Here is a 72,089-nt window from a genome sequence, read left to right as displayed (position 1 = left end):
AATTGACATTAGTTTATTACAAAACATATGGAAGTCCCATTCTTTGCATTGGAAAATGTAGTCACGTTTTGAAAAAAGTGATTAGAATTGTGATTTGTGACCATAGTTATATGATATATCACAGATTCATGTCAGGTATTTGGGATATCAGTTATTTGTGCAGTCCAACTGGGGACCCTTGAGTAACCAGTGGTCTGGTGTTAATTATAACCATAGACCCAGGTAGACCCAGGACAGGAACAGAACAGCCTTTGATTAGGACAGTCAGGTATGGAAACAGGAGTGGTCCCAATTATGTCTGTGTTTGCTTTGATTACACGCCTCGACCACACATGACTTATTAACAATATTATCAAGACAATATTAACAATATTAACTTGAATAACAATATTCTCATCAAAAGGCAGCATGTCTCATTATCAGGGACAAACAGAAAGAGATAAATCTTTGTATTCCACTGGGCCAGAGCAGAAGTAATCTGTCATGGTTGAACTGTGTGTATGACTTCAATTTCAGCCTAAAGGAATCCCATCGTGCTTCTTAATTTGACTGCACAACAGACCCCAGTCCCAGCGCTGGGTCTGTGTTCATTCTGTTCTCACATAACATAAACATTCAGGTAGTGCAGATGTACTTATTGTATGAATACACTTAGTTTTTTTTGGGGGGGGGGGACTCGTGTGGAAGCTGTCATAGTTGCTCAGCCAGAATCACTTCATCTTAAAGCTAGAATCCTTTGTTGCTTAGTTAGTTGCTACATACAGTACATGTTTTGGACTAATACATTCATTATATATACCCATTGATTCTCAAAGAATATAACTTGTGAATTCCTCATGAGATTAGTTCAACTGTCATTTCCCATCAGATTCCAACATATAAACTTGTTTTACTCCAAAGTTAGTAAACAATTCAAATGTAACTAAACACTGTATAGCCTCAAAACATGGTTAAAACTATAATTTTGGTATCATGCATCCTTGCATCCATAGGTCTGTCTATGAATCTGAGAGTGGTTCCATTTCTCCACGCCCATCCCTCAGCTTTTTACCAAAACAGAAGCGGGATGACCGTTTTGTTATTGTTTCAATTAAGTCTTCTAGCTTTAAGCTTTGTTGAAATGACGCAAGTTCCAGACAAATATTTACACAAAGCTTTTAGGATTTAAGAATGGTCAGGCATTCTTTGCATTCATTTTTTAAAAACTCAGATAAGAAAAATGACATGTACTTTGAATAAAATTTTAAGATTAACTCTATTTAAATTTTCTAACAGTAGAAATGTTTCCAAAGCCTCATTAATTTTAATCAGCTCATACTGTCACACAATCTAACTACGTTTTGGACACTCGGCTGTCCGGTATATGCACTACAACAAGATCAACAATTAGTGTTAGCCAGAGGGAGATAGGCTAAAATCTAATGAGGGAAGAGTAGATAAACCCTCTCAAACTTTTTCAGCTTGTCAACCAAAATTGCACTGATAAACAATGGGGAATATTAGCCTGCTCTTCTGTCTGCAGCCTGCCTACAATGCATGCTTGTCCCAAACCACGTTTTGACAACTGAATGGGAACGTGCCTGCCTGCCTGTCTGCCCATTTGAGCAATGCCAAATACACCTGATTGAAAATTAAGAGATATGGTAACTGTGGATAACAGTTGTTCAAGTTCAATATAGCTAGCTAGCAAAGTTATTCACATTTCATGCTAGCTAACCAAATTACACATCTCTAGCTGTAGCCACAGAAAAAGTCTATGGGGGAAAAAGTCGGCCATTCACCCACTCGTCCTATGACATAACATCCTCCCAGCAGCTAGCTAGCTAACGTTATGCTCTGTGTTTTTAGCTTGGTAAATAAATAGCTTCATAAATATATGAGCTAGAATATTAGCCACATTATCACTGACTTGTGATCATTGTCCTTGCTAGGTTCATTGTATTGGACATTCCCATCCGCCCATTGTTGTCCAAAATATTGAGTCATTGAAACTGAAACAGTGCATCCCGAATGACTGGAGGAAGCAAAACATGTACCAGGCCAGCTGTGATTTACAACCTGCTAACAATATTTGTTGGACTTCCAAGACATTTACTGGTGAATTATATTAACCATGCATTGAACTGCATCCATCTATTCTGCCAACAATGCCTTACTATACGACATGGAATTTTCAGTCAAATATAACCTATTTTTAAAAACCTCATAAAGTTGGTTTTGTAGAATAAACTGTATTTATTTTGGCTGATGTTATGATTGTCTGTTTGTTTCATATCTGCAAAGTAGTTAAAACTCTGTCTGTTCCACTTTACATTTTGGGGTGGTTGTCATGGTAACAGCAGATCACGTTCAGGGGAAAAAAACCTTCAAGGCAATAAAATCCGATCTGAGTGTCCAGATAGAGGTCGCATTTGGAGTATCAGAATTGTCTCAGGGTTGAGATCCACATACCCTCAGATCTCAGTAAAACAGTCTCAATGTCATGACCCCAAGAAGCCTGTGCTTAAATAGCCTACTCTACTGTAACTGGAAGAGTAGGAGCAGGATGTTCCTCACATGTACATGTACCTCAGGATGCATAATATGTGCATGTTAAAATCTGAGAGCGAGGAATCGAGATGAATAGAGATGGTTAGCGATTGAGGTTAATTGGCTTGGCAAGGGCTGTAAAACAATTCACAGAGCCATTTTAAAGTGCTGCACGTTGACATTAAAGGGGTCTTTCAGGTGCAAGGGAATTAACAGAGACGCATGACTGCCTATTCTCTCCCCTGAGTTAAGTCGCTCAGTGATTTGCGTGCTTTGTTGTAAATATTGAATGGGGCTGAGCTAAATCTAGCCTATCTACTGAATCATTTGAATATCGCTGCCAGGAGAGGACAGCAAGAACAATCGGAATTTCTCAGTGTGTCTGTGGTCATACAAGAATCTATTATGGTAATCTCGTGAAACATAAATTTGGGCAGTGTTTGTGTGTGGAAAGTAGCACATATGACACTGGTGTACTGTAGTTAGAGTATGTCAAAGCTTTCTCTGTTACGAGTAGTGGGTCCATGTCAAAACAACCTATCTTGGAACAGATTCTGAATGTATTTTGTCAATCATTTGAGCCTTTCAATTCTATTTTGTCAATCAACACAGACCATCCCCAATGGCAGTCTTAACAGGTATGTGGCAGTCACGGAGTCTACACCTAAACTCACGGTTCAGTAAGCCCATTACTGAGAGTGGCTTCAGAACTAAATAATGGCCAGCCCAGCTTTTATCCTTGCCTCTCTTATCTGTTCATAGATATGAGAGTAAATAGAGCTCTGTCTCTGCCAGATCTGTACCTGGAGCGTCACAGATGCTTCAATATTATTGTAATGACCTCGATACATCATAAATGAGCGAATGTCCACAACAGTTCTTGAGTTCTCGAATGAAAATGGTTTATTGAACCAAATTCTCACAGGCTACTGTCTGGTCATAGCCCATGCCAAACAAAACCCTAAAGAAACAGCAACAACTAAACATGCACTGTCGGGACAAAAGAGAGAGAACAAAGGAAAAGTCTGGTCTTATAACTTGTGGTGCCCTACACCCTTCCCTGTTCTATTCACATACTGTCATAATGTCTATGTCTATACACACCATTCACATACTTATACAGTGCATTCGGAAAGTATTTTTTATTTGATTTATTTCACCTTTATTTAACCAGGTAGACTAGTTGAGATCAAGTTCTCATTTACAACTGCGACCTGGACAAGATAAAGCATAGCAGTGTGAACAGACAACAACACAGAGTTACACATGAAGTAAACAATAAACAAGTCAATAACACAGTAGAAAACAGAAAAAAGAGTCTAAATACATTGTGTGCAAAAGGCATGAGGAGGTAGGCGAATAATTACAATTTTGCAGATTAACACTGGAGTGATAAATGATCAGATGGTCATGTGCAGGTAGAGATACTGGTGTGCAAAAGAGCAGAAAAGTAAATAAATAAAAACAGTATGGGGATGAGGTAGGTAAAATGGGTGGGCTATTTAACGATGGACTATGTACAGCTGCAGCGATCAGTTAGCTGCTCAGATAGCAGATGTTTAAAGTTGGTGAGGGAGATAACAGTCTCCAACTTCAGAGATTTTTGCAATTCGTTCCAGTCACAGGCAGCAGAGAACTGGAAGGAAAGGCGGCCAAATGAGGTGTTGGCTTTAGGGATAATCAGTGAGATACACCTGCTGGAGCGCGTGCTACGGGTGGGTGTTGCCATCGTGACCAGTGAACTGAGATAAGGTGGAGCTTTACCTAGCATGGACTTGTAGATGACCTGGAGCCAGTGGGTCTGGCGACGAATATGTAGCGAGGGCCAGCCGACTAGAGCATACAGGTCGCAGTGGTGGGTGGTATAAGGTGCTTTAGTAACAAAATGGATGGCACTGTGATGAACTGCATCCAGTTTGCTGAGTAGAGTATTGGAAGCTATTTTGTAGATGACATCGCCGAAGTCGAGGATCGGTAGGATAGTCAGTTTTACTAGGGTAAGTTTGGCGGCGTGACTGAAGGAGGCTTTGTTGCGGAATAGAAAGCCGACTCTAGATTTGATTTTAGATTGGAAATGTTTGATATGAGTCTGGAAGGAGAGTTTACAGTCTAGCCAGACACTTAGGTATTTATAGATATCCACATATTCTAGGTCGGAACCATCCAGGGTGGTGACGCTAGTCGGGCGTGCGGGTGCGGGCAGCGAACGGTTGAAAAGCATGCATTTGGTTTTACTAGCGTTTAAGAGCAGTTGGAGGCCATGGAAGGAGTGTTGTATGGCATTGAAGCTCGTTTGGAGGTTAGATAGCACAGTGTCCAAGGAAGGTCCAGAAGTATACAGAATGGTGTCGTCTGCGTAGAGGTGGATCAGGGAATCGCCCGCAGCAAGAGCAACATCATTGGGGCGGCAGGGTAGCCTAGTGGTTAGAGCGTTGGACTAGTAACCCGGAAGGTTGCAAGTTCAAACCCCCGAGCTGACAAGGTACAAATCTGTCATTCTGCCCCTGAACAGGCAGTTAACCCACTGTTCCTAGGCTGTCATTGAAAATAAGAATTTGTTCTTAACTGACTTGCCTGGTTAAATAAAGGTAAAATTTAAATAAAAAATGTTAACAGTTACAGTTGAAGTCGGAAGTTTACATACACTTAGGTTGGAATCATTAAAAAAAATTCAACCACTCCACAAATGTCTTGTTAACAAACTATAGTTTTGGCAAGTCTGTTAGGACATCTACTTTGTGCATGACACAAGTAATTTTTCCAACAGTTGTTTACAGACAGATTATTTCACTTATAATTCACTGGATCACAATTCCAGTGGGTCAGAAGTTTACATACACTAAGGTGACTGTGCCTTTAAACAGCTTGGAAAATTCCAGAAAATGATTTCATGGCTTTAGAAGCTTCTGATAAATAATGTCAATTAGCCTGAGTCAATTGGAGGTGTATCTGTGGATGTATTTCAAGGCCTACCTTCAAACTCAGTGCCTCTTTTTTTGACATCATGGAAAAACAAAAGAAATCAGTGAAGACCTCATAAAATAAATTGTAGTGATCCTAACTGACCTAAAACAGGGAATCTTTACTTGGAATAAATGTCAGAATTGTGAAAAACGGAGTTAACTTGTATTTGGCTGAGGTGTAAATAAACTTCCGACTTCAACTGTATATACAGTCGTGGCCAAAAGTTTTGAAGAATAAAACAAATATTAATTTTCACAAAGTTTGCTGCCTCAGTGTCTTTACATATTTTTGTCAAATGTTACTATGAAATACTTATGTATAATTACAAAGCATTTCCCAAGTGTCAAAGGCTTTTATTGACAATTACATGAAGTTGATGCAAAGAGTCAATATTTGCAATGTTGACCCTTCTTTTTCAAGACCTCTGCAATCCACCCTGGCATGCAGTCAATTAACTTCTGGGCCACATCCTGACTGATGGAATCCCATTATTGCAAAATCAATGCTTGGAGTTTGTCAGAATTTCTGGGTTTTTGTTTGTCAACCCACCTCTTGAGGATTGACCACAAGTCCTCAATAGGATTAAGGTCTGGGGAGTTTCCTGGCCATGGACCCAAAATATTTATGTTTTGTTCCCGAGCCACTTAGTTATCACTTTTGCATTGTGGCAAGGTTTGTTGACGAACAAGGCATTGTTCGTCACCAAACTGTTCCTGGATGGTTGGGAGAAGTTGCTCTCGGAGGATGTGTTGGTACCATTCTTTATTAATGGCTGTGTTCTTAGGCAAAACTGTGAGTGATCCCACTCCCTTGGCTGAGAAGCAAACCCACACATGAATGGTCTCAGGATGCTTTACTGTTGGCATGACACAAGACTGATGGTAGCGCTCACCTTGTCTTCTCCGGACAAGCTTTTTTCCGGATGCCGAAACAATCGAGGTTAAAAAAGTTTTAATAGGAGACAGAATGTGATCGGATCATCATCTAATTGAACTTCACATAACTCTTACAGAATATTGGAAATTTAATCAAAGTTTACTGGAGGACAACTTCTTTTTAACTAAGACAAAATAATTTAAAGCAGATTTATTCCAGTAATATAGCTCCAGCAAATCCTTTTATTGTTTGGGATACCTTTAAATATACCTTCAGAGGTCATTGAATTCAAATATTCAAAATAAAGGCTTTCTATGGTCTGGACGTGACAGTACCCCCCCCCCCCCCAAGGTGTAGACTCCGGCCGCAAAACCTGAAACCAAAATGGAGGGTTAGGGGGGGGGTGTCTAGTGTCGGTGGCGGCTCTGGTGCGAGATGAAGAACCCTCTCATCCCGCGAATCCTCAAGCATCGGAGGCGGCTCAGGTGTGGGACGAAGAACCCGCTCATCCCGTCATGGACCCGGGCTGGACACTGTGCCTGGACTGAGCACCAACGCAGAAGAAGACTCTGACCTTGGAGCTGTACTGGACGCCGTGCTTAGACTGGGCATCGGCGCAGGAAAAGGCTCCCGCAAATATGTGCTGTTTAAATCAATAAAATATTGCAAATTTGCATGGTTGAGTGTCTATGTGTGTAACATGTAGTGCGTATATCCTTAATATTCATGATGATAATTGTAATCCATATTGTATTACCGTCATAGTTGCATCATAATTACCTTTGACATCACTGAAAAACACATCCCAGCATTTCCATAGCAATTGACGTTTCACATGATCACGAAAGAGACATTGCATTTCTCTAGAGACGGCTTCACTACAGTACAAATTCTGTACAATATGTTACTTTTCCCCAATGCCCCTGTTCTGATATCTTCCCCTTGCTTGCTCAACAATAGAGAGAGGTGAGAGAGAGAGAAGAGAAGAGAAAAGAGAGAAAAGAGAAAGTGAGAGAAGAGAGCGAGATTAGGAGTGTGTGTGTATGTATAAATCAGTATGTGTTAGCGAGCATGTAACTGAGTAAGTGTGTGCATATCCACTTCATAGTGTTCAGATATTTTTACAGTTGCCATACTTTTTCATAACCTGAAGTCCTGGTAGAATTTATTACAGTAATGGTGTAATGGAGCTGTCTGAATAGCTGTACATCTATAAAGAGTTTGTCCACAATGAGAAAGGCACTCTTACCCTTCTCCCTCTGTTGCCTCTGTACCAGATACAGTCTCTTACAACTGTCGTTTATCTCCTTTGGAAATTGGTCATTGAGACCGAATTTGGTCCCTTTAAGCTCCCTTCTCCTGCTTTTGATCAGCTCCTTTTGTTGGTAGTGTTCAAAGTTTGCGATGATCGGACCCTTGGTCTTGTCTGTGTACTCGAAGTCTGTGTACTCACTCAGTGGAAAGCCACCTTGTTTACAGTCTCTATAGGAAGTTTCAAGATGGATTGTATGAATTCTCTGATCGCTCCCTCTGGATTATTGGATGCGTCTTCAGGAATCAAATATATATTTTTCATGCACGCTACGACTTTGTATATCTTGTAATCCTTCATTACCCTGTTTTCCCTGAGTAGACAATACATGTTGGAATTGTGGATTTTAACCTTGGCTGTGAGTGCTTTGTTCTCTCCTCGGAGCATGAGAATTAAGGTTGGCTCTTTACTGCAACCCGTTGTTTATTGAAAAGATAACAATGAGCCTTCCCCACGACGACAGGTGTCTGTAGTACAGCCAGCTAGCACTCGCGGAATCCATGCAAAAACACATTTGGTATTCGTATTTAATTAGTAGCGGTTTCGTTTTAATCGACACTAACAAACCAAGTGTTTTTCCAGCATACAATGTCCAGCTGAAGTTTGCCAAAAGGCACCTAAAGGACTCCCAAACTATGAGAAACATTATCTGGTCTGACGAAACCAAGATTGAACTCTTTGGCCTCAATGCCAAGTGTCATGTCTGAAGGAAACCTGGCACCATCCCTACGGTGAAGCATGGTGATAGCAGCATCATGCTATGGGAATGTTTTTCAGCGGCAGGGACTAGGAGACTAGTCAGGATTGAGGGAAAGATGAACAGAGCTATGCACAGAGAGATCCTTGATGAAAACCTGACCGCGCAGGACCTCAGACTGGGGCCAAGGTTCACCTTCCAACAGGCCAACGACCCAAAGCACATAGCCTAGACAACGGGACAAGTCTCTGAATGTCCTTGACTGGCACAGCCAGAGCCCAGACTTGAACCCGAGCGACGCTCCCCATCCAACATGACAGAACTCGAGAGGATCTGCAGAGAAGAATGGGAGAAAATCCCCAAATACAGCTTGTAGCGTTATACCCAAGAAGACTCGAGGCTGTAATAACTACAAAAGGTGCTTTGACAAAGTTCTGAGTAAAGGGTCTGAATACTTACAGTACCAGTCAAAAGTTTGGATAGACCTACTCATTCAAGGGTTTTTCTTTATTTGGACTATTTTCTACATTGTAGAATAATAGTGACGACATCAAAACTATGAAATAACACATGGAATCATATAGTAACCAAAAAGTCTTAAACAAATCAAAATATATTATAGATTTGAGATTCTTCAAAGTAGCCACCCTTTGCCTTGGTGACAGCTTTGCACAATCTTGGCATTATCTGAACCAGCTTCAACTGGAATGCTTTTCCAACAGTCTTGAAGGAGTTTCCACACATGCTGAGCACTTGTTGGCTGCTTTTCCTCCCCTATGCGGTCCAACTCATCCGCAACCATCTCAATTGGGTTGAGATCAGGTGATTGTGGAGGCCATCACTAGGATTCTACAGTGTAGAAAATAGTCAAAATAAAGAAAAACCCTTTGAATGAGTAGGTGTGTCCAAACTTTTGACTGGTACTGTATGTTAGCTGGCTCCCTAGCTGACATTATTATTCGTATCCTAGAGCCATATTCATGCAGGGAAGTAACAACATTCTTTGGCACTGTGTTCGTTGTTGTTTAACTAGCTAATGTTAGCTGGCTGGCTCGTTAGCTAATGTTACGTGACGTGTGTGATCTTAAACGTTGTTTACCGAGCTAGGTTCATTGTTTAGCTAGCTAGCTACATGTCTTAAGTTAAAGTTTACTGTTAGCTAGCTTACGTTAACTGGCTGGCTCCCTAGTAGACATTATTTTTTGTATCCCAGAGCCGTTTGCTTTTCTAGTTAAAGCCTCATTTTAGCTAGCTAACATTGAACTTGGCTGGTTAGCTCCCAGCACTGTGGCATTGTTGGTGCTGTTCATTGTTGTTTAACTAGCTAATGTTAGCTGGCTGGCTCATTAGCTAACGTTATGTGATGTGTGTACAACATCCGTTGAATATTGTTACAAACGGACAATCTGATAGCATAGTTGCAGTCACCAACGCTCACCAACGCTCTGGATAACATACCAGCCTAACCAGCTCTGCTAGGGTGAGTAATGTTCAGTGAACTGTTACATGATTCCATGTGTGTTATTTCATAGGTTTGATGTCTTCACTTTTATTCTACAAAGTAGAAAAACCCTGTAATGAGCAGATGTGTCCAAAATTTTGACTGGTACTGTAGATATTTAGTAGTCTTGTTCAGAAATCTTATGGCTTGGGGGTAGAAGCTGTACAGGTTCCTGTTGGTTCCAGACTTGGTGAATTGGTAATGCTTGCCATGCAGTCGCAGAGATACAGTCTTTGGCTTGTGTGGCTGGAGTCTTTGACAATTTTCTTTTCCTTCCTCTGACACCGCCTGGTATAGAGGTCCCGGATGGCAGAAAGCTTGGACACAGTGATCTAATGGGCCGTACCCACTACCCTATGTAGCGCCTTGCGGTCGAATGCCTAGCAGTTGCCATACAGAGCGATGATGCAGCCAGTCAAGATGTTCTCGATGGTGCAGTCTAATAACTTTTTGAGGATCGGATGGCCAATGCCATACATTTTCAGCTTCCTGAGAGGGAAGAGGCATTGTGGTGCCCTCTTCAAAACTGACTGACCTCATCTCATCGTCGTTGGTAATCGTTCCTACCACCGCTGTGTCATCGGCAAACTTAATGATGATGTTGGAGTAGTGAACAGCCATGCTGTCATGGGTGAACAGAGAGTACAGGAGGGAACTAAGCATGCACACCTGAGGGGCCTCAGTGCTGAGGGTCAGTGTGGCGAAAGTGGTTTTGCCTACCCTTACCACCTGTGAGAGGCCCGTCGGGAAGTCCAAGATCCAGTTGCAGAGGGAGGTGTTCAGGCCCAGGGACCTTAGCTTAGTGATGAGCTTTGAGGTTACTATGGTGTTGAACACTGAGCGCTCATCAGTGAACAGCATTCTCACATACGTAGGTGTTCCTTTTGTCTAGGTGGGAAAGGGCAGTGTGAAGTGCAATGGAGATTTCGTCATCTGTGGATCTTTTGGGGCGGTATTGGAGTCAGTCCAGTATGTCTGGGATGATGGTGTGGATGTGAGCCATGACCAGCCTTTCAAAGCATTTCATGGCTCCAGATGTGAGTGGTCTGCTTGAAACTTGTAGATATTACAGACTGAGTCAGGGAGAGGTTGAAACATTTTGTGTAGATGCATGCTCTGAGTAAGCGTCCTAGCAATCTGTCTGGCTCTGTGGCCTCGTTTAACCTGTTTAAAGGTTTTACTCACATTGGCTATGGAGAGCATGATCACAAAGTAGTCCAGAACAGCTGATGCTCTCACTTACGGTTCAGTGTTGCTTACCTCGATGCGAGCATAACAGACATTTAGCTTGTCTGGTAGGCACTGGAAAGCTCATGACTGCCCAGTGTCTACCAGAGCACTGCCACATCCAACAAGAGTCAGAGCCTGTTCACATCTGCTGTGGTATGATGTTCTGTGTATGTTGATGCTTGCATGTGTGCATGGGTCTGTGTGTGTGTATGTGGGTGTGCGTGCGTGCGGGTGTACATTGTGTACGTTGAGAAGGAGAGATGCTGCAGGCTCCAATGTGCCTCAAACTCATCATTGTCCAAAATATCACTACATCTACATTTCAGTGCACATGACAGCAAACCAACATTATTTTTGTGACAGGATGACTTAGTCATAGCAAATATATCCAATGTCCCTGTGATGTATGTTCTCTTTTAACTTAATGTAACAGATGTATGCTTCAGTTGGTAACTTGAGTAATAAAATACACTATCCAGAATATGTTCTTCTGAGTTCGTGCTGTGCTGCTTTGGCAAGAAACAGTTAAAGTTGTGGAGACATCAGGACTTTACGGTCAACAGTACCTTTGGATATTATTCAACCATGTAATGTGAATGATTTAAACAAGAAAAGGTGCATTCAATGGGTGTCTTTTTTGGGTCCAGTTGAGACATTAATCCTGCCACACAATTCAGTGACTAGAATCGGTATCTGAAAGTGTTATTTCCTCCATCTGTACAGTGTATCGTTATTATTTTCTCTCCCAATTAGGAGAGGAGATGTGGTCAATAGACCAGACGAAATGCAAGAGGAGCCTTTGTAGTTCACTGCAGGAGATTATGTCTCCTGTTTGTCAGATGCAATGACCTGCCGCCCCCGTTTCCCCAACCCCCCCCCCCCCAACACACACACACACACACAGTGTGTCCAATCCTCACTCCATGCCTCCCCTCATCTAGTGTCTTGCCTCCCCCAGCCCAAAGCTCCCTCACACCCAGCTGGGCGATAGTGTGGTAGGGAGAAGGCTTGTCAGGAACATTGTCTCTCCCACTAATTATCCCAGAGCGTATCTGGCTGGCTGCAGACTTCACACACAGACTAACTCACTGAGGTGGTCAATTAGTTGGTTAGTAGCAGGTCTGCTATTGGGCTCTATCATACATTGGTATCGTACGGGTTTCTTACCCTATACCTTCCCAGTGGGCAAAACTGTTTGAAATTACACCATAAAAACATAATTCCAGTTTTGCCTGCTAGGTTGGATGTTAACAATGGGAAATAGAGAGAGAATCCATATTTGTAGTCTCTTTCTTTGTTTCTTTCTTTTTTTGCAGAGCCATTTGCTATCTTTGAATCACATTTTTATATGATGTATTTCAAGTTTTTCTTCCCCATTGTGACGATTTATCAGTCAACAATACAGATAAAACCTTTACCTTAAAGTAAAACATTTGACATCTATCTTTGCATCTGTCTTTTTAATTCATGGTCTGTATCTGTAAAGTATTAATATTTTATTAGGATTCCCATTAGCTGTTGCCAAGGCAGCAGATACTCTTCCTGGGGTCCAAACAGATATAAAACGTGAAATCATACAAAACATTGTGTTATTATACAAATTTACATTGCTCCGTTAATACTTTACAATATTAAAATATATTACTAAGAATAATGTGTGGGTGTATGTAAAATGTGTGTTTTAGAGTGCCTCTTCACTGTCCGTGTTGTGCCGTGAGGTGTTGTTTTATCTGTTTTTTTAAATCTGATTTGACTTCTAGCTTGAGTTAAGTGGCAATTTTAGCATGTCAGTCTTGGTGTGGGGGAAAAAAAGTAAGTGGGATGCATGCCAGCAAAGTCACTACTCAACACTAAACAATACATGAATTGCACTATAAGGGTGACAAATGGTGCCCACAAACTGTTAGGGCCTACATAAAGTTGTCTCAACAGCAGGGTCTCAACAGCAGTCCCAACACCCGCTACACCTGGCTATCAGCGGAGCCTTGTCTCGCAGTGAAACAGTTCATTCAGCCTCATTTACTGCCTTTAAAAAAACATAGCTGTTATGGCTGACTTGCTTAAACAAATGTGGTTTCTACTGACAACTGAGATGTACAAACTATAGCATGAGGGGATGACAAGCGGATAAGAGGCAATCCGTAATTTCAATTAAGACATTAATGAGTGACGGACGTAGTCAATATAACTATTTGTTCATAATTTTTTTAATGTACAGCGACAGAATTCAAAACATGGGCCATTCTTACAGTGTTTTCCCTGTACAGCAAGTCAGAACCATAGGATAAATAAAGGGGGCATATAAGCAGACAATGAAAGCTCCTACAATATTCAATGATTGGATTTCTCAAAAACAGGCTATAGGCTACATGTTCATCACTGTGTCAGAACAGTAGGCAAAATTAAGAGGTGAAAATAGACCAAATTATTAGGGTGAAGGGTGACATGAGCTACTAACAGCTTACTACACAACATACACTTAGTATTGCTTTCTTATCAACAGTATACATATCTCCCTGACATATTACATCATTTATGCAGCAGTATATAAGACATTTTTTGGACTCACCTTGTTGTGATGTGCTCACTTGAACAGGAAGTTGGCGCGGCAGTCCTTTGTGGTCACATTTTGTCATCAAGGAAAGAGAAAAAGGCCGGATTTACAATTCCTAGTTGGGTTTGGATGGCCGTTTAAAACACATTTTCCCAGTTTGAGCTTGTTTATTCCCGACGTCTCAGTTACAATGCTTGCAGTTAGCCACTGTCCCCGATTCCTTCCAAACCACTCATCGTTGAATTTGCGATTTCCAACTTGTTTTGCAATGTTTATGTCCAATGGCCGATGAGCACTGATACGTTTTATCTATAATTTATCCTCATTGTTTCTCTTCATATGACAAGTACTAAAAAGGATTTGCAAGTAGATTGTCAAATTGATTCATGATGATGACTGCAAGCTAAGATTTTGAAAGTAAGATGTTGACACGATCAGTCCAATCAAAGCTACTGTACATATAACATGATTTGACGTCATTTTATCTGTGGCCAATGATCTTGAGCCTTCTTGTAAGGGCACTACTAATGTAATTCTATGGCAGGAACCAAAGGGCTAGCCTTACTACTTGAGTGTGACATAGTGTCCCCATGAGTGACAGAACACTGAGCCAATCATGTCGCAATGCTACTATTTTCTGGTGTCTTGCCCCACCGACACAGAAAGCACTGAGCTAGGCTGCAAGATCTGCATGTTGGAGCTGCCTTACTCGATAAATCAAAAAAGAGACCATGATTGTATGTGGCTTTATTAACTCAATGGTCAATATTTTCTTTACATTGTTTGCAAACTGATATGTGACTCGTATTAATGCCAAAATAACATGCAAAACAGGCAAAGCCTTTTATTTTTTTCCCCGCCTGCCCTGAATGACACCATTTTGTATACTTCTGGCCCTTCTTTGGACACTGTGTTAACTAACCTCCAGATGAGTTTCAATGCCATACAACTCTCCTTCTGTGGCCTCCAACTGCTCTTAAATGCAAGAAAAACTAAATGCATGCTCTTCAACCGATCACTGCCCGCACCTGCCTGCCCGTCCGTTAATGCGGTTCTGACTTAGAATACGTGGACAACTACAAATACCTAGGTGTCTGGTTAGACTGTAAACTCTCCTTCCAGACTCACTTTAAGCATCTCCAATCCAAAATTAAATCTAGAATTGGTTTCCTATTTCGGAACAAAGCATCCTTCACTCATGCTGCCAAACATACCCTCGTAAAAGTGACCAACCTACCGATCCTCGTCTTTGGCGATGTCATTTATAAAATTGCCTCCAACACTCTACTCAACAAATTGGATACAGTCTATCACAGTGCCATCCGTTTTGTCACCAAAGCCCCATGTACTACCCACTACTGAGACCTGTATGCTCTTGTTGGATGTCCCTCGCTTCATACATCGTCGCCAAACCTTTTGGCTCCAGGTCATCTACAAGTCTCTGCTAGGTAAAGCCCCACCTTATCTCAGCTCACTGGTCACCATAGCTGCACCCACTCGTAGCACGCGCTCCAGCAAGGAATATCTCACTGGTCACCCCAAAGCCAATTCCTCCTTTGGCCGCCTTTCCTTACAGTTCTCTGCTGCCAATGAATTGAACGAACTGCAAAAATCACTGAAGCTGGAGACTCATATCTCCCTCACTAGCTTTAAGCGCCAGCTGTCAGAGTAGCTCACAGATAACTGCACCTGTACATAGCCCATCTGTAAACTGCCCATCCAACTTCCTCATCCCCATACTGTATTTATTTATTATCTTGCTCCTTTGCACCCCAATATCTCTACTTGCACATTCATCTTCTGCACATCTACCATTCCAGTGTATAATTGCTATATTGTAATTTACAACGTCTCCAAGTGTTACGATCAACTAGGAGTGGTGGGTGGAATCAGGCACAGAGAGCAGGGTTCAGTCGTTTGTCAAATTTATTCACCAGCGCAACAAAACGGTCACGCCAACACACAGGGCGTATATAAGTTGCCAGTCCAAACAACAGGACAAAATAGTCCGGAGAATAAAGACACAAAATAAATCACACCATCAAACACAGAGTAACAAAAAACAAGCCCGCACAAATACCCAGCAGGCCTAGTGCCCTTAAATACCCTACAAACAAACCCTAATACAAAACAGGTGTACCCAATTAACCAATAACCAAAACAAACGGAAAGGTGAATCGATGGCAGCTAATAGGCCGGCGACGACGACCGCAGAGCCCCGCCCGAACAGGAAGAGGCACCATCTTCGGCGAGGTTCGTGACACCAAGGCCTATTTATTGCCTTACCTGCCTTCTTACCTCATTTGCACTCACTGTATATAGACTTTTTGTTTTCTTTTTTTCTACTGTATTATTGACTGTATGTTTTGTTTATTCCATGTGTAACTCTGTGTTGTTGTATGTGTCGAACTGCTATGCTTTATCTTGGCCAGGTCGCAGTTCTAAATGAGAACTTGTTCTAAACTAGCCTACCTGGTTAAATAAAGGTGAAATAAATAAATAAATGACAGGTCACCACTGCCTGAGGTGTAAGAGAGTTCCATGTAGTCATGGCTCTGTCTAGTACTGTGCGTTTACTAGCCTCTGTTCTGGACTTTAGGATCCGTGAAGAAACCTCTGGTGGCATGTGTTATAGAATGTACAGTATAAGTGTCTGAGCTGTTTGTTAACCGATTGAACAGACAGTTTGGTACTTTTAACACATCAATACCTCTCACAAAGACCAGAAGTGATCAGTCAATCATTCTTCTACTTTGAGCCATGAGATATTGATATGCATGTTGTTGATATTAGCCCTCCTTGTACATTTAAGGGCCAGATGCGCTGCTCTGTTCCAGTCCAACTGTAATGTGCCCGTGTCCCTCTTTGCAGCACTTGACCGTATAACTGGGCAGTAGGTATGATTAAACTATGGCCTGTAGGACTTGTTTGGTCGATTGTGATGTCAAGAAAGCAGAGCAGTGCTTTATCACGGACAGACCTCTCCCAATTTGAGCAACCGTTGAATCAATATGTTTTGACCATGTCAGCTTACAATCTAGGGTTAGAACAAGCAGTGTAGTCTCCTCAATTTGCTTAATAGCCACTTTAATTATTACTAGATTTAGATCAGGATTATGGTTTAACAAATGATTTGTCCCAAATACAATGCTTTTAGTTGTGTATATATTTAGGACTAGCTTATTGATAGCCACCCATTCTAAACTGACTGCAGCACTTTATTAAGGGTTGCAATGATTTCATTTGCTGTGCTACAGTAGCTGACATGTATAGTGTTGAGTCATTGGTGTACATAGACACACAGGCTTTATTCAATGCTAGTAGTAGGTCATTAGTAAAAATAGAGAACAGCAGAGGGCAAAGACAGCTGCATTGAGGAACACCACACTCTACCTGGTTTACGTTAGAGAAGCTTCCATTAAAGAAATCCCTCTGTTCTATTAGATAGGTAGCTCTCAGTCTACGCTATATGTTTTATATAATCAATAATATCAAACGCTGCACTGAAGTCTTACAATACAGCTCCCACAAGTTTCTTATTATCAATTTATTTCAGCCAAGCATCAGACATTTGTGTCAGTGCCGTGCATGTTGAGTGCCCTTCCCTATAAATATTCTGAAATATTAATATTAATTCTGAAATATAAATATTAAAATATAAATATTCTGTCTCTTGTTAATTAGTTTACAGTGAAATAACGTATCTGATCAAACAATTTACTAAGGGCCGGTAGTAGGCTGATTGGTCAGCTGTTTGAACAGGTAAAGGGTGCTTTCCTACTCTTAGGTAGCGAAATGACTTTTGCTTCCCTCCAGGTCTGAAGGCACACCCTTTCCTCCAGAATTAGATTGAAGATATGGCAAATATGAGTGGCAATATAATCTGTTTCCATCCTCAGTAATTTGTCAGTACCAGGTGGTTAGTCATTACTGATAGACGGCAATCATTTGTTCACCTCTTCCACACTCACTTTCCAGAATTCAAAGCTACAATGCTTGTCTTTCATTATTTGGTCAGTAATGCATGAATATGACGGCTCAGAGTTTGTTGTTGGAATGTCAGCCCTGAGTATTCTGACATTGCCAATTAAAAAGTAATTAAAAATGGCAATTCCGACACTTTTCAATCTCATATTCATTATCTCCAGCACCATACCAGTGTCTTAATATGTGAAAATTAGGCATTCCTATGATCTGTGGTTAAAAAGATGAATAAAAGGGTAGGATTACACATTAAAAAAGAACTGTAATTTCAAATCCTGAAATGAGTTTCTAGCCAGAGGGAGGGTGTTTCCTTGCTCACCACGTCACAGCAAACCTCATAGTGTTGCCAAGGCAGCAGCTACTCTTCCTGTGGTCTAAACATATTAAAGCACTTACATAAAATATAAATCAGTACATCATATAACATTATTACACCCCTACATATCTACAATACAAAATGTTTAATACCACCATACAACAATATCACAATGTGTGTCTCTTCACAGTCCCCGTTGTTCCTTAAGGTGTATTTTTACCTGTTTTTAAAATCTGATTCTACTGCTTGCATCAGTTACCTAATGTGGAATAGAGTTCCATGTCGTAATGGCTTTATGTCGTCGTTTGCACCTCCTATAGTCTGTTCTGGACTTGGGGACTGTGAAGAGACCTCTGGTGGCATGTCTTGTGGGGTATGCATAAGTGTATTTAAACAGCCAGCTCGGTACATTCAGCTTGTCAATTCCTCTTACAAAAACAAGTAGTGATGAAGTCACTCTCTCTTCCACTTTAAACCATGAGAGATTGACATGCATGCCATTAATGCTAGCTCTCTGTATACTTTTAAAACTTCTTATGGCTTAGATCCTGCTTACGGGATCGATATGACAACAGCCAGTGAATGTGCAGGGCGCCAAATTCAAAACAACAGAAATCTCACAATTAAAATTCCTCAAACATACAAGTATTTTAGTCAATTTTAAAGGTAAACTTGTTGTTAATCCCACCACAGTCTCCGATTTCAAAAAGGCTTTACGACGAAAGCACACAAAACGATTATGTTAGGTCAGTACCGAGTCACAGAAAAACAGACATTTTTCCAGCCAAACAGAGTAGTCACAAAAAGCAGAAATAGAGATAAAATAATCACTAACCTTTGATGATCTTCATTAGATGACACTCAAAGGACTTCATGTTACACAATCCATGTATGTTATGTTCTATAAAATTCATATTTATATCCAAAAATCTCAGTTTATATTGACGCGTTGCTTTCAGTATTGTTTTGCTTCCAAAACACCTGGTGATTTTGCAGAGAACCACATCAATTTACAGAAATACTCATCATAAATGTTGATGCAAATACAAGTGTTATGCATGGAAGTTTAGATAAACTTAATTCCTTAATTCAACTGCTGTGTAAGTCGTAGACAGGTTAATGCAACCGCTGTGTCAGATTTCAAAAAAGCTTTACCGAAAAAGCACACCATGCAATAATCTGAATACAGCGCTCTGACACAAAAACAAGACATACAGATATCCACCATGTTGTGGGGTCAACAGAAGTCAGAAATAGCATTATAAATATTCAATATTCTGATGATCTTCATCAGAATGCACGCCCAGGAATCCCAGTTCCACAATAAATGTTTGATTTGTTCAATAGTCCATAATTTATGTCCAAATACCTCCTTTTTGTTCACGCCTTGAGGTCACAAATCCAAATTCGACACGCAGGCCAGACGAAAGGTTTAAAAAAAATCCATTATCCATTGTATAGAATCACTCTTTAGGATGTTTTTAACATCAATCTTCAATAATTTTTCAACCGGAGAATTCCTTTGTCTTTAGAAATGCGATGGAACGCAGCTATCTCTTACAGGAGCGTGCCTGAATGAGCTCATGGCACTCTGCCAGACACTTGACTGTTGGCATCTAGTGGAAGCCTTAAGAAGTGCAATCTGTAAATAGCCCACCCAATCTACCTACCTCATCCCAATATTGTTTTTATTTACTTTGCTGCTCTTTTGCACACCAGTATTGCTATTTACACACCATCTGCTTATCATCATCTCATCATCTATCACTCCAGTGTTAATCTGCTAAATTGTAATTACTTTGCTACTATGACCTATTTATTGCCTTACCACCTCATGCCATTTGCACAAACTGTATATAGACTTTATTTTTGTTCTATTGTGTTATTGACTGTACGCTTGTAGTGGATCCAAGATGGCGTAGCAGTAAGTCGTCCTGTCGTGTCGTGTCCCTGTATATTTCGTTTATTTTTTCGTTTTTTACATATTTTTCGTTTTTTACATAGCTATCCCTTTAAAAACATTTTGCTAAACCTAAGCTTCCAAATACTCTCCTGCTACCCGCCTCACCCAATGTAGCTATTTTTCCTAAAGTATTTATATTTACTTCGGAACCCCTCAACTGAAGCTAGCCAGCTAACCACCAGCTATGCTAGCGGCCTTCAGCTAACCGGTCATCAGCTAACCTGTAGTTCGGAAAGCTCTCGCCAGTTCGAACAACGCGACTCTAACCAGAGCATAACGGACCTATTTATTTTTCATCCCCGGATTCATCCCCGGATTCCCACCGCAAACGGAACATTTTTCAGCTGGATTTTTCAGCTGGATCTTCACAACTAGCTATCTAGCTAAACCGCAACCCCGGATGATTACCCCTGGATAGCGTTTCCACCCACTTAGCTTGAAGCTAGCCCGGCCTGCGCTACCACCGTAGCATACTCCTGAGCTACAATACCCGGGCCCATGACCGGTCTATCGATGTCACCGCATGAAGAGGAATAAACAGACTCACCCCATCGCGACGTCCCCCAGAGGGCTAACTCTCTAGCCCTCGCTATCTCCCTGCTTGCTAATTTGGCCAGAGATACAACCTCTCTCATCATCACCCAGTGCCTGGGCTTACCTCCGCTGTACCCGCACCCCACCATACCCCTGTCTGCGCATTATGCCCTGAATATATTCTACCATGCCCAGAAACCTGCTCCTCTTATTCTCTGTCCCCAACGCTCTAGGCGACCAGTTTTGATAGCCTTTAGCCGCACCCTCATACTACTCCTTCTCTGTTCCGCGGGTGATGTGGAGGTAAACCCAGGCCCTGCATGTCCCCAGGCACCCTCATTTGTTGACTTCTGTGATCGAAAAAGCCTTGGTTTCATGCATGTCAACATCAGAAGCCTCCTCCCTAAGTTTGTCTTACTCACTGCTTTAGCACACTCTGCTAACCCTGATGTCCTTGCTGTGTCTGAATCCTGGCTCAGGAAGGCCACCAAAAATTCAGAGATTTCCATACCCAACTATAACATCTTCCGTCAAGATAGAACTGCCAAAGGGGGAGGAGTTGCAGTTTACTGCAGAGATAGCCTGCAAAGTAATGTCATACTTTCCAGGTCCATACCCAAACAGTTCGAACTACTAATTTTGAAAATTACTCTCTCCAGAAATAAGTCTCTCACGGTTGCCGCCTGCTACCGACCCCCCTCAGCTCCCAGCTGTGCCCTGGACACCATTTGTGAATTGATCGCCCCCCATCTAGCTTCAGAGTTTGTTCTGTTAGGTGACCTAAACTGGGATATGCTTAACACCCCGCCAGTCCTACAATCTAAGCTAGATGCCCTCAATCTCACACAAATCATCAAGGAACCCACCAGGTACAACCCTAACTCTGTAAACAAGGGCACCCTCATAGACGTCATCCTGACCAACTGGCCCTCGAAATACACCTCCGCTGTCTTCAACCAGGATCTCAGCGATCACTGCCTCATTACCTGTATCCGCTACGGAGCCGCAGTCAAACGACCACCCCTCATCACTGTCAAACGCTCCCTAAAACACTTCTGTGAGCAGGCCTTTCTAATCGACCTGGCCCGGGTATCCTGGAAGGACATTGACCTCATCCCGTCAGTTGAGGATGCCTGGTCATTCTTTAAAAGTAACTTCCTCACCATTTTAGATAAGCATGCTCCGTTCAAAAAATGCAGAACTAAGAACAGATACAGCCCTTGGTTCACCCCAGACCTGACTGCCCTCGACCAGCACAAAAACATCCTGTGGCGGACTGCAATAGCATCGAATAGTCCCCGTGATATGCAACTGTTCAGGGAAGTCCGGAACCAATACACGCAGTCAGTCAGGAAAGCTAAGGCCAGCTTCTTCAGGCAGAAGTTTGCATCCTGTAGTTCCAACTCCAAAAAGTTCTGGGACACTGTGAAGTCCATGGAGAACAAGAGCACCTCCTCCCAGCTGCCCACTGCACTGAGGCTAGGTAACACGGTCACCACTGATAAATCCATGATTATAGAAAACTTCAATAAGCATTTCTCAACGGCTGGCCATGCCTTCCGCCTGGCTACTTCAACCTCGGCCAACAGCTCCGCACCCCCCGCAGCTCCTCGCCCAAGCCTCTCCAGGTTCTCCTTTACCCAAATCCAGATAGCAGATGTTCTGAAAGAGCTGCAAAACCTGGACCCGTACAAATCAGCTGGGCTTGACAATCTGGACCCTCTATTTCTGAAACTATCTGCCACCATTGTCGCAACCCCTATTACCAGCCTGTTCAACCTCTCTTTCATCTCGTCTGAGATCCCCAAGGATTGGAAAGCTGCCGCAGTCATCCCCCTCTTCAAAGGGGGAGACACCCTGGACCCAAACTGTTACAGACCTATATCCATCCTGCCCTGCCTATCTAAGGTCTTCGAAAGCCAAGTCAACAAACAGGTCACTGACCATCTCGAATCCCACCGTACCTTCTCCGCTGTGCAATCTGGTTTCCGAGGCCGGTCATGGGTGCACCTCAGCCACACTCAAGGTACTAAACGATATCATAACCGCCATCGATAAAAGACAGTACTGTGCAGCCGTCTTCATCGACCTTGCCAAGGCTTTCGACTCTGTCAATCACCATATTCTTATCGGCAGACTCAGTAGCCTCGGTTTTTCGGATGACTGCCTTGCCTGGTTCACCAATTACTTTGCAGACAGAGTTCAGTGTGTCAAATCGGATGGCATGCTGTCCGGTCCTCTGGCAGTCTCTATGGGGGTGCCACAGGGTTCAATTCTCGGGCCGACTCTTTTCTCTGTGTATATCAATGATGTTGCTCTTGCTGCGGGCGATTCCCTGATCCACCTCTACGCAGACGACACCATTCTATATACTTTCGGCCCGTCTTTGGACACTGTGCTATCTAACCTCCAAACAAGCTTCAATGCCATACAACACTCCTTCCGTGGCCTCCAACTGCTCTTAAACGCTAGTAAAACCAAATGCATGCTTTTCAACCGGTCGCTGCCTGCACCTGCATGCCCGACTAGCATCACCACCCTGGATGGTTCCGACCTAGAATATGTGGACGTCTATAAGTACCTAGGTGTCTGGCTAGACTGCAAACTCTCCTTCCAGACTCATATCAAACATCTCCAATCGAAAATCAAATCAAGAGTCGGCTTTCTATTCCGCAACAAAGCCTCCTTCACTCACGCCGCCAAGCTTACCCTAGTAAAACTGACTATCCTACCGATCCTCGACTTCGGCGATGTCATCTACAAAATGGCTTCCAACACTCTACTCAGCAAACTGGATGCAGTCTATCACAGTGCCATCCGTTTTGTCACTAAAGCACCTTATACCACCCACCACTGCGACTTGTATGCTCTAGTCGGCTGGCCCTCGCTACATATTCGTCGCCAGACCCACTGGCTCCAGGTCATCTACAAGTCCATGCTAGGTAAAGCTCCGCCTTATCTCAGCTCACTGGTCATGATGGCAACACCCATCCGTAGCACGCGCTCCAGCAGGTGTATCTCACTGATCATCCCTAAAGCCAACACCTCATTTGGCCGCCTTTCGTTCCAGTACTCTGCTGCCTGTGACTGGAACGAATTGCAAAAATCGCTGAAGTTGGAGACTTTTATCTCCCTCACCAACTTCAAACATCAGCTATCTGAGCAGCTAACCGATCGCTGCAGCTGTACATAGTCTATTGGTAAATAGCCCACCCTTTTCACCTACCTCATCCCCATACTGTTTTTATTTATTTACTTTTCTGCTCTTCTGCACACCAATATCTCTACCTGTACATGACCATCTGATCATTTATCACTCCAGTGTTAATCTGCAAAATTGTAATTATTTGCCTACCTCCTCATGCCTTTTGCACACATTGTATATAGACCCCCCCCTTTGTTTTCTACTGTGTTATTGACTTGTTAATTGTTTACTCCATGTGTAACTCTTTGTTGTATGCTCACACTGCTATGCTTTATCTTGGCCAGGTCGCAGTTGCAAATGAGAACTTGTTCTCAACTAGCCTACCTGGTTAAATAAAGGTGAAATAAAAAATAAATTAAAAAATTAAAAATTAAAAAAAATATTCCATGTGTAACTCTGTGTTGTTGTTGCTGTCGCACTGCTTTGCTGTATCTTGACCAGGTCACAGTTGTAAATGAGAACTTGATCTCAACTAGCTTACCTGATTAAATAACGTTTTTTTTTTTAAAGCTAGTGAGCCAGCCAGGTAACGTTAGCTAGCTAACTGTACACTTTAACTTGAAATGAAACCACTTTCTGTCAAAATTAGAAATGTGTAATATCTGAAAATGCCCTTAATTTGAAGATGTAATCCAGAGACAGGTGTTTTTTCCATCTCCTTAGCAATCATATTCGAATTCCACTGATTTCAATACTCGGTCCTCCAGAAAGTGGAGAACAACACTTACGCAGTTTTACTACGCAATACGTTTAAAAAAAAGCAGAGTTAGACAGGATTACTTAGACACACTGATCAGCTGAAATAGACAGAAGCGTGCTATATGGCAGACCAATCCAAACTCATCTCTCGGCATGTCCAGTCCACTCATTATCTCAGCCAATCATGGCTAGCGGGAAGGTTGCTGACTTTCTGTGGCTAATCCAACTAGGCTCATAATTTAACAATTGTTTTCGTATTTACAGATGGCATACACATTTGTTATTAAGGCACATGAAAGTTCACAGGTTTGAGAAGGCATTTCTTCCAAAAAAAAACACATTTTGATAAAAGAAAAGTTTTTGTTCAAACGGTTCTCCTTGTGAATTAGTGACCCATGACATACGCCAAGTTTCCCGAAATGAGTCACATATGTACACACTGGTAATGTGCTGGAGATAATGAAAATAAGTTTGAAAAGTGAAGGAGTTGCTCTTTAAAGTCATCGGCAATATCAGAGGCTTGGGATGAATGAGCCATCTGATTCAATGAAGGATGGAACTGAGTTTTCCATTTTGCCTGAAATGTCATTTAAGCTACTCCAACGCTTTTTACCATCATCCTTTATGTAACTAGTCTTTGTTTTATAGTACTGTTTTTTCTTGTTTTTGTTCAATTTAGTCACATGATTTCTCAATGTACAGTACATTTGCCAATTTCATAAATGCTTCAAGTGCGGCGTCTGGTTGCTCCTCATGACAGACAACAGACCAGCAAATATGTTTTACATCAACATAGCAATCTCTACAAAACCTGTTGTATGACTTTTTTTATGATTTAGTGCTCATACTGTTTGTAAATACCCCTGTAGGTCGACTAATAAACTGAGCCAGATTACAGGCACTGGTTACAGTTTGAAGCTTCTTCTTGAGTGGACAGCTTGATGAAACCAGTCAATATTTTGTTCTCCCAGAAAATATTCCTCTCTGTTGATATCACACATACTATCAAGCATTTCACAAATGTAATCCAGATACTGACTGTTAGCCCTCGGTGGTCTATTCCTACAAGAATAGGGTTTAGGTGAGGCAGGTGAACTTGTAACCATATTACTTAAAAAGCATTTGACATGAGATCCTCTTTAAGCTTTACAAAAGTTTGACTCTGAAAATATACAGCAACACCTCCCTTATTGGTATTCCTGTCTCTTCGGTAGATGTGCTACCATTGTGTCATCAAATGAATTATCTAAGTGAGTTTCAGAGGTAGCCAGTAAATTAATATTGTCTGATGTTAGCAAGTTATCAATTTCATGAACCTTAGGCATGAACCTTATATTTGAGCCAATAGTACAAGGAGAGCTGCCTACAGTGGGCTTCCTACTAGGGAAACAGTCACTGCTAACAGTGAAAATCAGGTTTATAGGCACAAGACCACTGAAATCAAGAAGGTCCTTTTTTTAATCAAACTGCCCAAGCTGTTTACATGATTTGAAAAAACTGAGGGGATATCCATATTTATAGAATTCACTTTTGAACTAATAGCACTAGTTGAGCTTCTGCTAACCACAGTGAGCTTCCCATTTGATCTAATGGTAATAGAGCTAACAACGGGGTTCAACTTTATGGGTCAAATATTATTACTGACAACACATCTTGGATATTAACTTATTATTATTATTATTAATAATTATTATTATTAATAATAATTATTATTATATTAACAGTATTATGATAGCGCTGAGATATAATGGTAGGGTTTACCTAAGACAGCACTGATTTCTCCTGTTGTGGTGGAGGTAGCGCGATAGACTTCTGAGGGCTGTGAGAGTGTCACTGAGTAAGCAACTGTTTTATGTCCGAAGAGAGTCTCTGTGCTCCGAGGTAGTTGGGATGTACACCTGAGACCTGAAGACTCATGTTAGCTCAGTGGGCTAACAACACAGTCTTCAGTCGCACAAATTACATGCGTTCCCAACCTTATCGGTCACATGAGAACACCACACAATCAAAAATACTCTTAATTAACACCCGTTCCCACAATAAAATCATTATCCCTTCCCATGCTGACAATGTTAAAGTCCAGCCAACATACAGAACACATTTAGAATAAACTTTTATCTGCAAAAACAAAACTAAGAAGTTCATTTATATGCTATTACATTTGCATGATGCATATAGCTACGAAACCGATTAACTTGCCTGCTAATATTGCTGAACCTGCTAAGTCTAGGTGCTCTATTTTAACTAATCTAATGCAATGGTAAATCTTAGCACTAGCAGTAGCTTTATAGGTTCTTGGGTGTGTCAGAAATATATTTGCTATTTTTACAACTAGAATAATGGGCGCAGTAGCTGGTGGTGGAGGCAGGAAAGGGCTGGGTTTAAATGAATAAACACATCGTGTGTTTGTTGTGGCTTGGCCCCTCTCTAGCCAATCAGAACATGCTCCAAGGCTAAATATGTGGTTGCTTCAAATTGTGTGTTTATGGTATTTTATCCTATTGCATTTTAATTTACTAGTTAGTTAAATAGACAGGAGCTGGACAAAGATCCAATATAAAGACAAAGGGGGAATGTCCACTCATTGTTATATTTTTCACAGTCACAAATATAATGTTTTATGCACATCATGGAACCATTATACAGATTATATTTTCACTTATCCAGAAACAGCAGATTAAATTGCATTGGATTCGAGCCATGTATGTTCTCTCCAAACCCATGGACGATGAATCTTTTTAATGGGTTGGATTTTTAAATCAAATTAAACAAAAAATAATCAATCTGTTTTTTTGAACCAACAACACTATTTCTAAATGGAATCAGGTCAGAAGCATAATATCATAAATCACATCTCTTGTTCCATAAGCATAAGGCTATGTGTGCACACGTACAGTAGGCTTAGGGGCTCTTGGACAGGAAGCATGGATGTTTGTCCTATCCAATGAATACAGTTTATTAAATAGCATACTGTCCTACCCTACGATAGGCCTAGTTATCTCAAACATGTAGCCAATCTAGGTTTGTATTTTCAAGCCATGGGAAAATAGACCTTGTCCGATGTTATAAGATTAGCCTACCATCGCCTGATATGGCCTGTTATTGACTTTGCCATGTGAATGGTAAACAAACAAATAGGAAAATAACTTAGGCTACATGCGGATTCAATACCAAGGACATTGATCAGAATTCCTGTGATTTTACAGTTAAGTCCAACAAATGAAAGTGGAAGAGGCATTGTTTTCCACAAAATTACAAAGGAAAAACAATAAGCAGTCTATTGTAATAACTTGATCTTCCTAAATACACATCCTACTGTCACTGACACCTTTCATTCAATGGGCATTGCACATACAGTAGGCCTAATGAGTTCAAACTTGCATGGACAAGAGTAGTGTTCCATATAAAGAAAAAAATGATATTTCTGTTGTCTGTTTTGCTACTCATGATATTTTAATAAAATATTGGTTGTAGACTACTGATTAGGCTACTCTGCGCCTCCGCAGATTCTGTCACGTCTGCTCCCGCTCTTCCCTTCCTCTGGCGCTTGAGGGCGCCAGATTACCCTGCATCACACGCTCCTGGCATCCATCATGCACACCTGCCTTCCCTCGTCACTCGCATCAGCGTAATTGGACTCACTTATCTCATGTTCATTTCCTCCCCTATATTTGTCAGTTCCCTAGCTCTGTTCCCTGCTGCTTCATTGTATTGTTTTTGTCTTTCGAATTTGTTTCTGACGCTGTTCCTGTGTCGTCTCTGTCTGTTATAATTAAATGTTTTACTCACCGTACCTCCAACGTCATTCCGCGTGACAGAATGAAGCAGCCTGCAAACAAAGCATCGGGGAGTACTGCCGTTCTGGTTGGAATGGTGGCAGTGGTTCTGGGTCGCCACCGATGGAACCGGGGATGCCTAGCCAGCTCGTCGGGCTTCCACGCTCTAGCTGGCTCAAGAGGTTTCCTTGCCCCGGTTCGCTCAGATGGCATCCATCCCACGTCGGGTCTCAGCTGGATCGTCAGTTTTTGTTTGTTTGTCTTGTGTTTTGTTGGTGACGTCGGGGTGGATTCCGCAGTGATGGAACCGGGGTGCCTAAGCCAGCCCATCCGGCTTTCACGTCCTGGCTGGCTCGAGAGGTTTTCCTGGCTCGGCGGCTTTCCATCCCATGTCACACTCCACGGGATCATCAGGCTTCCCTTCCCCTTCTGCTGCGGGATCATCAGGCTCTCATGCCTCGGCCGGCTCGACAGGCTCTCACGCTCCTACCGGTTCGTCGGGTTTTCACACACCAACCGGCTTGCCCAGCACCCATGTCTAGGCTGGTTTGCCCAGGTGGGACGCCGGGTGGTGTCCCAAGAGGAAGAGGTACTGTCACGTCTGCTCCCGCTATTCCCTTCCTCTGGCGCTTGAGGGCACCAGATTACCCTGCATCACACGCTCCTGCCATCCATCATGCACACCTGCCTTCCCTCGTCACTCGCATCAGCGTAATTGGACTCACCTGGACTCACTTATCTCATGTTCATTTCCTCCCCTATATTTGTCAGTTCCCCAGCTCTGTTCCCTGCTGCTTCATTGTATTGTTTTTGTCTTTCGAATGTGTTTCTTACGCTGTTCCTGCCTCGTCTCTGTCCGTTATAATTAAATGTTTTACTCCCCATACCTGCTTTGTCTCTCCAGTGTCATTACATATGACAGATTCTTTAACCAATTGCGTTACCGCTAAGACCAGCTTAAACATCGCCAGTAGTGCTGCTTGAAATTGGACAGGTTTGGAAAATAGCAGAGTGCTGGCTTGTACAAGTCAAAATTGCTTAAACATAAATATATACAAAAAGGAAAAATAAAAACAAACGAAAGGCCTCACGGCCACCAAAAATCAGGGGCCTCACAGCTCTGCCAGCTTACAGTACACTCTGACTGTGGATCACCTTAATTGGCATGTGGACGTGTATCCTGGATAGTGTGTTGCCTAACTGTGTGCTAACACTTAACTACCCCCATATCATATCACCACCCCCAACAAGAAAATAAAATTAAATTCTCACATTGTCCCCAATATCTATTTTCAAATATTTGTTTCTATTTTTTTTCTATTAAACTTCCTTAACTGAAGAGACCATTATGTACAGTATAAACACTAGAGCTGCAGCTATGAGACCTGCCTAGAAAAAACAGAAGCCAGACAAAAACCAAAACCTTCAAATAGACTGCTCTGCAGTCAGGTAATTCTTCTTGCCAAAAGTCTCTGACTTGAACAAACCAAGGAACCTGTGACCCCTCTGGTTCTAAACTGAGAGACCAACTCCATTGCCTAGGCTCATGGTCACAAGCACCAAGCTCCATCTGATATATAAGCAACAAGGACAAATGTAGAACACCTACCACCAGTGACAAGTGAATGTTGACCACAAACTCACTAGGAACACGATGCATGTTCCCAAACACCTCTTTGCTCCAGGCCTAAGCCCTCGATGGAAAATAACAGCTAGTCACATCCTCCTCACTTTGACTTCCAGAGAACCTACTGTGACCCATCACCACCTTCCCCTGAGCCCCAGTGTCCATCACACAAGCATTACCAATGGGAAAAACTAACCGTATTCACCTTCACCTCCCTCCAACTTAATCGGAGACACACTACATGCTTCAGGAACTGTTGACCGCTCCTCAACAACAGGAAGTAGCACCGGTGGATCTGGCTTTTCCACCAAACTTCTTAAATCTCCTTGATTCCATCACAAGACACAGCCATGTCACCCCACAAATACCCAGACCAGGTCTTCCAGCGGATCCTCTCTAACCTCACAACATTACAGAGAAGAATCTCCTCCCTCCCATGTGTTTGGATTCCCTCCTTTCTTCTCTGTTGTGGTTTGATTTGGGGGCATTACTCAGCATTGGCTCTGACTCACCCATGTAAAGCAGTAATACTTTGTCTGGCTTCTTGGTGCAGCAAATGTCACTCCAGTTACTATTAAAAATAACCTTTTCCATCTGCATTGCGTTTGTGTGGGTGATGGAGTTTTAAATAATGTGTCTCAAGGCACTAAGTTATCAGAACAAGCTTTCTGCAATGCTTATTCATGTTTCGTGTGTGTGTGTGTGTGTGTGTGTGTGTGTGTGTGTGTGTGTGTGTGTGTGTGTGTGTGTGTGTGTGCCAGGGAAGCAACCTGGTCTCAGAACAGTTCATATTATTCTGTACGTAAATCCGGGATACAACCTTTAGGATGATATGTTATGTTTTGTATGGTATGTATTAATTTGTGTATGTCCTTCACCCATTTCATATGATATGTTACAAATTACAATGGTCTATTACATGTTAAGAATTTGCTAAATGTACAATGTTACAAATATCCTAAACATCTAATACGCTACATATTCTAGATAGGAGGCTAATGTTAGCTGGCTGGCTAACATTAGCTAGGCTAGGGGATAGAGTTAGTGGTTAGGGTTAAGGTTCAATTTAGGAGTTAGGTTAAAGGGTTAAGTTTAAGGTTAGGGTTAAGGAAAAGGTTAGCTAAAAGTGTTAAGGTTAGGGTTAGGGGAAGGGTTAGCTAACATGCTAATTAGTTGCAAAGTAGCTTAAAAGTGGTAAGTAGTTGGTTCGATCCCAGGCTGTGGCCTGGAGCTCCATAGGGCGGCACACAATTTGCCCAGCTCCGTCGCACTCTAGCGACTCCTTTTGGTGGGACAGGCGCCTGCAGGCTGACTTCAGTTGAACAGTGTTTCCTCTGACACATTGGTGCTTCTGGGTAAAGCGATCAGTGTGTTAAGACGTATCGCGGCTTGGTGGGTCATGTTTCAGAGTACTCATGACTCAGCCTTCGTATCTCCCGAGCCCGTTGGGGAGTTGCAGCCATGAGACAAGATCGTAATTACCAATTGGATATCACAAAATTGTGGAGAAAAAGGGGTTAAATTATATATACAGTGGGGCAAAAAAGTATTTAGTCAGCCACCAATTGTGCAAGTTCTCCCACTTAAAAAGATGAGGGAGGCCTGTAATTTTCATCATAGGTACACTTCAACTAGGACAGACAAAATGAGAAAAAAAATCCAGAAAATCACATTGTAGGATTTTTTATGAATTTATTTGCAAATTATGGTTGAAAATAAGTATTTGGTCACCTACAAACAAGCAAGATTTCTGGCTCTCACAGACCTGTAACTTCTTCTTTAAGAGGCTCCTCTGTCCTCCACTCGTTACCTGTATTAATGGCACCTGTTTGAACTTGTTATCAGTATAAAAGACACCTGTACACAACCTCAAACAGTCACACTCCAAACTCCAATATGGCCAAGACCAAAGAGCTGTCAAAGGACACCAGAAACAAAATTGTAGACCTGCACCAGAGTGGGAGGACTGAATCTGCAATAGGTAAGCAGCTTGGTATGAAGAAATCAACTGTGGGAGCAATTTCTTTGCAGCAATTCGACCATGAATGCCCGATTCACGCAGTCTCCTCTGAACAGTTGATGTTGAGACGTGTCTGTTAATTGAACTCTGTGAGGTGCAATCTGAGGTGCAGTTAATTGGTGAATTTATCCTCTGCAGCAGAGTAACTCTGGGTCTTCCTTTCCTGTGGCGGTCCTCATGAGAGCCAGTTTCATCATAGCTCTTGATGTTTTTTTGTGGCTGCACTTGAAGGAACTTTCAAAGTTCATGAAAGTCAGTCAATACGGAACATTTCAAGTCTCAAAGTAATGATGGACTGTCATTTCTCTTTGATTGTTTGAGCTGTTCTTGCCATAATATGGACTTGGTTCTTCACTAAATAGGGCTATCTTTGGCATACCACCTCTACCTTATCACAATACAACTGATTGGATCAAACACATTAAGAAGGAAAGAAATTCCACAAATGAACTTTTAACTGTTAATTGAAATGCATTCCAGGTGACTACCTCATGAAGCTGGTTGCGAGAATGCCAAAAGTGTGCAACGGGTGGCTACTTTGAAGAATCTCAAATATAAAATATATTTTGATTTCTTTAACACTTATTTGGTTACTACAAATGTGCATTTCATAGTTTTGATGTCTTCACTATTAGTCTACAATGTAGAAAATAGTAAAAATAAAGAAAAACCCGTGAATGAGCAGGTGTCCAAACTCTTGACTGATACTGTATATTAAAAAAGTAGTAGGTAGTTGAAAAGTTAAAGTTGTCCATGATGATATTCGGATTCGCAAACTTTGGGTTGCTAGACATTTTTTATTTTTTTTTATTTTATTTAACTAGCTAGGTCATTTAAGAACAAATTCTTATTTTCATTTGCATTATACGCCAACTTATCCACCTCAACTAACTACCCTACTTTAGTTTTTGCCTTAAGTAACCACCTGTCTTATGTAGCATACCAAACGTAGCATATCATACTAATTTCAGTGTCAAGAATTTACGTTTACTATGTTAGGTCTAGTATATGAGATCAGGCTGAGGGTAGAGAACCTATGAGAAGACCCAGAAAGAAAAACAGACTCCGGCGTATGTGCATGCCCTCAGATGTGCATAAACACACCCACACATTCACACTGAAAAGTAAAAAAAATATCACATTTTCTTCAATCGTCAACAAAGCAACAACAAAGCTATTTACAGGGCATGATGCTATAACAGACTGAGGCCAGGATTCAATAAAATGAGCGGTAACCCGCAGTAATCGACAAACAGATATAGCTTATGTCATTTCTTTTGTTTACGTGGTGTCGGAGGTGTAACTGTGTTGTAGCCATCAAATCGTTGAGCGGCTGCTCTTGTGGCCATTGTCATAAAACCACACCCACCTTAAATCCCACCACGTTAGAAGTTCAGAACGAGACAGTGTAGGCTATGTAGAAATAATGAGACTCATTCCATTGTTCAAACTTGTAAAGCAGCTGCATTGATTAATCTACTAATGCGAATCGATGCATCCAATAGCAATGTCAGTGATAGGCATTGCTATTGAAATAATTATATTGAAAGGAGATTACAGGTTGGACCACTTTAATGGGCAAATTGAATGAAGTTCTCCCATCTCTTATTTCTTTATTACCTGAACAACAAAGCTGAACAACAAACACACACATTCTGTAACAGACACAAACAAATGTTGCGTCTCAAATGGCTTGGCTCTTGTGCTATATTAGTTTAGCCCACAGACAGCTTCTTTGGGAAGCTGATGTTTTTATTCTATGAGAGAGAGAGACAGTTTTCCTGAGGACATTGGGAATACCATGGCATGGCATTTGGATGTCACCTCGCCATTCTGAGTCACGTCCACAGCCCAGGGCTGGTCCTGTTCCCATGACAGCCACGTTATGCCGTCACGGCCGATAGGGAGTCAGAAGAAATGTTTTGGGTTCAGGGAGAGAAGCAATGTGCCTGACAATATTTGAAGGAGAGACAATATAATATTCTCAATTATGACTGAAGGCCTGAAGTCCACTCAGACATGGCCTGCTTGGCCTGCTTCAGGCCTTCCCTACCCTCTGGGGTCTTCTCTGTACTCCCTGCTTCCCAAGGCATAGGTGCCTCCTCATTCATATTCAGTCTCATCTATCCATTGGGACACAGAAAATGAGAAATACATATAATGAAAATGACGTTTAAACAGTAGTAGGCTACATTAAAAAAAACATAATATTGAAGTTCGTAATGAGTAAACTATTGATGTAAATGATTTGTAAATGCCTTGTGACTAACTGCATTATCCTGTACTAAAGCTCTTGTAAATCGCTCTAGATTAGAGTGTCTGCTAAATGACTAAAATGTAAATATAATTACCAATAAGATAGAATCTGTCAATGTCTGGATGGATTGTCACACTGGTAGAATACAGTATAGGAATGACATCAAAAAATGAACAAATCTATCTAGACCTAATCTGGGCTAACTTTTACTTCTCCTAACGAGGAGCATCAGGTCTCCCCCGAGGTGGGGTAGTGTGAAGCCGGATGCTGTACGAGGCTGTTCTCCCTCGCTCCTCCACTCCTATTCTCTTTAGCTACCGACGCTCTGTAGTTTAATCACAGGTTAGGTATTCACTGTGGCTGGTGTAGGTTTGTTTCCATCTTTCACCCACTCCATGATTCTAATAGGGGTGAGGAGGCAGGTACCGCTCCTGCCTGAAAATTCAACAGAATGAACTGCCTATGTGTAATGCATTCATATGAATGTATTTGTTTAACCCTTTATAACCCCAAAGTACATTATAAGACTTCAAAATGGAGATCCATATAAGCTGACGATTTTACAGTGAACTATTCAATTATGAACGCTCCAGGGAAGTTGTATCATCATGACATATGAAACAGTTCCATAGAGATAATGGAACAGAATTAACTTTATTTGAAGTTCACTTTAACTTTCTGTGCTTGTTTAGACCATTTTGTGAGGTGGTGCTGGGAAAGGGGGAAGAGGAGTCACTACCCATCATCGTTTGGTTCTGTCAGATCTGCCTGCGTACTGTAGCACTGCTAGAGATACGGGCTCCCCCATTTTTCATTTATCCTCCATTCTCTTTCTTGTTTTTCCACCTCTTTTCTCATAACTATGCAATTACCAAGGCCCTTAACTCTCAACCCATTTCTATTGTGAAATCCCAGGGTTAGAGAATGTAGCTGCGCTGTCATCGTTTCAGCAGGATAGCGGTGGGTGGAACATATATTAAACGATTAATCCTCAAACTAATTACCCTACCTACGTTCTCTTTTCCTTCTCACTGTGGGTGTAGGATTACAATATAAAGTTTTGTCCTTTGAGATATACGGCAGTTGAACATTAACAGTAAGACAGAATTGGGTATAGTTAGAGTGCATTTGGAAAGTACTCAGTACTTTTCTCACATTTTGATACGTTGCAGCCTTATCCTAAAATGCATTAAATTGTTTTTTTCCCCTCATCAATCTACCCACAACACCCAATAATGACAAAGGAAAAATATATTTTTTTACATTTTACAACATTTTACAAAATGTAAATAAAAAAACTGAAATATCACAAGTATTCAGACCCTTTACTCAGTCCTTTGTTGAAGCACCTTTGGAAGCGGTTACAACCTTCTTGGGTATGACGCTACAAGCTTGCCCATCTGTATTTGGGGAGTTTCTCCCATTCTTCTCTGCAGTTCTTCGCAGGCTCTCTCAGGCTGGATGGGGACAGTTATTCAGGTCTCTCCAGAGATGTTAAATCGGAATCAAGTCCGGACTCTGGCTGGGCAGCTCAAGGACATTGAGACTTGTCCTAAAGCCAGTCCTGCATTGTCTTGGCTGTGTGCTTAGGGTTGTTGTCCTGTTGGAAGGTGAACCTCCACCCCCCCAGTCTGAGATCTTGAGCGCTCTGTTGCAGGTTTTCATCAGAAGTGTTTTATTCCAGAAGTGATGCTTGGCATTCAGGCCAAAGAGTTCAATCTTGGCAGAGATTGAATCAGAGAATCTTGTTACTCATGGTCTGAGAGTCCTTAGGTGCCTTTTGGCAAACTCCAAGCTGGCTGTTATGTGCCTTTTACAGAGTAGTGGCTTCCGTCTGGTCACGTTACCTTAAAGGCCTGATTGGTAGAGTGCTGCAGAGATGGTTGTCCTTCCGGAAGGTTCTTCCATCTCAACAGAGGAACTCTGGAGCTCTTTCAGAGTGACCACCAGGTTCTTGGTCACCTCCCTGATCAAGGCCCTTCTCCCCCGATTGCTCAGTTTGGCCGGGTGACCAGCTCTAGGAAGAGACTTGGTGGTTCCAAACTTCTTCCATTTAAGAATGATGGAGTCCACTGTGTTCTTGGGGACCTTCAACGCTGAAGATTTTTTTTGGTACCCTTTTTAGTGGTACTTTAGTGGTACTTTCACACCGAACATGCCATATAATATCACATCCTGGACATTGAATGTGACTGTTTCCTTATGATGTCCATACTGCTAGATGGCTAACGATTTGACCCCATCAAGGTTCTGTGATTATCAAACAGATTGATGAGGGTCTGTCTTGTTATAGCACCGAAATTCACACAGATTTCAGCTGTCAAACCTGTTTTTTTCCACTTCGTCAGAGACAGGACTCGTTGTTTTCACTACTTATTTTCCAGTAACATGTTTTGAACTACAATGAAACTGATCTCCTAAGCTTATTTTGTATGAGTGCAATGGCCAATTCTGAAAACTTTAAAAGAGATGGTTATCATGTCACGGTAGCAAATAAGAACAGCCCTACTGTACGATACCATCAAAAGCATTATGCATACAAAATAACCTGAGTGAGGCATTCTCCCTTTTTTTGAAATGCACAGCATTTATTTTAATAAAGTTACAAACGTATTTAGCAAAATTGAACACTGCTTTGACGGTTTTTAACAAAATACATATACTTGTTCATCTATCTACTGTAGTGCGTCACAGATTCAAAGGTAATGAAAGCAATACAATTTACCCTGGTTTGCCAACATCACCAAAAGAAACTTTACAAGCGAAAATGTAATCTACAGAATGCTCAGGTGACTGCTCTATAGATGAAGTAGTCATACTGAGGGTGTTAGAAATGTAAAAATAGAATGTGTTAAAACACATTTTAAGGTACAGATATGACTGCTGTTTTATCATGTAAAAAAAAGAAGTACTCTGTTTTATACATGATATGATAATACAATTTAATAATATTCAAAAACAGTTTGATAACTCCACATTTACAAGCCTACCAGGCTCTGCCATCACACGACTATGACGCTGAGTCACTGTATTCACTTTGCAGCTACAGTATATCACACAAGGCATCATACCAAAGAAAATAATTATCAAACGCTTTATATTCCCATATATAGTAGTTATCCATCCAGATGTTCCAATTGGTGGTACAGAGACATGTTCTCTCTCACTGTGATTTGATCTTTAGTTTGAAAGGCACTCAATTGTGTAGGGGAGAGTGGGGTAAGTTGAGCCATTTTTTACATTCAGCTTCACTCTGTCAAGGGAAATATAGTATTCGGTCTAACAAAGATATACCAAACACTAGGAACACATTCCTAATATTGAGATGCACCCCCCTCTACAAGGTGTCGAAAGCGTTGCACTGGAATGCTGGCCCATGAAGACTCCAATGCTTTCCATAGTTGTGTCAAGTTGGCTGGATGTCCTTTGGGGGATGGACCATTCTTGATACACATGGGAAACTGTTGAGCATGAAAAACCCAGCAGCGTTGCAGTTCTTGACACAAACCAGTGCGCCTGACACCTATCCTGTTCAAAGGCACTTAAATATTTTGTCTGCCCATTCACCCTCTGATTGACAAACTTACTGGTCTCAATTGTCTCAAGGCTTAGCAATCCTGTCTCCTCCCCTTCATCTACACTGACAGAAGTGGATTTCACAAGTGACATCAATAAGGGATAATAGCTTTCACCTGGATTCACCTGGTCAGTCTATGTCATGGAAATAGCAGGTGTTCTTAAAGTGTTGTATACTCAGGGTATTTCAGGATGTTGTGTATCCCTGAAAATGATCAAAATGACTGTAAACATGACAGTTTTGAAAACATTGCTTGTCCAAAACATGTTGGTCTCTTGGCAGCTGGACAGTGTAAGTTAAGCCGCGTACAAATGTCTGTACTGAATGAAATATGATCACTACCTTTTTATAACCACGTCTATCTTTATTTCCCAATCCTAATTCAACACAATCACAATCACTTTTGTCTTTGTAACATTTTAAGCATCTTTTTTTATACAGGCTTTCCACCTAACAAACACATTGTACTTTTTTTGACAGTTTTAACAGATGCCAGGCCCTGTTGTTACCTCATATCCCAGTGTTAAAGCATTTAATTAAGCCTGGGAAGAAAACACTTCAATTTGCTCAACTGGACATTGGCTCAACCTTTGGCCCAACTTACCCCATGGCCATTGGCTCAACCTTTGGCCCAACTTACCCCATGGACATTGGCTCAACCTTTGGCCCAACTTACCCCATGGCCATTGGCTCAACCATTGGCCCAACTTACCCCATGGCCATTGGCTCAACCTTTGGCCCAACTTACCTCATGGCCATTGGCTCAACCAATGCAAATATGTTGACTATAATATTATTAGCCCACACAGCTAGGATGCACTTTCATGCTAGGTTTAGGACCTCATATTGATGCTTATCAGGACCCCAACTGATGTATAAAGCCATTTTAAAAGTATCTACTTTGGTTTATATACCATGAAGCCTCTTAAAACAATACATTATTTTGAATTGGTGAAAATGCATTATTTTATTTTGCTTACCACTTTTTCCATGTGGTTTCTTCCTTCACAGACGCCATGAAATAATGACCTCTTCCTAAAAGTTGGTCAAATTATACATTTTGTGTATGGTTTCCTAGAATCACATTTGCAGTTTCACTTCTAAAAAAAAAACTCCACGTTAAAATATCACTTTCACTTGTGGAATTGCAAGTTTACAGGAAAAACAATCACGTGACTATCTAATTAACAGTTCCACATGGAAGAAAACTCCAACTTTGAAAACTTCCCTCTATGGGGTTGAAATAATCTTTTTCTCCTCACATGTGAAAAGTTTGTGTTAACATGTTGCAGTAACAATGTTTCCACCAGTAGAATTAGGGTGACCACATCTAAATAGCCCAAAACAGGAGAAAGTGTGACATGGGAATGATTTTACAGGACATTGTACAGGACATTGTACAGGACATTGTACAGGACATTGTACAGGACATTGTACAGGACATTGTACAGGACATTGTACAGGACATTGTACAGGACATTGTACAGGACATTGTACAGGACAGGTTAATGGATCACGTTCAAATGGTGACTGTCACGCCCTGACCTTAGAGAGCCGTTTTATTTCTATATTTGGTTAGGTCAGGGTGTAATGTGGGGTGGGCATTCTATGTTTTGTATTTCTGTGTGTTTGGCCGAGTGTGGTTCCCAATCAGATGCAGCTGTCTATCGTTGTCTCTAATTGGGAATCATACTTGGGCAGCCTGTTTTGCCGCCTTAGTTGTGGGTAGTTGTCTTTGTTAGTGGCCTGTATAGCCCTAGTAAGCTTCACATTCATTTAGTTGTTTCTTGTTTTTGTTGGCGACATTCTAAATAAAAATAAATGTACGCTCACCACGCTGCACCTTGTTCCGGTCATTTCCCTGACGACATTTGTGACAGTGACATAGTTCTGCTATACAGTATGAAGGTCACTACCTGTTAAAACTTCTTAGGGCTGCAATCCCGTTAACGGGATGATATGACAACAGCCAGTGAAAGTGCAGGGCGCCAAATTCAAAACAACAGAAATCTCATAATTAAAATTCCTCAAACATACATTTATCTTATACCGTTTTAAAGGTAATCTTGCTGTTAATCCCACCACGGTGTCCGTTTTCAAATATGCTTTACAGCGAAAGCACCACAAATGATTATGTTAGGTCACCACCAAGCCACAGAATAAACACAGCCATTTTTCCAGCCAAAGATAGGAGTCACAAAAAGCACAAATAGAGATAAAATTAATCACTAACCTTTGATGATCTTCATCAGATGACACTCATAGGACTTCATGTTACACAATACATGTATGTTTTGCTTGATAAAGTTCATATTTCTATTAAAAATCTGAGTTTACATTGGTGCGTTACGTTCACTAGTTCCAAAAACATCCAGTGATTTTGCATAGCCACATTGACTCAACAGAAATACTCATCATAAATGTAGATGATAATACAAGTTATACACATGGAATTATAGATATACCTCTCCTTAATGCAACCGCTGTGTCAGTTTTCAAAAAAACTTTACGGAAAAAGCAAACCATGCAATAATCTGAGACGGCGCTCAGAAAAATAATCAAATTAGCCGCCATGTTGGAGTCAACAGAAACCAGAAATTACATGATAAATATTCCCTTACCTTTGATGATCTTCATCAGAATGCACTCCCATGAATCGCAGTTCCACAATAAATGCTTGATTTGTTCGATAATGTCCGTTATTTATGTCCAAGTAGCTATTTTTGTTAGCGCGTTTAGTACACATATCCAAACGCTCGTGCATTACATCGGACAAAAATTTCAAAAAGTTATATTACAGGTCGAAGACACATTTCAAACTAAGTATAGAATCAATCCTTAGGATGTTTTTATCATAAATCTTCAATAAAGTTCCAACCGGAGAAATCGTTTGTGTCTAGAGGAGCAACGGGACGCAAGTCGATATCATGTGGAATGCGCATGACCGGGCACCTTTCATCCAAGCTACTCAATATTGCCCCTGCAGCCATAAGAAGTTTTAAAGGGGCAATCCTTAGTTGCTACATCAATTTATTTATTTATAAATGAATATGTGCCCATTGATTCTTAAAGACTACAATGTACAAATGCCTCATGAGCTTAGTTCAACTGTCTTACCCCATCAGAACCCAAAATATAAGCTTGTTTTAGTCAAATTTTTGGAAACAAAGTCAATGTAAACAACCATTGTAAAGCCTAAAAACATGGTTAAATCTATCATTCTGATATCATGAATGGTCCTTGCATCCATAGGGTAGGCTATGGATTTGAGAGTAGCTGCATTTCTACAGCCTCCTCCCACAGATTTTCACTGAAACTGTGTCAGGGAGTAATAGTGTAACTGAGTAATACTGTTATTATATGGTGCAATCTTTGAGTGATTAAGTTACTTTTGTGCCATTAATATCAAGGAAAACTTCTGAAGTTGAGAACAAAATTCTTACTATTGCAAACAAACAAAAAATAAACCCAAAAGTATTGAAAGCAAAACAAATATTGCAAGAAAATTAAATCTAAATATGAAAAGACAATTAATTGTAAATGGATGCAAAAATATTTTTCTGCGAAAAAAACTATTATGATAATGCAATCTTTGTCCTGCAATTTTCCCTATGTTTGGTTATCTTACCCTGGCCTTTCCTTTCGCTGCCTTTTTTCTAGTTTCATTCCCTTTCTAAATGTCTCTACTTTTGCATTTTTTTATACTGAATGTTATAAGATCTTCAACCAAAACCTAATATTAGATAAAGGGAATTTGAGTGAACAAATAACACAACAATTACATACTTATTTCATAAACAGAAGTTGTGGAAGACCCAATGTCCCTGGTTGTGCCACCTTTTAGCTGCAATGACTCAAACCAAACGCTTTCTGTAGTTGTTGATCAGTCTCACTGTAACGGTTTTCTTTAGGTGAAGGAGAGTCAGACCAAAATGCGGCGTGGCTATTGCGATCCATGTTTAATGAAACAAAGTAAACACGAATCAAATACAAAAACAATAAACGTAACACGAAAACCGAAACAGCGTCAGGAACAAGGACAATCACCCACAAAACCCAACACCAAACAGGCTACCTAAATATGGTTCCCAATCAGAGACAATGACGAACACCTGCCTCTGATTGAGAACCATATCAGGCCAAACATAGAACTAGACAAACTAGACAAACTAGACATGTAACATAGAATGCCCACTCAGCTCACACCCTGACCAACCAAAACATAGAAACATACAAAGCAAACTATGGTCAGGGTGTGACAGTACCCCCCCCCCCCCCCCCCCCCCCCAAGGTGCGGACTCCGGCCGCAAAACCTGAACCTATTGGGGAGGGTCAGGGTGGGCATCTGTCCGCGGTGGCGGTTCTGGTGCTGGACGTGGCCCCCACTTCACCGTAGTCTTAGTCCCCCACCTTGTCCGCTTCCGTAGCCTCCTAGCCACGGCGACCCTACTTAATGACCCCACTGGACTGAGGGGCGGCGGCTCGGGACAGAGTGGCGGCGGCTCGGGACAGAGGGGCTCTGGCGGCCCCTGGCTGACTGGCGGCACCTGGCTGACTGGCGGCCCCTGGCTGACTGGCGGCACTGGCGGCGCTGGGCAGACTGGCGGCACTGGGCAGACTGGCGGCACTGGGCAGACTGGCAGCACTGGGCAGACTGGCGGCACTGGGCAGACGGGTGGCTCAGGCGGCGCTGGGCAGACGGGTGGCTCAGGCGGCGCTGGGAAGACGGGAAGCTCAGATGGCGCTGGGCAGACGGGAAGCTCAGATGGCGCTGGGCAGACGGGAAGCTCAGATGGCGCTGGGCAGACGGGAAGCTCAGATGGCGCTGGGCAGACGGGAAGCTCAGATGGCGCTGGGCAGACGGGAAGCTCCGGCGGCGCTGGAGAGGAAGTCTCTGGCAGCGCTGGACTGAGTAGCTTTCGTAGCGCCAAACAGGCGGGAGACTCCGGCTGCGCTGGAGAGGAGGAAGGCTCCGGCAGCACTGGACAGGCGGGAGGCTCCGGCAGCGCTGGAGAGGAGGAAGGCACCAGCAGCGCTGGACAGACGGGAGCGACAGCCTGGTGCGGGGGGCTGCCACCGGAGGGCTGGTGCGTGGAGGTGGTGACGGATAGACCGGACCGTGCAGGCGCATTGGAGCTCTTGAGCACCGAGCCTGCCCAACCTTACCCGGTTGAATGGTCCCGGTCGCCCTGCCAGTGCGGCGAGGTGGAATAGCCCGCACTGGGCTATGCAGGCGAACTGGGGACACCGAGCACAAGGCTGGTGCTATGTAAGCCGGCCCAAGGAGATGCACTGGAGACCAGCTGCGTAGAGCCGGCTTCATGGCACTTGGCTCAATGCTCACTCTAGCCCGGCCGATACGCGGAGATGGAATGTACCGCACCGGGCTATGCACCCGCACTGGGGACACCGTGCGCTTCACAGCATAACACGGTGCCTGTCCGGTCTCTCTAGCCCCCCGGTAAGCACAGGAAGTTGGCGCAGGTCTCCTACCTGGCTTCGCCACACTTCCTGTGTTGCCCCCCCCCCCCCCCAAGACATTTTTGGGGCTGCCTCTCGGGCTTCCTTGCCAGCCGTGTTCCCTTATATCACCGGCTCCTCTCTCCGGCTGCCTCTGCTCTCCTAGCTGCCTCCACCTGTTCCCATGGAAGGCGATCCTTTCCCGCCAGGATCTCCTCCCAGGTGTAGCAACCCTTGCCGTCCAATTCATCATCCCATGTCCATTCCTCTTTGCGCCGCTGTTGCTGTTGCCCGTTACCACGCCGCTTGGTCCTGTTGTGGTGGGTGATTCTGTAACGGGTTTCTTTAGGTGAAGGAGAGTCAGACCAAAATGCGGCGTGGCTATTGCGATCCATGTTTAATGAAACAAAGTAAACACGAATCAAATACAAAAACAATAAACGTAACACGAAAACCGAAACAGCCTAATACCGGTCGCAAAGTAACACCGAGTCAGGAATAAGGACAATCACCCACAAAACCCAACACCAAACAGGCTACCTAAATATGGTTCCCAATCAGAGACAATGACGAACACCTGCCTCTGATTGAGAACCATATCAGGCCAAACATAGAACTAGACAAACTAGACATGTAACATAGAATGCCCACTCAGCTCACACCCTGACCAACCAAAACATAGAAACATACAAAGCAAGCTATGGTCAGGGTGTGACACTCACACGTCGCTGTGGGGGAATTTTGGCCCACTCTTCCATGCAGAACTGATTTACCTCAGAGATGGGTCCCATTATGTCTGGCGAAAAAATAAAAACGCTACTTTTCACAGTAAGAACCTTATACCAGCGGTCAAGCATGGTGGTGGTAGTGTGATGGTTTGGGGATGCTCAGGACCTGGACGACTTGCCTTAATAGAAGGAATCATGAATTCTGCTCTGTATCAGAGAATTCTACAGGAGAATGTCAGGTCATCTGTCTGTGAGCTGAAGCGCAGCTGGGTCATGCAGCAAGACAATGATCCAAAACACACAATCAAGTCTACATGAAAATTTCTAAAAAAGCAACACATTTTTAGTTTTGGAATGGCTTAGTCAAACTCCAGACCTAATCCCAATTGAGATGTTGTGGCAGGAGTTGAAATGATCAGTTCATGCTTGAAAACACACAAATGTCGCAGACTTAAAGCATTTCTGCATGGAAGATTGGGTCAAAAGTCCTCCACCTCGACCTGAGATACTTATCAACAACTATAGGAAGCATTTGGTTACAGTCGTTGAACCTTAAGGTGGCATAACCAGTAAATTGCATGTAAGAAGGCAGTTACATTTTTGTTCATTAAATAAATTAAATAAGTATAATTTTTTTGTGTTTTTTATAAACTCAGGTTCCCTTTATCTAATATTATGCACTATTATAAAAATATGAAAAAATCTAGAACATTTGAAAGGGGGCAAATATCTTTTCACTGTAGAACCCTGCATCCCACTACTGCTTTGCCTCTAAAACTAAGCAGGATCGTTCCCTGGGTGGGAGACCAGTTGTAGCTGGAAGTGGTAAATAAAATGCACATTTGGGGATATTTTTTATGTGAAAAATTAACATGCGAATCTTCACAGATGTCCAAAATCCATGTGTTTTTCATGTTCTTTTCATTAGATTTTTTCTTTCATGTGTTTTTTTTTGTAAGGGCACTCTCCCCTAGGCTTTTGGCCTGCAGCTACATCATCTTAGCTAGCTGAGTCATAATTAGGGCATGCTACTGTGCACACCAACTAATTGGGCTCAGACTTCAAACAGGTGGCAATATCTTCTAAACAAGTTATGACTAATCAACCAGTTATTGACTTGGACATAAATAGGTGCTGGTACTCATTTGGGGTTCCGGTACTGTTTATATGGTGCAGGCACTCCACAATACTTTTGAGCTAATATTCTGTATATTCTATAAGAGGCGCAGGAACTCAAGCAATAGAACATTTGAGTCGAGCACTGCAATCAACTAAACAATGTTATAAAATATGAGGGCGGGTTGTAATGAAATGTTACAATAAAAACCATCAGGAATAGTGAATCCTGGTGGTGTTACTAGACTAACAACATACGTCAAAATCTAACTTGTCTTATCTAAAGTAATATGTGGTACAACTTGACATCACTCTGTCAAAACCACTCAGTTGGAATGAAAACATTTTACACTAATTAACATACTTAAATGAACTACAAGTGACTCACTGGCTTAGCAACAGTAATTAATGACCCACATGGCTCTCTGTCATATTTTCCCATTTAATGACTTGTCACATTTTCTCACTCATGTCACACCATGAGACAACAGAGCAACACTTAACCACACTCAACATTGCAAAAGTACGAAATCGATACGTAGCAGCAATCTCTTCTAAGGTCTGTTCAACCCTCTCCACTCTCCAACCATGACTCAGTACTTAGGTACAGTATGTAGGTACCTCAATGTCTCCATCTTGCCATAGTCAGGCAATAGCAAGGCCCTTCACTGGGTGAGTTTGGTGTTGTTGGTATCGGTAGCCCTGCCATTCTCCACCCTGCGGACAGAGGAGTTAAAGGAGCTCCTCTTCAGGATCTTGTTGGCCAGGTCACTGCATGTCTTCCTGTACTGGTTCCGGAGCAGTGAGTAGACAAAAGGGTCGCAGGCTGCCTTGCTGTAGGCCAAACACTTGGACAGGACACCCCAATGAGGGCTTATGTGTCCTGGGGTGGAGAGCTCCACAATTCTGCCATGACAGACACACAGAATAAGTTATATTATTAACAGTGTTTAGCTTACAGAGCTGGTCTATGAGACAAGTCATGTTTCATAGGCCAGCGTACAGTGAGAAAACAACACAGATGTAAACATTTAAAAAAATCGAATGTCCTGAGGAAACTCTTTATTGATAAGCTTTCAAAAATGTCGACATTTCACTTGAAAATGTCATGGCTCTGATTTGATAGGGGATGTGGAGTTGCTCTTGTTTGCCTCATTGTGCTCACCACGCTGTATAGTGGCGGTACATAAAGTCAAGGCTTATACTCAGAATGTTTAGGTGAGATCACTGGTCGTGTGATTCACAGCAGCTATCAAACTCACAATGGGGATCTCACTATCATTATACCCACTGATGTGATTTTCTTCTTCACGGTTATTTTGTATCCGCTTCTGAAGAGTTGAAGCTGGTTGAATGCAGGTTTAATGAGAAGAATCCTCATGGTCTCCGACTTACTCATAATCACACGTCCACTCATGGTAAATCTCTCATGGATTCTCTTTCTCTTATATTCTTTCTCCCTTCCCTGGGTTTCATCCTATACCTCATGAAAAAGATAAACATGCATCTATGAACCTCTCCTTCTATGGCCGCAACAAAATCACCCTCAAGCTGATTGATTAGTGATTTAGACACCGGATCAATTTAACATAATAAGATGAGGTTGTAGAAATTGACTATGGCCGACTCCAGTCTGAATTGAAATTCATTAGCACAAAGCAGTTGTCCTCATTGCAAATTCGACAATTTTACCCACTGGGCTAAAGCACAAGTCATTTGTTCAGGCAGTAGACAACTTTCATTGGTCTCAGATGGGGAATTGATGTCATTGCAGCAGCCAATCTCACAATGTAACATTACCACACATGCACAGTGGTGTTGAGGATAGATCTGAACCTCTGCTCACCTCGTAATGACGTAGGGGGCAAAGCACACCACAAACGTTCCAATGAATGTGCTGATCTTCTTGGTGGCTCTCTGCCTCCGCTGTCTCTGCTCATCCAGGCATCGCTGGCGCACACTGCCAAAGGACAGAGGGGACCATTATCACCCCAAGGAACGTATAGGAGCATAAGTTTAAACATGGCCTCTCGAGTGGGATGAACGTTGATGGAGAAAATAGCATGCTTCTATGGACAGTATCAGAGCTCATCCTCAGGTCAATGCCAATGGATTGTTCAAGATATATGAACAGTAACACATCCATTATGTAAATCAAGTCCAATTCCAGGTCCATAATTATTCTTTAATAGACTGGTAATAACATGGTGTTGACCTCAGCATATCTTAGAAAGATGAAGGAAAGATAACATAAAAGAAAGTAATGTTGACAGTGAGTGCACATTAATTGACTGATTTGAGGCTAATGTATTTATTTTAGCTATGTAATATGGAGGTGATTGAAAAGGGAACATCAAATACAGTAAACCATTAATGACATGGATCTTAACTATATCCAGAAATAATTACACACGCTATTATCCTAACATCTATGATGTAGAGAGAAAATGCTTCAGGGTGATTCAATCATATCTCTCCTCACATCTTTCTCATCCCTCTCACTGAACAGCTCTTTGAACGTTTGAGGTAAACTGGGCAGAGTAGGCCTAAACTGATCTAATATCTAATCTCAAAGAATGGTTTTGATGTATTACATTTTATTAAAACTATTGTTAAAATGCGGAATGATTTTTGCTTTTCTGTATGTAGGTTACTGTAATGTTGGCATGACCATAGTATTGCCTATGACAAAATATCTAAATGCAAGGCAAATTTAATGACAATTGGTTAACTAACTGCCAATAATGTCTGTCTGGGCTATTCAACTCATGAATATAAATGACATTTTACAATGGTTTTGATCTGTATGTGAATAGTTTTGGGGCTGGAATATATTTGTGTCATTTTAGTTTTGATAAAGAGGACTGAGATCTGAGACCAGAACATTGGACCAAATCTGTGGTGCTGAAATCAATCATAATGCCACTGAGGTCGCATTGTGCAATCACAATTTGTGGGCAAATTTTTTAGGGGATAGATTAGCTTTAATAATACAGATAGACCATGGATTCTATCAATGTAATTGTGTTCATAATTTCTAATCCTTCATATATATTGATTTGTAAATATACTGTATATTTTCACCTTACCACCCCACCATTAATTGAAGTAAACTAATGGACAACAATACAATTTTACATTATCTTTTTTTGTTTGATCGATTTTTGATTTACTATGATTTTTCAAATCACCCTGCAGTGCTATTTGCAGAGTTGTCTCTATATACATGTTGCAATTCTTCAACCATTCCGGAACCTGCGACCGAAAACAAGCTACACATGGGCAATACCAAAACAATTGTAAACATGGGCTAACCTTAAAAAAAGTAAATGAAACAAGTAAATGAATCAGACAAGGACACCTCAACAGTAGGCTAAACAGCTTACCTCGGGTGAATATCCACAAGCAGCAATAAGGTCTGCATAGTGATCACGTCGATGCGTTTACAGTGAAAACGCGCAACTTTCAGCACTTTCAGGTACGTTACACACAACACAATCAAGGTCATGAGAAAAGTGAGCGAGTGTAAAACCACAGTGTAGATGATGAACTGCGTCTTAGTGTCACTTGCTCTCGCATTGCAGAGCGTACAGGATGCGTAAAGGTGATGGTACCCAACCCAGGAGAGGCAGGTGGCCACCGTGGAGAAGGAGAGCGAGTGGAACCACGTGTATGCCAGAGCTATCACTGCGTCCCGGTGTCGTATTCTGGAGTGGTAGCTTAGCGGAAAAACTACCGCCACCCATCTATCGATGCTCAAAGCACCCATACTGAGCATTGAGTTCGTGGTGAGGAAAGTGTCCAGGAAACCCACAGTTTGACAGAACCCGCTGCTTCCAGGGTTTCCTTTGTTGATAAGTCCAACCAGAGTTAGAGGCATGGTAGAAACGGTAAGAAAGAGGTTGCAGAAGGTAAGGTTGAGGATAAACAACCCGGGAACCTGCTTTCGAATCTCCGGGTTGTACAGAAAGCAGATTACCACCACCACGTTGGACAGCAACGAGACAACGATGATCACTACTACAAACAGAAAGACAGCTATGTCCGCTATGTGCATGGTGCGTGCGTCCCGCTCAAAAATACGGACTTTTGACAATTGAATCCACCGTCCAGCTTCGGAAATAAATTAAAGATAGCATTGTGCTGGAACTAAGAGGTCCAAATACAAACATTCGACACTGAGTCACAATTATAATTCGTTGTCCTTCTCGTGTCTCCATGTAACGATACAGTCGGCTCACTATGTGGAGTCGCAAGGAAGGGCATCCAAGTATTATGGATGTTATGTGATACGGACTGAACCACTGTATCCGGGGACGGGTGATAAACAAATAGAGACACCCCTGCACGTCTGGCTGCAGTTAGTTTCCAAGTATTTCTTCCTTGCCATTGCAATGATACCTCATTGTGCAATCGCGCAGTGCACTGATGGACAGCTTTGCAAACACGCAGCGCAGTCTCTCCTATGGTCTGTCTCCGGGGATGCTTTTGTTCTATATATATCACCCCTCACCTACACTCACATGCTGCACACTTGATCGCCTCCCCAAAGCTACCAAAAATAGATTTATTTAAAAATAGAACATCATGCGTAAAGTGTCGACTCATGTCACTGACACCTTCAATTTGATGAACGTGCAACATATTGATCTTTGTGTTATCTCCATATGATGTAAATTCCATATATCTGGGGGTGTTGAGAAAGGCAGAAGACACAGCCAGAACGTTGCTGATTCAAGCCCCCATGCCGGGCAACGCAAAAAATGGGAATGAAACTGAACTGATAGCTATAAGGCTGTTGGTCTCTGATCCCATGCACCATCTCCTGCCATTGTGTCCTTGAGGAAAAGTATGAACAAAAGTTTCTTCAAGTGCAGTTGCCATCAAGAGGTATGATGAAATTGGCTCTCATGAGGACCGCCACAGGAAAGGAAGACCCAGAGTTTCCTCTGCTGCAGAGGATAAGTTCATTAGAGTTGCCAGCCTTGGAAATTGCAGCCCAAATAAATGCTTCACAGAGTTCAAGTAATAGACACATCTCAACATAAACTGTTCAGAGGAGACTACGCGAATCAGGCCTTCATGGTCCAATTGCTGCAAATAAACCACTACCAAAGGACACGACTAAGAAGAAGAGACTTGCTTGGGGCAAGAAACATGGACAATGGACATTAGACTGGTGGAAATCTGTCCTTTGGTGTGATGAGTCCAAATTTGAGATTTATGGTTCCAACAGCCATGTCTTTGTGAGATGCAGAGTAGGTGAACGGATGATCTCCGTATGTGTGGTTCCCACCGTGAAGCATGGAGGAGGAGGTGTGATGGTGTGGAGGTGCTTTGCTGGTGATACTGTCAATGATTTATTTAGAATTCAAGGCACACTTAACCAGCATGGAGACCATAGCATTATGCAGCGATATGCCATCCCATCTGGTTTACGATTATTGGGACTATCATTTGTTTTTCAACAGGACAATGACCCAACACACCTCCAGGCTGTGTAAGGGCTATTTGACCAAGAAGGAGAATGATGGAGTGCTGCATCAGATGACCTGGCCTACACAATGACCCGACCTCAAACCAACTGAGATGGTTTGGGATGAATTGGACTGCAGAGTGAAGGAAAAGAAACCAACAAGTGCTCAGCATATGTGGGAACTCCTTCAAGACAGTTGGAAAAGCATTCTAAGTGAAGCTCGTTGACAGTATGCCAAGAGTGTGCAAAGCTGTCATCAAGGCAAAGTGTGCCTACTTTGACGTCTAAAATATAAAATATGTTTTGATTTGTTTAACACTTTTTTAGTTACTACATGATTCAAAATGTGTTATTTAGTTGTTTAGATGTCTTCAATATTATTCTACAGTGTAGAAAAAAGTACAAATAAAGCAAAATCCTTGAATGAGCAGGTGTCCAAACTTTTGACTAGTACTTTATATATATATATATATATATATATATATATATATATATATATATATTTCTATTTTTGTACAGTTTTTGTCCCCATGTGCAGTTGCAAACCGTAGTCTTGCTTTTTTATGGCTGTTTTGGAGCAGTGGCTTCTTATACTTGCGTACTATTGTTAGTACAGATGAACGTGGTACCTTCAGGCATTTGGAAATTGCTCCCAAGGATGAACTAAACTTGTGGTGGCCTGCAATTTTTTTTCTGTGGTCTTGGCTTTTCTTTTGATTTCTTTTGGCACTGAGTTTGAAGGTAGGCCTTGAAATACATCCACAGATACACCTCCAATTGACTCAAATTATGTCAATTATCCTATCAGAAGCTTCTAAAGCCATGACATAATTTTCTGGAATTTTCCAAGCTATTTAAAGGCACAGTCAACTTAATGTATGTTAACTTCTGACCCACTGGAATTGTGATACAGTGAATTATAAGTGAAATAATCTGTCTGTAAACAATTGTTGGAAAAATTACTTGTGTCATGCACTATGTAGATGTCCTAGCCGACTTGCCAAAACTAGTTTGTGGAGTGGTTGGAAAACGAGTTTTAATGACTCCAACCTAAGCGTATGTAAACTTCCGACTTCAACTGTATATCTGGGGGTTTGGGAAAGGCAGAAGGTACATTTCTGTTCTAACCAATGGACAATAAAGTTGTATTATATTAATTGTGTGGACAAACACTGTGTGACTATCTACAAATGGTCATTGTCATCATTTGTATGCCATACAGTGAAGCTTGATGCTTCCATTTTTTTTTAAACACTGCTTTTCCAATTACTAATGCACAGTTGGTCCCCATGCACATTTGTATGGTCATTGCACAGATGCTACGCTGGCTCCTTAGGCACACATACACTATTTACAGCCCACAACCTAGAAAGATATCTGATAACATCCCATGACCTGTAAGCATGGGTTTGAATTCCTACCACATGTGGTTATATGAGGGGGTATCAAAGTGTAGCTACTATTTCTTCTAAATGTTGAATGCTAGGAAAGCTAATGAATAATACAAGAGGATGCTATATAGAGGTCACTGTGCAGCTGTACTGAATTATTTCTCCATAAGACAAGACAGGATGGTTCATGTTGCAATGCTGCTGGAGTGGACAACAGGTGATTGTACTAATTCACGTCAATGACAGTGACAGGGAAGATCCAGATGGCTTTGGCAGATGCTGTATCTACTGTGGAAACCCCTGACGTCCTCTTTACAATGGTCTGGGGAGGGGAATCAGCGGGGGGACTTGTGCATCTGGTAAACACTGAGTAGAACAGACACCGACAGATATAGTCACGTCTCAATCAATCGAGGGATTTTTTTGTATTTATTGAGAATTTAAATGTACTATGAGTTGGGATGGATATCTAGTTGTTTCAACTAATTATTATTAAGTAACTGGTTACACAGTCTTGTTTGTGTTACCTAAACAAAAATGTTTTGCTGGCCCAAACTGAGCTACAAACTTGAGAGAACTTTGGCAAAAATTCTGTCAATTTAAAATGATGTTTCCTCAACTTGTAACAAACTATATGTTCATTCAACTATAAATTATTATTTGGGCATCTTAACTAAAAACACCTGTCCAACTGGTTGCACACACAATCAGTGCTTTTAACATGTAATATTTTCTGCTTACATATTTGATGCACATTCATTTAAATATGAATTATTATTCAACATGTCGTCATCTGGGATTTGAACTCACGACCGCTTGATTCACAGCATTGTGACCTTCCTGCTACACCAACACATCTGTGTCAATTATCAGTTCATCTGACTGTTCTCTCATCCTTGATTTGATTTACTTATTTAATACATTTGAGTTTTTTTCTGGATAGTTGTCCATGGGGCATATTACTCTGTTTTAATTTGACTCCTTAATCACTATGATGAATAAAATAGCCTTTCTTGAGTGTACTTTTAACAGAGCTGATATTTACTTTTAAATGCTAAGTGTAGGAACACAGGTGAAATCAGTTATTGACACAGACATGGTGGTGTAGCAGGAAGATTGGAATGCTGTGAACCAAGAGATTTTGATATCAAATTCCAGATGAGTATAAATGAACATGCACAATGTAACCTTTTGTTTAAAACGTTGTATATAAGTTGAAAACGTTGTGTGTTCAAAGCACTGCGTGTGTAACTAGTTCCACAGCATTTTTTCAGGTAAGATGCCCAAATAACAATTTCTAGTTGAATGAACATATGAGACAATTTGAGCAACACATAATTTTAAGATGTTGCCTACCTTTTCTCATGTTGGAGCTAAGTTTGGGCCAACAAAAAATTCTAAGTCACAGTGAGCTCCAAAGTTATTGGGACAGTAACACATTTTTGTTGTTGTTTTGGCTCTGTACTCCAGCAATAGACACACACATATCACACCCGCAAGACATGCTAACCTCTCACCATTACAATAACAGTGGAGGCTAGTATTTTGGTTATGCTATTTATGCGTCTATAACTTTCTCACACATAATTATTCACGATTCATTCAGAATTATCCATAATCATGGTAAATCCACCTTATTGTAGAAGTGTTTCTAAACATATTCTATTATTTAAAATAAAAGTGACTCCAAAATGCCACAATACATTATTTAATATTTATTTCTATTGGGGACAAAATAATCTTAAACACAACCAAAACAAACCGCAAATGCATCCAACAAATTTGTAGTCACAAGCTTAATGTAGTCACTGCATGATGTGGGACCAAATACTTCACATTTTACAACTTTACTTCACATAAGTGAATTTGTCCCAATTCTTTTGGTCCCCTAAAATGGGGGACAATGTACAAAGAGTGCTGTAACTTCTAAACCCGATATGGATGAAAATACCCTCAAATGAATCCTGACAGTCTGCACTTTAAATCATGTTGTATCATTTTGTATTGTGTGGTATAATTTCAAATCCAAAGTGTTGGAGTACAGAGCCAAAACACCTCAAAAGTGTCACTGTCCCAGTTCTTTTGGAGCTCACTCATATGTTAGATTCATTTCTGAGCTGAATTAAAATCATTTATATTATCTAATTAGATTTAAAGTGATTCTCCACCACCAGAGAGGATGGCTAAATACGACTGATAACTTACAAACAAAGGTTGATGCTAGCTGATATGATGTACACTACTACAACATCTAAAAATGGATCTGTTAATGATACTACTGCTCATCTCTTTGTTGATATGTCTAGTCAGTAGTTGGCGGTGTTTTGAGGTACTCTATCATCCATTAGCTGTGAAAGCTTGGCCAGAAATGGCAGCACATGTAAATGATCTATACCCTATCATGACATATCATATCTTTAATTAGACACCATCACCATGGTGTTTTTTTCTGTAGATGTGTGGCTGAATGGCTGTAACACATCACCAGTCTGAGCCAGCTAATCATGCTCTCCCCTCTGCTTTGATGTGTTGTCCCTGGTAATGAGCGTGATATTACAGTATATACTGGCATGGCAGTCAGCAGCTCTCTGCTTTTGAAGATGGAAGGAGAGGAAATGTTAATGAGCGAGTGTGGTGTTGGATGTAAGTGCTCTTTTGGTGCAGGTATGTGTGTTTCTGTATATGCGTTCGTGTGGGTGTATGCGTTTTAGGCCATCAAGTCTGTCATAATTTATGGCATGATACAGGGTTATGAGAGCAATATGATATTGGGGCAGATTAGATTATCATGGGTGACAATGCTGCAAATTGGTATGCAGAGGAGGTAGAGTCTTTCATCACATTTTGTTGATAGTTTCATATGACAATAATCAGTAATACAATTGTTGATATAAGACTTTCATCACTTTTGTGTGTGTGTGTGTGTGTGTGTGTGTGTGTGTGTGTGTGTATAGCGTTGCTGGTGAGGGGCGACTCATGCCTGTAGCAGAATGAACACACGCCTGGCTAGGCTATGCAGCCCCTACTGGCTTATGCACAATTTCAGATGCTGTCTTTTCACATTAGGCTTTGTTTGTTTGTGCTTGGTTAGCCATCTCCCTTCTCGAGGCATGGAGTCCAACGTGCATACATGTCCTCGCCTCTTCCTCCTCACTCTCGACCCTTGGGAGACTGATGGTGAAACATCAGTGAAACACTGGCTATTTCATATCTATCAGTGACCTCAGTAAATCCCAGGGAAATAGTGCACACTTGAAACACTCAGTTTATACAGTAGTTGCTGTGTGTGAATGCAATTGTTTGTCTCCTGGTGTTTCTATACCTTGGTATGTGTTCTCCAATCATCTGCTTACCTGGCTGTCATGGAGTGTGTGTGTGTGTGTGTGTGTGTGCGTGCGTGCGTGCGTGTGTGTGTGTGTGTGTGTGTGTGTGTGTGTGTGTGTGTGTGTGTGTGTGTGTGTGTGTGTGCGCGCGTGTGTCTGTGTGCTGAGGGGAGAATGGCTCAAAATAATGTCCGGAATGGAGTATATGGAATGGCATCAAACGCATGGAAACCATGTGTTTGATATATTTGATACCATTCCACCGAATCCGCTCCACTCATTATCACAAGCCCGTTCTCCCAATTAAGGGGCCAGCAACCTCCTGTGGTGTGTTTGTGTGTTTGCATGTGTGTGTGTGTGTCTGTAGGATGCACCCATCACGTCTATGATGTAAACACGACCCCACAACTTCACAGTCACAGCTGGAGTCCTCTGAATCACATTATAGGAGTATGACAGAATATTTGCAGTAGGTGAGTTGTGATGGAGTTTCTGATTATCAACTGGCAGCAGAGACTTCAAAAATAGATACACTACACATACGAAAGTATATGGACACCCCTTACACCCAAATTAGTTGTTCGGCTATTTCAGACACACCCGTTGCTGACAGGTGTATACATTTGAGCACACAGCATTGCAGTTTCCATTGGCAGTAGAACAGCCTTACTGAAGAGCTCAGTGACGTTCACCTTTGCACCGTCATAGGATGCCACCTTTCCAACAAGTTAGTTCGTAAAATTTCTGCCCTGTTAGAGCTGCCCCGGTCAACTGTTAGTGCTGTTATTGTGAAGTGGAAATGTCTAGGAGCAACAATGGCTCATCCATGAAGTGGTAGGCCACACAAGCTCACAGAACGGGACAACATAGTGCTGAAAATCGTCTGTCCTCAGTTGTCTTCACTACCGAGTTCCAAACTGCCTCTGGAAGCAATGTCAGCATAATAATTGTTCATCAGGAGCTTCATGAAATGGGGTTCCATGGCCGAGCAGCCACACACAAGCCTAAAATCACCATGTGCAATGCCAAACATTGGCTGGAGTGGAGTAAAGCTTGCCGCCACTGGACTCTGGAGCAGTGGAAACGTGTTCTCTGGAGTGGTGAATCACGCTTCACCATCTGGCAATCCGGTTTGGTAGATGCCAGGAGAACGCGATCTGTACAAATGCATAGTGCCAACTGTAAAGTTTGGTGGTTGAGGAACAATGGTCTGGGGCTGTTTGGCCACTTAGTTCCAGTGAAGGGAAATCTTGATGCTATTTACATTCACACACATACAATGAATGACATTCTAGATGATTCTGTGCTTCCAACATTTTGGCCACAGTTTGGGGAAGGCCCTTTGCTGTTTCAGCATGACAATGCCCAAAGTGAGGTCCATACAGAAATGGTTTGTTGAGATTGGTGTGGAAGAACTTGACTGGCCTGCACAGAGCCTTGACCTCAAACCCATCGAAAATCTTTGGGATGAATTGGAATGCCGACTGCGAGCAAGGCCCAATCCCCCAACATCAGTGGCCAAGTCAAAGTCCAGACCTGAATCCAATCGAGAATCTGTGGAAAGAACTGAAAACTGCTGTTCACAAATGCTCTCCATCCAACCTCACTGAGCTCGAGCTGTTTTGCAAGGAGGAATGGGAAAAAATTTCAGTCTCTCGATGTGCAAAACTGATAGAGACATACCCCAAGCGACTTACAGCTGTAATCGCAGCAAAAGGTGGTGCTACAAAGTATTAACTTAAGGGGGCTGAATAATTTTGCACGCCCAATTTCTCAGTTTTTGATTTGTTAAAATTTTTTGAAATATCCAATAAATGTCGTTCCACTTCATGATTGTGTCCCACTTGTTGTTGATTCTTCACAAAAAAATACAGTTTTATATCTTTATGTTTGAAGCCTGAAATGTGGCAAAAGGTCGCAAAGTTCAAGGGGGCCGAATACTTTCGCAAGGCACTGTACCTAGCTAAAATGCTTGCTAGCCTGACTTCTTCGCATGGGTAACAAAGAAACACTAAGTTAGCTAGCTACTTAACTTGAGCCTACTAGGCTACATATTGTACTTCAATCGTTTCAGGCCAGTGGCACAATATATAAATGTATGGTTAAATCAGAATTGCCATCATAATCATGGGCCTGTACAGTGATTTGATTGGTGTGAAGCCTCCTTGGGGGGCATTTTTCTGCACCAGGACAACACACAGTTGAGCTCAAAACGCTGATTGATTCATCCTTGTTGGAATCAATCCATCAAATACTAGGGGCTACACATACTGAGACAGAGAGGTGCTGTTTCCCTCACTCTGATGATTTCTGTTGTGAGATTCAGCTACTTGCGAATTTCCGCAAAAATAATAAAACAGAGAGGAATGAAAGATACATTCTAGAAATATACACTACCGTTCAAAAATGTGGGGTCACCTAGAGATGTCCTTGTCTTTGAAAGAAAAGCACAATTTTTGTCCTTTAAAGTAACATCAAATTGATCAGAAATACAATGTAGACATTGTTAATGTTGTAAATTACTATTGTAGCTGGAAACGGCAGATTTTTTATGGAATATCTACATAGGAGTACAGAGGCCCATTATCAGCAACCATCACTCCTGTGTTCCAATGGCACATTGTGTTAGCTAATCCAAGATTATAATTTTAAAAGGCTAATTGATCATTAGAAAACCCTTTTGAAAACTATTATTCGGATTAAAGAAGCAATAAAACTGGCCTTCTTTAGACGAGTTGAGTATCTGGAGCATCAGCATTTGTGGGTTCGATTACAGGCTCAAAATGGCAAGAAACAAAGGGCTTTCTCCTGAAACTCGTTAGTCCATTCTTGTTCTGAGAAATAAAGGCTATTCCATGCGAGAAATTGCCAAGAAACTGAAGATCTCATATAACGCTGTGTACTACTCCCTTCACAGAACAGCTCAAACTGGCTCTAACCAGAATAGAAAGAGGAGAGGGAGGCCCCGTTGCACAACTGAGCAAGAGGACAAGTACATTTCAGTGTCTAGTTTGAGAAACAGACGCCTCACAAGTCCTCAACTGGCAGCTTCATGAAATGGTACCTGCAAAACACCAGTCTCTATGTCAACAGTGAATAGACGACCCCGGGATGCTGGCCTTCTAGGTGTCTGTGTTCTTTTGCCCATCTTAATCTTTTATTTTTATTGGCTAGTCTGAGATATGGCTTTTTCTTTGCAACTCTGCCCAGAAGGCCAGCATCCCGAAGTCGCCTCTTCACATCTCAGCTGTTCAGAGGAGACTGCGTGAAACAGGCCTTCATGGTAGAATTGCTGCATAGAAACCACTACTAAAGGACACCAATAAGAAAAGGAGACTTGCTTGGGCCAAGAGACATGAGCAATGGACATTAGACCGCTGGAAAGCTGTCATTTGGTGTGATGCGTCCAAATTTGAGATTTTTGCTTCCAACTGCCGTGTCTTTGTGAGATGTAGAGTAGGTAAACAGAAGATCTCCGCATGTGTGGTTCCCACTGTGAAACATGGAGGAAGAGGTGTCATGGTGTGGGGTGGTTTGCTGTTGACACAGTCAGTGATTTATTTAGAATTCAAGGCACACAAGAATTGCTACCACAGCATATGCAGCAATACGCCATCCCATCTTGTTTGCACTTAGTATAATTTGTTTTTCAACGGGACAAAGACCCTACACACCTGCAGGCTGTGTAAGGGCTATTTGACCAAGAAGGAGAGTGATGGAGTGCTGCATCAGATGACCTGGCCTCTACAATCACCCGACCTCAACCCAATTGAGATGGTTTCGGATGAGTTGGACCGCAGAGTGAAGGAAAAACAGCCAAGAAGTCTCCTTCAAGACTTTTGGAAAAGCATTCCAGTTGAAGCTGGCTGAGAGAATGCCAAGAATGTGCAAAGCTGTCATTAAGGCCAAGGGTAGCTACTTTGAAGAATCTAAAATCTAAAACATATTTTGAATTGTTTAACACTTCTTTGATTACTACATGATTCCATATGTGTTATTTCATAGTTTAGATATCTTCACTATTATTCTACAATGTAGAAAATAGTAAACAAAAATTAAAAACCTTGAATGAGTAGGTGTGTCCAATCTTTTGACTGGTTCTGTCTATATATTTCTGTTTTTATTGGTCAAATGAATGGCCCCAACTGTAAAAGTTCAGAGAGTTTATGTGAGTCATGTGGGTTATTATGACAGAGAAAAGGTTCTCTCCCGTAGCTCACATCACCCCCCAATTATTTTGAAGGAGGTCGCACCACTTATATTGCATCATGCATTGGTATTTTCAACAAAACATCTGTAAAAGACCTGCAGAATTGTTGCTAAATTTACTTTCAGTCCTGGTTTACTCTAAAAACAAAATCAAATCAAGACTTGGGAAAATATTTCCTCCCAAATGTATTCACTCCAAGGACTGGCACTATAGCTATAGGTCTCGGCCCGGGGGTTTGGTTTCATTCAGTTTGTCTCACAGTCAGCCAATCATTATAATGGTAGCTCACTCAGAATTCTTTGTCAACTGTAACAATATGCTATTTTGAAAGTGCTTTGACTTGAAACCAGATTTGATTGGATGTCTGTTTCACCCTCATGTTGGCCTTGTGAAAGAAGCCATCTGCCGACACAGAAAGTCACTGAGGTACAGGAAATGAATAACGTTCTCATGGTTTGTCTGCTCTTCCTGATTCAAGTTCTCTGTTGTCACCTCTCCTCATCATGCCCACGCTGTCTGAGGCGTGGGCACAAGCTCATCTGTCTGTGTGTCTGTCGGCTCCACTAACCTGTCAGAAAGACTGTCCTTCTTCACTGCTCAAATTCATTATATTCACACTTTGTCAACAACAAAGAAATTACTGCAAACAATGAACACTGTTTATTTCTTCACTCTGAAATCATTGCACACTCGATGGAAAAGTAGAATATGTCCGGAAAATGTTTTCACCATGTTAGGCGACGCTCCTCACCTCCACTTCGTCAACAGAACAAAAACAATAATGGCTGTGGGACGGACAGTGGCATTGTTTCGCGTACTGCCGATTCCATATTTAAGCAAACATTCCTATCTAGAGAAATTGAATGCATACTGTCTAATACTGTGTTTCTGTGGGTTGGTCTGAATGAGGAGTTGAATGACTGAGTCACAATGGCTGAATAAAGCTGCTGAAATACATTTATGGACTAATGTTTTGTTAATAGATTTGCTACCTTACATTCTTGGAGCGCTTATGGTCAATGTTGATCATTAGTGAAACAGTGGCACCCCCTGCTGCCTAAACATAATAAATTAACAATTGCTTGAATGGTTATTGGACAAACTAGTGGGTCTGGTTGTGTTGTGACATTATTTCACAACAAAAGCAGTAGACAAGGAGAAAAGGAAAGTAATCAAATTCGGGGCATTGGATCATAGCCCTTGTATGCATCTCATATTCTTTCCTCATCTTGCTTCTTTCACCTGCACTAATTTGGTATTTTTTGAGTATCAAAACCCAGCCCACGACTCCTTGCAACTGCCATTTCCCATTCTAACCAGCAGAGGGCAATCTTTACTCTCCAAACAGAGCAATACTGCTGATATCTGGGTTTTCATTACATTATCAGTAGCACTTTATTAGTGGCTCAATGAACAGCTGTTTGGCCTCTGGAAAACTAAACTGATCTTTGACAGGTCCATAAAGGACACACTCTGTTAGGTCAACCTGTGCTATGAGGACAGATACTTTCAGGACAGAACACTTGGTTGTTATCAAAGTGATTTTCATGTCCGTTTTGTTGGGTTGACTATATCTGATATTATGTATGCAGCTAGTCGGTAACCTAATCACCAGTGCTTCTGCTCATCCTGACTGAAATAGCTTTTTTTTAACACTTTAAAGGGACAATGAGTAGTTGATGCAATCATTTGGACTTATAAATTAAGGATATGTACCAATTGATTCTTCAAGAATATAACTTTGAAATAAATACCTCATGAGATCAGTTCAACTGTCATACCCCATCAGAACCCAAAATATAAGCCTATTTTACTCCAATGTCTATAAACAAAGTAAGTGTAAACAAACACTGTATAGCCTAAAAACATGGTTAAAAAGAAACATTTGATTATCGGTGGTCAGTTGTTGCATCCATAGCTCTGTCTTTGTATTTGAAAGTGGTCACTTTCCTCCAGCCCCATCCCCCCGCTTTTTACTGAAAAAGTGGTGAGGAGATCATATACTGTATATATATGTATGTATGTATGTATTAGGGATTGATTGTTTGTATATTAAGGATATGTGAGACAAGGAAGATGTACCTGATCATAGTTGTTCATTAGGAACAGAAATTATATAAATTATCGGATGCTGTGAAACAAACAAATATTGTGTCTGTCATTGTCTGTTGTCATTGCGATCGCCTCATTGCGATCGCCGCCTAACCTTGTTGTATTCCCCTTCCCCTTTTCAAAGGACCAAAATGGAACTAAGCTGTTATCCTTGAGGATTTTCTTAAATTATATGTGGAGGCGTCACAAGCTTATGTATGGATTCTACAAATTGTCAACTAAATTAAATTCAATCAACTAATCTTTCCCTCGATTCTGACAAGTCTCAGATTCCCTGCCGCTGAAGAACATCCCCACAGCATGATACTGCCACCACCATGCTTCATCAAAGAGATGGTGCCAGGTTACCTCCAGATTTGACGCTTGGAATTCAGGCCAAAGATATCAATCTTGGTTTTATCAGAACAGAGAGTCTTGTTCCTCATGGTCTGAGTCCTTAGGTGCCTTATGGCAAACTCCAAGCGGGTTGTCATGTGCCTTTTACTGAGGAGTGGCTTCTGTCTGGCCACTCTACCATAAAGGCCAGATTGGTGGAGTGCTGCAGAGATGAATCCTTCTGGAAGGTTCTCCCATCTCCACAGAGGAACTCTGGAGCTCATTCAGAGCGACCATCAGCCCTTCTCCCCCGATTGCTCAGTTTGGCCAGGCGGCCAGCTCTAGGAAGAGTCTTGGTGGTTAAAAACTTCTTCCATTTAAGAATGATGGAGGCCACTGTGTTCTTGGGGATCTTCAATGCTGCAGAAATGTTTTGGTACTCTACCCCAGATCTGTGCCTAGACACAATCCTGTCTCTGAGCTCTACGGACAAATACTTCAACCTCATGGCTTGTTTTTTTCTCTGACATGCACTGTCAACTGTGGGACCTTATATAGACAGATGTGTGTCTTCCAAATCATGTCCAATCAATTGAATTTAGAACAAGTGGACTCCAATCAAGTTGTAGAAACATCTCAAGGATGATCAATAGAAACAGGATGCACCTGTGGTCAATTTCAAATCTCATAGCAAAGGATCTGAATTCTTATGTAAATAAGGTATTTCTGAAATTATTTTGAATACATTTGCAAGAATTTCTAAAAACATGTTTTCACTTTATCATTATGGGATATTGTGTGTAGATTGAGAAAAACATTGTATTTAATACATTTTAGATTAAGGCTGTAATGTAACAAAATGTGGGGGGGGGAATCAAGGGGACTGAATAGTTTCCGAATGTATTAACCCCCCTTGGCATTTTTTCTATTTTGTTGCCTTACAACCTTGAATTAAAATAGAGTTTTGGGGGGGTTGTATCATTTGATTTACACAACATGCCTACCACTTTGAAGATGTAAACATATTTGTTATTGTTTAACAACAATGGGGCGGCAGGGTAGCCTAGTGGTTAGAGCATTGGACTAGTAACCGAAAGGTTGCAAGTTCAAATCCCCGAGCTGACAAGGTACAACATCTGGCGTTCTGCCCCTGAACAGGCAGTTAACTCACTGTTCCTAGGCTGTCATTGAAAATAAGAATTTGTTCTTAACTGACTTGCCTAGTAAAATAAAGGTCAAATAAGGCAAAAAACTGGGAACTTGAATGTGCATAACTATCCCCCCCACCTCCCCCGAAGTCAATACTTTGTAGTGCCACCTTTGGCAGCAATTACAGCTGCAAGTCTCTTTGGGTATGTCTCTATAAGCTTGGTAAATCTAGCCACTGGGATTTTGCCCATTCTTCAAGGCAAAACCTCTCCAGCTCATTCAAGTTGGATGGGTTCCGCTGGTGTACAGCAATCGTTAAGTCATATCACATATTCTCAATTGGATTGAGGTCTGGGCTTTGACTAGGCCATTCCAAGACATTTAAATGTTTCCCCTTAAACCACCCAAGTGTTGCTTTAGCAGTATGCTTAGGGTAATTGTCCTGCTGGAAGGTGAACCTCTGTCCCAGTCTCAAATCTCTTGAAGACTGAAGAATTTCAAGAATTTCCATGTATTTAGCGCCAACAATCATTCCTTCAATTCTGAAAAATGTCCCAGTCCATGCAGATGAAAAACATCCCCACAGCATGATGCTGCCACCACCATGCTTCACTGTGGGGTTGGTGTTCTCGGGGTGATGAGAGGTGTTGGGTTTGCGCCAGACATCGCATTTTCCTTGATGGCCAAAAAGCTCAATTTTAGTATCATCTGACCAGATTACCTTCTTCCATATGTTTTGGGAGTCTCCCACATGCCTTTTGACAAACACCAAACATGTTTGCTTACTTTTTTCTTTAAGCAATGGCTTTTTTCTGGCCACTCTTCCTTAAAGCCCAGCTCTATGGAGTGTACGGCTTAAAGTTGTCCTATGAACAGATACTCCAATCTCCGCTGTGGAGTTTTGCAGCTCCTTCAGGGTTATCTTTGTTCTCTTTGTTGCCTCTCTGATTAATGCCCTCCTTGCCTCGTCCGTGAGTTTTGGTGGGCGGCCCGTTCTTGGCAGGTTTGTTGTGGTGCCATATTCTTTCAATTTTTTAATAATGGATTGATGGTGCTCTGTGGGATGTTCAAAGATTCAGATATTTTTTTATAACCCAACCCTGATCTGTACTTCTCCACAACTTTGTCCCTGACCTGTTTGGAGAGCTCCTTGTTCTTCATAGTGCCGCTTGCTTGGTGGTGCCTGTTGCTTAGTGGTGTTGCAGACTCTGGGGCCTTTCATAACAGGTGTATATATACTGGGATCATGTGACACTTAGATTGCACACAGGTGGACTTTATTTAACTAATTATGTGACTTCTGAAGGTCATTGGTTGCACCAGACCTTATTTAGGGGCTTCATACATATGCACGCACCACTTTTCTGTTGTTGTTTTTTAAACAAGTAATTTTTTAAATTTCACTTCACCAATTTGTACTCTTTTGTATTTGTCCATTACATGATATCCAAATGAAAATCAATTTACATGTCAGGTTGTAATGCAACAAAATAGAAAAAAAGCTAAGGGGGTGAATAATTTTGCAAGGTATTGTATAGGGGGAATGCCAGAACAAGAAGTTAGTTAACTGAGGCCTATCTCCTCTCTCCAGCCCTACCTCTTTTCCCCTGCTTAGTACATTTAGGAAACCCAGGCCTACCTCCTCTCCCCATTGGCTCAGTAAAGTTAAGGTAACCCAGGCCTACCTCCTCTCCCCATTGGCTCAGTAAAGTTAAGGTAACCCAGGCCTACCTCCTCTCCCCATTGGCTCAGTAAAGGTAAGGTAATCCAGGCCTACCTCCTCTCCCCATTGGCTCAGTAAAGGTAAGGTAATCCAGGCCTACCTCCTCTCCCCATTGGCTCAGTAAAGGTAAGGTAATCCAGGCCTACCTCCTCTCCCCTATGGCTCAGTAAAGGTAAAGTAATCCAGGCCTACCTCCTCTCCCCATTGGCTCAGTAAAGGTAAGGTAACCCAGGCCTACCTCCTCTCCCCTTTGGCTCAGTAAAGGTAAGGTAACCCAGGCCTACCTCCTCTCCCCTATGGCTCAGTAAAGGTAAGATAACCCAGGCCTACCTCCTCTCCCCATTGGTTCAGTAAAGGTAAGATAACCCAGGCCTACCTCCTCTCCCCATTGGTTCAGTAAAGGTAAGGTAATCCAGGCCTACCTCCTCTCCCCTATGGCTCAGTAAAGGTAAGGTAATCCAGGCCTACCTCCTCTCCCCTATGGCTCAGTAAAGGTAAGGTAATCCAGGCCTACCTCCTCTCCCCATTGGCTCAGTAAAGGTAAGGTAACCCAGGCCTACCTCCTCTCCCCTATGGCTCAGTAAAGCAGTAAAGTTGAGGTGACCCAGGTGATTGCCCTCCACTTGACTGGGGTTGTGGCTGCTTCTGCAATGAGCCATTCAAACTCAATGTGATCTTTGCTTTTGAAATCAAATCCCTAAAAACAGACTAGACGAACCAAGACCTAAGGCCCAGGATGTTAATATGCGGTAGAAAATGAGGGGGTTGTGGGCTAGCATTAGAAGCATTATGAAATACACCTTTCACCTCCTTCAGGGAATGTTTGGGTACACAATTACATACATACGAATGGTTGCCGATACACACACTTACTCGCACACACAAACACATTGATGAGGAATGCATGTTTAAATGGGTAAACCTTCTAATTGCTGTGTACAGTAAACATGGTAATAGGTATATCTTGCTTTTAGCATTTCACTTTCATGCATTGAGTGCATTCTTTGCAGAGTGGCTGCACAGACCCTAAACCACTAATTGACCTTGAAAAAGTAAACTTCACTTTTTCCCATCAATGGACATTCTGTCACACCTAAAAAACATTCAATGTTACTATTCATATTCTATTTGATGTTACTCAATGACAGGACTGACACATACATTTGAAAGTACAAAAGAGCACGCATGCACGCACGCACGCACGCACGCACGCACGCACGCACACACACACACACACACACACACACACACACACACACACACACACACACACACACACACACACACACACACACACACACACACCTGGAGGTCATGGTCCACAGGATGCTACAGAGTCCACAGTAGCTGCTAATCCCTTCTATAGCCTGAGGCAGTGTAAGGCAGCATAAGCCCTCTCCTCCCTGCTATCACCTGCCTATTTACTACTCTAGGATCCCTCCGGTCCATTCATCCACCCTCCTTCCCTCCCTTCCTCCTTCTTCGTTCCATCCCTTAATCCTCTTTAAGGACATTACCCGCTAATATATCCAGTCATTGGGTATAAAAGCTCAGCTATCTCTTTACCGCCATCGGCAGTGTGCTAAAGAGCCCATTTATGAAGGAGAGCAACCGGGGATTTCACTGTTTTGACCCTAAATACTGTTGAGTTATCTGTCTGAGTGTGTATCAGGGGAAGAGATGCTCCCAGTCTCCAGAACTATTGGACGAGAAAAGGGATTCTGGTGGTACAGATATGGTGGCACAATAGGCTATTTAAGCAATAAGGCCTGAGGAGGTGTGGTACTGTATATTGCCAATATACCTCGGCCAAGGGCTGTTTTTAGCACAACGCAGCGCAGAGTGCCTGGATACAGCCATTAGCCATGGTACAGGGCCTTCAGAAAGTATTCAGACCCCTTGACTTTTTCCACATTTTGTTAGGTTTCAGCCTTATTCTAAAATGTACTACATGTTTGTTGTTTTTTCTCCAATCTATACACATTACACCATAATGACAAAAAAAATAGGTTTTTAGAAATGTTTGATTATAAAAATAATTCTAACTGAAATATCATATTTACATAAGTATTCAGACCCTTTACATAAGTATTCAGTATTCAGACCCTTTACTTAGTACTTTGTTGGCAGTGATTACAGCCTCGAGTCTTCTCGGGTATGACGCTACAAGCTTGGCACACCTGTATTTGGGAAGTTTCTCCCATTCTTCTCTGAAAATCCTCTCAAGCTCTGTCAGGTAGAATGGGGAGCATCACTGCACAGCTATTTTCAGGTCTCTCCAGAGATGTTCGAGTTCAAGTGCGGGCTCTGGCTGGGCCACTCAAGGACATTCAGAAACCTGTCCCAAAGCTTCTCCTGCGTTGTCTTGGCTGTGTGCTTAGGGTCGTTGTCCTGTTGGAAGATGGACCTTCGCCCCAGTCTGAGGTCCTGAGCGCTCTGGAGCAGGTTTTCATCAAGGACCTCGCTGTACTTGGCTCGGTTAATCCATATTGAGTGGTAAGATTAAAGTAGGTGGCGGAGATGGAAATGCCCAGGATAGCATATAGTTTGCCTTTTTGGTGCTTGTTGTTTATTATAATGTATTTGTCTTGTGTGTATGTGTAGATTGATGAGGAAAAACATTAATTTAATCTATTTTAGAATAAGGCTGTAATGTAGCAAAATGTGGAAAAGGTCAAGGGGTCTGAATACTTTCCAAATGCACCGTAATTATCAGTCCCCTCTAAAAAAAAAGGTGTTACACTGCATTTTGAGAAGATAGTTTTTTTTTTAAACATTCAGAATCATACATCCTGGTGTTATTATCCCTACAGTGAGGGGTAGGATGTGATTTTACTCCACACTCCATAGCCAATTGATTTCTCTTCCCATTACTCAAATGCACTGTTTGCCTAATCTTTCATAGCATTTCAAAACCATTAAAACTAAGGGTATTATCTTCGCATTTCTGAGTGTGTACTTTTACAATACTTCAGGTAGAGGTAACTTTCTCTCTTAATTTCTTTCTTTCACACTTCCCTCTCCCTTTCACTCTGTCTCTGTCTCTGTCAATTGTACTTTCCACTCTTGTTGTCCGATTAAAGCAGATTAAGAAAATGGGAAAGGACTAGGTCTGAAATTGGGTTTAAGGCTGTACTTATCGGAATTCTTGACTGTTTTAATGGTGTACACTTTTGTGTCTTTGAGCAGGAAGTTGGTGTGGGTTAGAAGGGGTACATTTCTAGAAGACTGCAGGATATCTCACTGTAGGGCTAAATTAGGAATTTGTGAGTTGAATTGCACTTAAAACCTCTCTTTGTAAAACAAGACAGATCGCAAAGTGTAATCACATGCCAGAACAGTTGGACTGGATTTGTAGGTGGGGTATCAGTAGCAGCCCGCGCTGCACTGTATCTTTTCCTGTCTATTAACAGCACTGCTCCAATGTTATTTGATTGGTCCTTGCCTCACAAATGTGCACAACCTACCAAAATTTGAATACACCACATGTAGCCTACTTGTGGCTTGTTATTCTGTATAAACAGATTGTGGCAACGTACTGTCGTTTATTCCAGTTGAAAAATATGGAGGTATTCTGTTTTAGTGCCAACAAATTGAGAGTGTAAGTGAAAGGCCATGTATTGAGCATGTCTGTGCTTGACTACCAGTCCTCTCACATATGGAAATGTGATATTGATAGGAATAATTAAATTGTTCATGATGAGATGAGTTCACACACACACACACACACACACACACACACACACACACACACACACACGCTTGTTTATTGAGTAGATGATGATGACTGGGGGGGGGGGGGAATAGCTCATCCGGATTGTCCATTGCTTTACCACATGTTGTTAGGTTGTTTTCAACAGACACTTATTGAATTCAGTGTGCATCTTATTTACAGTGTAGCTGATAGGGACATTGGTGTTCTGAGTGTGGGCTTCAGTCCAAAGTTAGAATAACTGAAGTTACACAGGAAATACCAGTGTGTCAATCAAATTTATAGTTAAAGGTTTCTTTAACAGACCACAAGTTGTAAACTATTTGATGTCAGGTTAAAGAAAAATATATGGATAACGATAATGCTTAAAAGATTTGCAAATCCTCTTGTCTCTGGATACAAAGAGAGGGAATTCTAGGTCATTTCTGAGTTGCCAGGGAGTTGACTGTACGTTTAGATGAAAGGGATGTGGTTTAATTGGAAATGATAATCCGCTGACTGAGGGGATCTTTCTACCCACAAGCCCTGGCTGTCTATCTGCCAGTACTGCAACAATATCCACAGGGAGATTGGCAGATAGAAGCTGCTGTCAACGCCTCAAGGCAAAGGGTTGCTCCTACACAAGACCGCCACTTGTGTTCGACCCAGGCCATGGCCACTGGCTGATGTGAAGCACACTCATACACTCATAGGCCTTCACAAACACACAAGATAACGCTGACAGTTTCACCAGGGTTGGACCTTTGGTTCTATATTTTTTATAGGCATTACCAATAAACAGTGGAGGGCCATGACGGATCTTTGGAACAGGCACTCACTAGTTGCTTGTCATGTTTTGGCACTATTTCATATGTAAATATACTGTAATAAGTGACAATGTCTGTTGGTTAATTAAGGGTAACATATTATATAACGAGAGAGAGAGAGAGAGAGAGAGAAAGAGAGAGAGAGAGAGAGAGAGAGAGAGAGAGAGAGAGAGAGAGAGAGAGAGAGAAACCTACCAAAAAAGAGGGAAACCTACCAAAAAACAATTAGGCAACAACAAATTCAATCCCTTTTTGACAATTTCCTGGGTAAAACATTCCACTGTAATAGTGAAGGTGTAAACTTGGCAGTAGAAAATCTTAACAGTATATTTGACCTCTCAGCTTCCCTATCAGATCTAAAAATCTCAAATAGAAAACCAAAGAAAATTAACAATAATGACAAATGGTTTGATGAAGAATGCAAAAATCTAAGAAAGAAATTAAGAAACCTGTCCAACCAAAAACATAGAGACCCGGAAAACCTGAGTCTATGCCTTCACTATGGTGAATCACTAAAACAATACAGAAATACACTACGGAAAAAGAAGGAACAGCATGTCAGAAATCAGCTCAATGTAATTGAAGAATCCATAGACTCTAACCACCTCTGGGAAAATTGGAAAACACTAAACAAACAACAACACGAATAATTATCTATCCAAAATGGAGATGTATGGGTAAACCATTTCTCCAATCTTTTTGGCTCTATAACAAAGAATAAAGAGCAAAAACATATACATGATCAAATACAGATCTTAGAATCAACTATTAAAGACCCAGAACCCACTGGATTCTCCAATTACATTGAATGAGTTACAGGACAAAATAAAAACTCTCCAACCCAAAAAGGCCTGTGGTATTTATGGTATCCTCAATGAAATGATCAAATATACAGACAACAAATTCCAATTGGCTATTCTAAAACTCTTTAACATCATCCTTAGCTCTGGCATCTTCCCCAATATTTGGAACCAAGGACTGATCACCCCAATCCACAAAAGTGGAGACAAATTTGACCCCAATAACTACCGTGGAATATGCGTCAACAGTAACCTTGGGAAATTCCTCTGCATTATCATTAACAGCAGACTCGTACATTTCCTCAATGAAAACAATGTACTGAGCAAATGTCAAATTGGCTTTTTACCAAATTACCGTACAACAGACCATGTATTCACCCTGCACACCCTAATTGACAACAAAACAAACCAAAACAAAGGCAAAGTCTTCTCATGCTTTGTTGATTTCAAAAAAGCCTTTGACTCAATCTGGCATGAGGGTCTGCTATACAAACTGATGGAAAGTGGTGTTGGTGGTAAAACATACGACATTATAAAATCCATGTACACAAACAACAAGTGTGCGGTTAAAATTGGCAAAAGAACACACACATTTCTTCACACAGGGTCGTGGGGTGAGACAGGGATTTAAAAAAATATATATATATTTTACCTTTATTTTACTATGCAAGTCAGTTAAGAACAAATTCTTATTTTCAATGACAGCCTAGGAACAGTGAGTTAACTGCCTGTTCAGGAGCAGAACGACAGATTTGTACCTTATCAGCTCGGGGATTTGAACTTGCAACCTTTCGGTTACTAGTCCAACGCTCTAACCACTAGTCTACCCTGCCGCCCCAAGAGTGGCAGGGTAAGCCCCACCCTCTTCAACATATATATCAACGAATTGGCGCGGGCACTAGAAAAGTCTGCAGCACCCGGCCTCACCCTACTAGAATCCGAAGTCAAATGTCTGCTGTTTGCTGATGATCTGGTGCTTCTGTCACCAACCAAGGAGGGCCTACAGCAGCACCTAGATCTTATGCACAGATTCTGTCAGACCTGGGCCCTGACAGTAAATCTCAGTAAGACCAAAATAATGGTGTTCCAAAAAAGGTCCAGTCACCAGGACCACAAATACAAATTCCATCTAGACACTGTTGCCCTAGAGCACACAAAAAACTATACATACCTTGGCCTAAACATCAGCGCCACAGGTTACTTCCACAAAGCTGTGAACAATCTGAGAGACAAGCAAAAAGGGCATCCTATGCCATCAAAAGGAACATAAATTTCAACATACCAATTAGGATTTGGCTAAAAATACTTGAATCAGTCATAGAGCCTATTGCCCTTTATGGTTGTGAGGTCTGGGGTCCGCTCACCAACCAAGACTTCACCAAATGGGACAAATACCAAATTGAGACTATGCACGCAGAATTCTGCAAAAATATCCTCCGTGTACAACGTAGAACACCAAATAATGCACGCAGAGCAGAATTAGGCCGATACCCACTAATTATCAAAATCCAGAAAAGAGCCGTTAAATTCTATAACCACCTAAAAGGAAGCGATTCCCAAACCTTTCATAACAAAGCCATCACCTACAGAGAGTTGAACCTGGAGAAGAGTCCCCTAAGCAAGCTGGTCCTGGGGCTCTGTTCACAAACACAAACACACTCTACAGAGCCCCAGGACAGCAGCACAATTAGACCCAACCAAATCATGAGAAAACAAAAAGATAATTACTTGACACATTGGAAAGAATTAACAAAAAACTGAGCAAACTAGAATGCTATTTGTCCCTAAACAGAGAGTACACAGCTGCAGAATACCTGACCACTGTGACTGACCCAAAATTAAGGAAAGCTTTGACTATGTACAGACTCAGTGAGCATAGCCTTGCTATTGAGAAAGGCCGCCGTAGGCAGACATGGCTCTCAAGAGAAGACAGGCTATGAGCACACTGCCCACAAAATGAAACTGAGATACACTTCCTAACCTCCTGCCCAATGTATGACCATATTAGAGACACATATTTCCCTCAGATTACATAGATCCACAAAGAATTCGAAAACAAATCCAATTTTGATAAACTCCCATATCTACTGGGTGAAATTCCACAGTGTGCCATCACAGCAGCAATATTTGTGACCTGTTGCCACGAG

General features: G+C 41.8%; 1 protein-coding gene across 1 annotated transcript; it reads right to left on the bottom strand.

Annotated features, from left to right (window-relative positions):
* Window positions 1-45,331: 45,331 nt before the first annotated feature.
* On the bottom strand, window positions 45,332-49,182 carry LOC109898863 (G-protein coupled receptor 26-like). Its single transcript, XM_020493923.2, has 3 exons — window positions 48,312-49,182; window positions 46,772-46,885; window positions 45,332-45,831 (listed from the first exon to the last, which is right to left on the bottom strand). The coding sequence occupies exons 1-3, from the start codon at window positions 48,980-48,982 to the stop codon at window positions 45,591-45,593; spliced, it is 1,026 nt and encodes a 341-aa protein (XP_020349512.1). The 5' UTR covers window positions 48,983-49,182; the 3' UTR covers window positions 45,332-45,590.
* Between the last annotated feature and the right edge of the window lie 22,907 nt (window positions 49,183-72,089).

This window comes from Oncorhynchus kisutch, linkage group LG11 (genome assembly GCF_002021735.2).
Source record: "Oncorhynchus kisutch isolate 150728-3 linkage group LG11, Okis_V2, whole genome shotgun sequence".
NCBI classification, from domain to species: domain Eukaryota; kingdom Metazoa; phylum Chordata; class Actinopteri; order Salmoniformes; family Salmonidae; genus Oncorhynchus; species Oncorhynchus kisutch.
The sequence above is the reverse complement of the archived record's forward strand: the minus strand, read 5'-3'. Positions and strand labels throughout refer to the sequence as shown.

What these genes read in the sequence shown, in the direction of transcription:
- LOC109898863 (XM_020493923.2), bottom strand. Translation starts at nt 48,982, where the DNA reads ATGCACATAGCGGACATAGCTGTCTTTCTGTTTGTAGTAGTGATCATC. An exon ending in CTTGTGGATATTCACCCGAG is followed by an intron (nt 46,886 to 48,311) that starts GTAAGCTGTTTA and finishes GTCCTTTGGCAG; the next exon opens with TGTGCGCCAGCGATGCCTGG. An exon ending in GCCCCCTACGTCATTACGAG is followed by an intron (nt 45,832 to 46,771) that starts GTGAGCAGAGGT and finishes CTGTCATGGCAG; the next exon opens with AATTGTGGAGCTCTCCACCC.